The 70963-nt window shown below is 49.7% G+C and overlaps 1 protein-coding gene across 1 annotated transcript; it reads right to left on the bottom strand.

Annotated features, from left to right (window-relative positions):
* Positions 1-17775: 17775 nt before the first annotated feature.
* On the bottom strand, positions 17776-70512 carry PADI2 (peptidyl arginine deiminase 2). Its single transcript, XM_032759064.2, has 16 exons — positions 70325-70512; positions 55896-56079; positions 54020-54092; positions 46594-46655; positions 44216-44333; positions 43132-43257; positions 37284-37462; positions 35354-35457; positions 34485-34596; positions 33316-33423; positions 29857-30008; positions 26638-26782; positions 25835-25928; positions 22398-22483; positions 21087-21215; positions 17776-20282 (listed from the first exon to the last, which is right to left on the bottom strand). The coding sequence occupies exons 1-16, from the start codon at positions 70414-70416 to the stop codon at positions 20049-20051; spliced, it is 1998 nt and encodes a 665-aa protein (XP_032614955.1). The 5' UTR covers positions 70417-70512; the 3' UTR covers positions 17776-20048.
* Positions 70513-70963: the final 451 nt, after the last annotated feature.

Below are 70963 nucleotides of genomic sequence, written 5' to 3'. Positions count from 1 at the left end.
TTACTCCACCTTACAGAGGCTCAATTTCCCCTGATTTAGGAAGGTAATGCTAATGGGTATTGCATAGGTGTAAGTATAACAATGTTGTATTTAAGAGAATCCCACAATCTAGGTATAAGGCAGAAAGTAAATAGATGTAACATTAATAAGTAGTTTATTACATTTGGATGCTACCTGCAGACTAGAGGAAGCAAGAAACACAGCCACTGTGCTTGATTAGCATTATATTCTAATTTGGAATATAAATAGAAAAGAGAAAAATAGAAAGCTATGCATAAACACATGCATTAAAATGAATTTCATGTGGACTCTTTCATGAAAATGTTCCTAAGGTATTTTATTTGTTTATTGTGGTAAAATACACATAACATAAAATTTACTCTGTTAACCACTTTAAGTGCACAGTTCAGTGGTACTAACTATAGTCATAACATTGTGCAGCCATCCCTACCATCCATCTCCATAACTCGTTTCATCTTGTAAAACTGCAACTCTATACCCATTAAACAACACTTCCCCATTTCCTCCTCCCCCCAGCTTCTGGCAACCATCACTGTACTATCTCTAGGATTCTGTCCACTTTAAGTCCCTTATACAAATGGAATTATACTGTATTTGTCCTTCACTGACTAACTTATTTCACTTGGCATAATATCCTCAAGTTTCATCCAAATTGCAACATATGTCAGAATATTTCCCTGATGTTTAAGGCTGAATAATATTCCATTGTATGTGTATATCATATTTTGCTTATCCAGTCATCTGTTGTTGGACACTTCAATTGCTTCTGCGTTTTAGCTATTGTCAATAATGCTGCTGCAAACATGGATGTGCAAATATTTTTTCAAGACTCTGCTTTCAATTCTTTTGCTATCGTGAGATGTGGCACTGCTGAATCATATGGCAATACCATTTTGATTTTTTGAGGAACTACCATACTCTTTTCCACAGCAAACGTAGCGTTTGGCATTCCCTGCAATACTGCAAAAGGAATCGCCACATCCTTGCCTGTGGATTTTATTCCCAAGTCCTGTGGCTCTCTCTACATCCCGGACACCATGCGTCATTTCCTGTTTATATATATGACATCAAAGGGGCAGGAAGTAATGAACTAAATTGGAAGGATAAACATGTAGAAAAATAGATGTAAATACTGACAACATAAAATCATATGAATAATAATTTTGGATGATCTATTATATACCTATTTATCTAATATCTGTCTGTTCCTCCATCTGTAATTAAAATATATTAGTTAGAGAACAGAGAAAAAAGTAGGAATACATGAATTTAAAGTTTTAATTCTTCTTAGATTTTCTCACAGCATCATTATATGAAAGAAAATTTATAGGGCAATATCTGTTAACTATAAATGTAACATTCTTAAAGTATTCAAATACATTGAATTACAGCATGAATAACATATTACAATCCATTCAAGTTTATTTTACTCCAGGAACACAAAAATACAAATTTCATGTGCAATTTAAAAAAAAACAGAAATCGATACATATGATTGATGTATATACGCATTTAATGTATTTTTAAATATACATTTTTAAAAAATAGAAATTTTTCTAGGATAAATACTTAAAATATCACTGAAAATAGTGTTATTAGCTAATACCTTCCTAATAACTGTGGTATTACATAAGAAACCAAAATTAAAATTTCAGATAAACTTAGAAACTAAAAATTTAAAAAATAGTATTCTGTTCTCATTATGTTCATATTTAGTCATATCATTTCTTGTTTTCATTCTTCTTCAGTGTTGCTCTACTAAAATATAACACACAATTCTAACTTTTAATTTCTGTTCTTATTACTCAAAATTGTATACATTTTCTCATGCTCTTAGTTTAGTTATGCTACTTTTCTGTACTCTTGGAATTTTCACATTCGTGTTCACTCTCTTTTGAGTTCCCATATTATCAAAGAAGCTTTTTTCCCTCTTTCTGATTTGAAGGTTCATCTTCTCATAATTATTTTGTCCACTCAGTTTCTTTTCATTCTCAGTTAAGTGCCTCTTATCTGGATTCTTTTCATTTATAAGGTTTCCTTTCATCTTAAGCCAGTCATTTATTTATATTTTGATTCTGTTTTGTGGAGGACATGCTTCTCTGAATTTTATGGAAGAGGCCAAAAGGTTTGTTCAAGTTTTTACCTGATGCATTGGATTAAATTATCTAATGTACACACTCTTTTAAGTCTGGGGGCGACTGTCTACTCTTGATTTTGTATAGTATTATTTTTCTTAACATCCAAGTCCATCTTCATCTATTTGCATATGATCAATAAAACTATATTTGTCCAGAACCTTGCTTTGGCGGAGTTACTTCTTTCTAAGTAGTAGAAGTAGCAGTTGAGACATGAGCTGGGTTCTGGGTTATTTTAGAGGGCTGGGCGACATTCCTCCTTTTGGTCTGTGTGACTGAATGAATGCAGTTCTTGCTGTCTTGCTCCTCTCCTTAACACATTGAGCCATTGCAGCAGATAAGAAGGAATAATCTTGATCTGCCATTCAGGTGGAATGCGTGTTCTCTCCAACCACACCCATAGGTTGTACTCACACTCGGCCAGAAGGTATCCTGTCAATGCTATGGAGATGTATCTATCTAGATCGGTAGATATCTACTTTGGTTTATGCTCTCTGGTTTCCCGTAAATTATCTCCTTAAAGTGAATATCAAAAGAGAGCTTGGTGATGGCAGTGTTATAAAATCCTCAAACTGCAGCACCCACACGCAGAGGAATTTGTAGATTCTGGGATTCTAATTCAGGTACCAAACTATATAAAAGGGGAATTGGTCATTGAGGGTTGCTAGGCTCTTTGTTGAGCATATTTGCTCTTTTCATGACTTTGAAATTATTTTAAAAATCTAACCTTTTTCTCAGTGTGCTGCAAGATGATTTGATTTTAATGCATAAGCACTAATTCTCCCCTAAGATCTGTACAATATATTTGTTCTCACAAGCCATAGCCAGCAACTCACTTCACAGCAATTTATAGCATTTCCATGATAAGTTGAATTATTTTTAACTAGACTCTCTTTGCCTTAATAAAAATATGAAGAAGCAATATACTTGTTGTAATTAGGTTCAAAAGTTGGCAGTCTCTCTCCTGGAAAGAATAATAAAACTTTTCCTTGGCCTAATATGCATCTATAGACACACACACACACACACACACACGCGCGCGCGCGCAAGCACTATTCATAATATTTAAAGCACATTCTGTTCTATGACTTCATTTGTCTAGCACAAAATAAAACAATCTCAGTATGTGTCAAGACCTATTTTTTCGTATGGCCAATTATAGATATTTTATTTTTTATAGATTAGGGTGTTCTTGAAGCTCTTTATATTTGTTTGTCAATGAACTAACCATTGGCAAATATGTAGGGTTTCCCACATAAGAACATTATTAACATCAAAATAGAAAGCTGGTGGTAGAAATAATGATTGGGAACACAGAATCTCTACTCACGGTTCTAGTTCTGCCATATCATAACTTTGTGATCTCAGGAAATATCTCTCCATGTTGTCATCTCTATGTACAGTTCTGTCATTTTTCAATAAGAGCTTTTTGCTTAATTATGAAGTACTAGTTACTGTAACCATTATTTTGAGCTTCATGTAAATCAAGAACACATGGACTCCACTTGCAAAACATTGAAAATGTAGTTAGGGTTGGGGGCATAAAGCAACATTTTACAATGTGTAAAGACAATGAGTAAGCAACAAAGTGTCCAATGTTTTAGGGGAAAGTTGCATACCTTAGGAAAAGGCAGGATTAAGTAACAGAGAATTTGAATGATAACTGGCCAATTGGTGTCATTTACAATTGCAAGTAATACAAATGAAGTTTGCTCTTTTAAAGAGAACAGGAGTTATTTAGAATGGGTCAACCTCCTGGGGAAGCAATGTAGTTAGAGACAATGCCCAAAACCACGTGAGCAAATGCTCTGCAGAGCGCACCCCTGCAATGCTGCCATTGTGAGGCCAAGTCTCTCCTTGTCTTGGTACTGAGCCCTCCATTCTGCCTCCATCATTGCCACTGTAGCTGCCACAAAATGATCCCTCGACCACCACTTCCCTGGAACAAAGAAAGAATTCTGTCCTTCCGTGCTCTCAGATCAACTTCCAACATTAGGTGAGCCTTTGATGGGCACTATTCAGTTCCCATATCCATGAAATAGATGCAGTAAAAACATAGAAATTGCCTATGTGTTTCCCAATAAGACACATATGGAAGCCTGTTTTCCCACCTCAGGAAGGGGTTTGCACGATGGGTGTTCAAAGGAACAATATTCCCTGTAAACCATACTTTGCGCATATGAAGAAAAGCAATAAGGATTATTTAGTAAATAGACATGGAAACTCATCCAGGGTTGGCTGATGAGAAGCTGGTTAGCAAGGGGGTCTGCCTTCAGTTAGGACAAGGTCTGTGCTTCCCACAGGTTCTCTCCACAGGAGGAGGGATGCAAACTTCCCTTTCCTCCCCTGCACCTACCCTCAAATGGCCCAGAGGTCTTCAGGTGCTAGAATTTCTCAATTAATGCTGCACAAAATAACAGACAGCCTTGACTGTCACAGTCTGTTCTCATGAAGCTAGTCTCTGCTCACTACATAAAACAGGAGAGTAAGAACAAGGGTGTTTAACGCTACCCTAGCTCAAACATGTTTCTCTCTGTAGGATGCCAAGAACCTGGGAAGCAGTACACCTGCTGCTTTCCCTTCTCGGATTCTAGCCCAGACAAAAGATGCAAGGGGCATTTCTTCAGAGGCCTTCAGCTTCACTACACAATGACCCAGGCTCTACATGCAGCCTCTTTATATATTTCTACCTTGAAAAAAAATTTTTTATATAATATTAATAATATATATTTTTATATAATAAACGCATATGTTTATTTTATATATAGATATAGATATACATAGATAAAGATCTCTAGTCAGCCTTTCTTAAGGCTGGGCTGATTGCGGTGCCTCAAAACTATAATCCCAGCACTTTGGGAGGCCAAGGTGGCCAGATCTCTTGAGTCCAGGAGTTGGAGATCAGCCAGGGCAACATGGTGAAACCCCATCTTTACAAAAATTAGCTAGTATGGTGTCATGCACCTGCAGTCCCTGCTACTCAGGAGGCTGAGGTGGGAGAATCGCTTGAGCACAGTATGTGAAGGCTTCAGTGAGCTCTGATCACATGACTGCACTCCATCTTGGGTGACAAAGTGAGACCCTCTCTCAAAAAAAAAAAATAAAAATTAAAAGGCTACCACCATACTCACAGATAAGTGTGTCAGGTATATTTGCAGCTATCTTTCCTATATTCTATTTGGTAAAAAAAAAAAAAATGCAAAGAACTCTTCTCATTCTAGATTTTTGTATTAATTAGACATTTGAAGTTTATAGCAGAAAAGCTATAATCATGATTGACATGTGTACTATATAGACCAGATAGTGCAAACCGACATCAATGCTTTTTAAAAGTATATAAGGTTATTAGAAATATATTTTTTTATTAATTTTTTTTGCACACAAAACAAACATTTTCTAAAAATACATACAAACAAAAAGATGCATATCAAACATATTAGGAAGGTTGCACATGGGAAGTCGGGGAATAGAAATGGGGGATGGGAATTAAAATAAATGAGAGAGGGACTTTATATGGATCAGTGATAATAGCTCAATCCTCTATTTGACAAAGAAGAAGGAGAAGGAAGAGGAAGAAAAAGAAAGTGGGATAAAGGATCAGAAAGGGAGGAAAATAGAAAAACTTAGAGTATGACTCCAGGGTAGACCTGTTCTGTTGTCACTGAGTTGGTTGGTTGGTTTATCTGTTGTATTTTTCATATGTTTCGCCATGTTGGTCAGGCTGGTCTCGAACTCCCAGCCTGAAGTGGTCAACCCGCCTCGGCCCCCCAGAGTGCCGGGACCACAGGCGTGAGCCACCACGTCCAGCCCCCACATTGCTTCTGGCCTCCGTGGTAGACCTCCCGGACGGGGCGCTCGGGCAGAGGCGCTCCCCACATCCCAGACGGGGTGGTCGGGCAGAGGCGCTCCTCACTTCCCAGACGGGGCAGCCGGGCAGAGGCGCTCCTCACTTCCCAGACGATGGGTCGCCGGGCAGAGGCGCTCCTCACTTCCCAGACGATGGGTCGCCGGGCAGAGGCGCTCCTCACTGGTTATTAGAAATATTAAACTACTTATGGGTAGATATGTATGTAATTGAACTATCAAATGCAAGTAAGATTATTTCCTTAGCATGTGAAATCCACTCAATTTATTAAAATATTTTCTAATATCTATTACAATAATATTTCTTAATTAGCTAACGTAACAGGAGTTTTAAGACATTTATTTATATGTTGTTACTAGATTCAGACTTGATTCCACTATTTTCAGAATTCATACTCTGAGACAAGTCCTTTTTTTATCTAACTATGTTTCTGCCTATATTAAAAGGCAGGTATGTCAATTTTGCTAATCATGCTGTTCCAAACCTCTACATCCTGATTATTTTTCTGTTTGTTCTACCAGTCATTCAGAGACTTACTTATATTCAAATTTCTCTCTAGGTTTAACATTTGTGTATGTCTTCTTGTGGTTTTGTCTATTTTTGCTGTATATAATTTAAGACATTTTATTGACATATATCATACATGCAGAAAAGTACAATGATTAAATATGGACAGCTTGATTAATGAAACACATTTATTTGCTTATAACCATGTATGAAAATAGAACATTACTAAAAATAGTGATACTTCTCCTGCCCCTTTCCAAACACTAACCCTCATCCTCAATAGTAACAGATTTTTTTTATCATAGAGTAATTGGGTCTATTTTCAAATTTTTATTAAATAAATCAGAGTATATACTCTAAGTCTATGTTTATTTCATTGTTATTTTGCTTATAGTATTTATCTGCTAATGGACATGGTAGATTAAAGACGGCTACATACACATTTTTTAATTATTAGATTTTTTGAGCACTTTGTGGCTCATGCCTCAATCCCATCACTTTGGGAGGCTGAGGTGCGTGGATCATGAGGTCAGGAGATCGAGACCATCCTAGCCAACGTGGTATAACCCCTTCTCTACTAAAATACAAAAAATTAGCTGGTCATGGTGGCATGCTCCTGTAATCCCAGCTACTCGGGAGGCTGAGGCAGGGGAATTGCTTGAACCCGGGAAGCAGAGGTTGCAGACCTGAACCTCTAGGTCTAACCTGGAATCTTCTCTTCAAGGCCATGTGACCTTGGATAAGCTCCTCCCCATCTTTGACTTACAGTTTCCTTGCCTGAACGATTAGGGTGTTGGGCCCTCTGATTTAAGATTCTGTGATTCACATGGCTGTCTTGTGGATAACTGGCAACAATGCTGAGGTCACCTTGACTTTCACTGGCGCTGACCCAGGACTGGAACAGGGCCCCTCGGGTCTGCCCCATGGGGCTTCTTGAGTCACCCAAACTGGCTGAAATATGGAAGACTGCTGCTCTGTCTCTAACTCCTCCTAACCGAATTGTCATCTGAGCTGAAGAAAGCTCTTCCTGCAAGGAATGTATTTCTAGAGAATTGGTCCTCTTAGCATTTTCAGGGTTGTTTCATCTCAAAGGCAGATGCCACCCCTAGATAAGCAACTACCTTTTTAGTTTGCCCAGGTCACCTTGGAAAAAGCAGTCTGAGGCCAGCATAAGTGAGACCTTGATTTATGGAGGGTCTCTTGGTGCCAATGGGCCCACATGCCCTGCAGCCACATAATTCCTGGGCTTCATGGGGATTTGGGGAGCTCAAAGTTATGGAGGAATAAATTCCTGGGCGGCTGTACCTCCGCCCTGGACTTCGGGATGCCAGAAAGTCACAGCTGCAGAAGGACTTAGAGATTTTCATGGCCTGCTCCTGACATATTTTCCCAAGGTGTCCTCGTGATAAGACCCTAGGTTTTTTTGGTTTATTTCCATTCGTCTAGAGAGTGACATATTGCTTTTCACCAGACAGTCTGCTAGACACTATGTTTATACTGAACTTTATCACTTACAAAGGTGTTTACGTAAACAGTCTTATTTAGTCCTCATAACAACACTTTTGGGTTGGAAAAGCTGCCCCTATTTTCCAGACTCTCTCAGTCTTTGGACAGCAGGAAGACTGAGCAGCCTTAGGTGAGCGTTTTGCTTTAGGAGGTCTTTCTCTCCCAAGAGCTGGAAATCATGTCCAGAACTGAAAATTAAAACCAGCTGGGCAAGGTGGCTTATACCTGTAATCCCAGCACTTTGGGAGGCTGAGGTGGGAGGATGGATCCCTTGAGCCCAGGAGTTCGAAACCAGCCTGGGCAACATGGCAAGACCCTGTCTCTACAAAAAATTTTAAAATTAGCCAAGCATGGTGGTGCACACCTGTAGTCCCAGCTACTTGGGAGGCTGAAGTGGGAGGATTGCTTGAGTGCAGGAGGTCGAGGCTGCAGTGAGCTGTGATCACACCACTGCAACTCCAGCCTGGGCAACAGAGCAAGAACCTGTCTCAAAAAAATGAAAATAAAAAACAAAATAAAAAAGCATTATGTTGTATCAACTGTCATTTGTACAATCAATTGTAGTCTGGTGTCTTGTAATTTAGGGCAACCTGGGTGATTTTTCCCAGCCAGAGGGTGAAGGAGGGTTGGATTTAGGAGGAAATATCAGATATTGCCTGGGAGATTCATTTGCCTCTGGGAAAAACCCACAGCAACAGATTGCTGTGGTGGAGCTCTGGGGCCTTCTTATCTAAAATTTAGGATTTTTTTTTTTTTTTGAGATGGAGCCTCACTCTGTTGCCCAGTCTGGAGAGCAGTGGCATGATCTCGGCTCACTGCAAACTCTTCCTCCCGGGTTCACGCCATTCTCCTGTCTCAGCCTCTCGAGTAGCTGGGACTACAGGCGCCCGCCACCACGCCCGGCTGATTTTTTGTATTTTGTTCAGTAGAGATGGAGTTTCACTGTGTTAGCCAGGACAGTCTCGATCTCCTGACCTTGTGATCCGCCCGCCTTGGACTCCCAAAGTGCTGAGATTACAGGCATGAGCCACTGTGCCCAGCCAAAATTTAGGATTTTATTTGCCTTTGGCCAGTGGGCCTCGTCCTTTCTCCTTTCTGTCTCCCTGGCTGTCTCCTGAGCATCTCCATCTGGGCGTCCCAATGGTCCTTTAAACCCAACCTATCCCAAACGGTACATCTCACCTGAGGAGTTTATACTTGTCTTATTAGCACCACCATCTACAGGCTATCCAAGCCAGAAACTCAATGTCATCTTGATTCTTCTCCCCACCCCACGTCCAATCAACCACCAACTCCCACTATAGCCTCCAAGGCTCTAGGCTCCCCCACTCCCCCGTGGGCCCTTCCAGTTGCTTCTGTCTCTGTAATACAGCCTGCTCTATTCCCCACCTCATTCCCCACCTCCATGCCTTTGCATACTTCTTGGATCTGGAGTGTCCTTTCCTCCTCCTTCATGTGGCTGACTTGTCATCATTGAAGATTCAGCTCCAACTTTTTCCTCCCTTAGGAAGTCCCTCCTTGACTGTCCCTATCAAAATATCCTCTGCATATGCCATCCATGCATGTAACACCTGCTTTAACAATGACCCATTAGTATGTCTGCCTCCCCAGACTATGGGCAATTTGAGGGCTTGACCCACTTAACTCTGTTTGATTTTCTTCATATAACTTATTGCTATCTGCAAGTTTGTTTTTAATTCTTTTTTTTTTTCTGAAACAGAGTCTTGCTCTGTCACCCAGGTTTAAGTGCTGTGGCATGATCATGGCTCACTGCAGCCTCGCACTCCAGTGCTTAAGTGATCCTCCCACCTCAGCCTCCCTAGTAGCTGGGACCACAGGTGTGCACCACCATGCCCAGCTACTTTTTAAAAAATTTTTGTAGGCTGGGCTCGGTGGCTCATGCCTGTAATCACAGCACTTTGGGAGGCCGAGGCAGGTGGATCACTTGAGGTCAGGAGTTCGAGACCAGCCTGGCCAACATGGTGAAACCCGTCTCTACTAAAAATACAAAAATTGGCCGGGTATGGTGGTGGGTGCCTGTAATCCCAGCTACTCGGGAGGCTGAGGCAAGAGAATTGCTTGAACGTAGGAGGCTGAGGTTGCAGTGAGCCGAGATCACACCACTGCACTCCAGCCTGGGTAGCAGAGCAAGGCTCCGTCTCAAAAAAAAGGTGTTTTTTTTTTTTTTTTTTGTAGAGACAGAGTCTCCCTATGTTACCCAGACTGGTCTTGAATTCCTGGGCTCAAGCAATCCTTCTGCCTCCCAAAGGGCTGGGATCCAGGACTGTGCATCTGCGTCTGGGCTGTTTTTAATTCTTTATGAACATATTTATTGTCAGAGCCTCCCATGACCGATGTCAAGGACTCCCAGAAATGGAATAGACGGAATTGGCAAATCAAAACGTCAACCAGCCAGTGGCACAGATCCTTTCTAGCCCCCACCCCAGTCCCATCTATGATCGTTCTCAGAGAAGCCTTGTCCCTTATGCTAGGGCACTCGGTGGTCATCTGTACGAAGGTTCATGGGCATATTGGGGTGACTAACGATGGTAACTGCCACATTTGGAGGACGTACTGTGTACCAGGCCCTATGCAGAACACTTTGGATACATGTCCTCTCTGTAATCATTTCAGCAACGGCACAAAGTAGGGATTACTATTTTTCATTTATAGTTGATGCAGCTGAGCCTCAGAGAGTGTCAACAACTCACCGCAGGTCACCCAGCAAGTAGATGAGCCTCTTCTGTTAGGCAGGTGGCTGGGCTGCAGGCGTGCGCCTAAGGCTGCTGGGAACGTGGTGGTTGCAGCCACTCTGTTCCACCTGCAGAGGGTGCTGCTGCCTCACAGAACTACCCAGGGCTCCCTACCGGACCTTGCCAACCTGCCCTTAGAAAGGCCTTATCTAAACTCTCTTCCCTCATCCCATGCAAACCCCACCATATAATTAGACTTCTCAAAATATTCTTTTCGAGTGGGATGGGGACAATCATAGGCTACAGGCTTCTCCAATTTCAAGAGCAGCCTTTATGGAACTCCCGGAGCAAAAAGTCATGAGCCACCCCCACTCCAGATGGGGCTGCGTTTCACACAGCTGAAGTCAGCTCAGCTGCTGGGACTCACTTAGCAAGTGGTCCAAGGCCTTCTGGGGACTGTCATGCTGCTGGCCCTATAGCAGCACACACACACACATACATTTGGAGCTCACCCACCCTGCTAACTTCTGCCTCATTCCCAGATGCCTGCCATCACCAGCATACTCTCAAATGAGCAGTTAGTTTGTTCCTCTGGATGTGTGTGGGTGGGCACTTTGCAAACACGGTGTAATGCCATGATCAAACGCCCTTTCCAGGCGAATCTGGATTTTGAGCACTGTTTTCTATCAGAGACAGAGCCATGCAAATGAAATGCAAAAACGAATAGTGGGTAAATATTCATGCATAGCGGCGAGATGTCAGCCGACTGGAAACAAAAGTCAGAGAGCTGAAGAATGTTAAAGGCAATTTGACCTCTTAGGGAGGCTGGTAGGTAGAATGGTTAAGTGTGCAGGCCTTAAGGGTCTGAAACCCTGTTATATCAGCCATTTGCTCTGTGATCTTCAGCAAGTTGCTTAACCTCTTTGTGAATTCATTTCCTGTTGTGTAAGACGGTGAAAAAGAAACAGTCACCTTATAGGGAGGAGAATTAAATGAATTAGTGTCTATAGGGAGCCATCAATCTTAAATTGGTAGTGGAGAGCCCAGCTGGGGGAAGGAACGAGGTAAAAGACAACTGTGCCTTATTAGGGGAAATAGATTATGCTTATCGGAATGGGAAGACTTCAGCATACATACAATGTCAGGGATTTCAGGCAGCTCTAAAAAATTATTTTAGAATACTGTACATATGTAATTAAATTCTCACTATGTAAAAATTTCAAGCAATATAGATAAAGCTTAAATCCCCTCAGTCACACTTCCTTTCCCAGGGGTGATTGCAATTGTCAGTTTCATGGGATTGCTTCCAGATTTTTTTCTCTGTATGTATTTGCATATGTATATTTCTACAGAAATCCATGGTTTTGCTTGCTGTTATTTTTCTATTTTATTTTATTTTTAGATGGAGTCTCACTCTGTCGCCAGGCTGGAGTGCAGTGGTGCAATCTCGGCTCACTGCAACCTCCGCCTCCTGGTTCAAGCGATTCCCCTGCCTCAGCCTCCCGAGTAGCTGGAATTACAGTTGTGCGCCACCACGCCCAGCTAATTTTTGTATTTTTAGTAGAAACAGGGTTACACCATGTTGGCCAGGCTGGTCTCGAACTGCTGACCTTGTGATCTGCCTGCCTCGGCCTCCCAAAATGCTGGGATTACAGTGTGAGACACTGTACTCGGCCATTTTTATTTTTAGAAAATACAAATGATAACATACATGTTCTGCAAGCTGCCATTTTTTCATCAAGTGCTGTGTCTTGGAGGTCTTTCCATGTTAGTATGCATAGATCTGTTTCATCATATATGCTGCAGAATATTTAAAAGCAGGGCCGTACCATGGTTTGCTTATTCCTCAGGCAATTTCTTTAAAATGTTTTCCCTATGAGTTTAGTATCAATGAAGAAATATGTTACTGTCAGCTTCCGAAAATACAGGATTGATCATGTGACTGCAGTGACCTCAAACCTTCAGAGGGTTTCTAGGGCACCAACCCTAGTGTTTCCAGCATGACTGCAATCTATATTTTAGCTACTCACTATAATCACAATTTCCCAGATATATAAACCTGAACCTCTTTGTGTCTCTACTCAGCTTGGCAACCCCTCCTCCCCTCTTTGCCTAATTCATTTCTACATTCACTCAGCAGTCATTCGTCTTAGCACAAATGAACACCAGGCCATCTTTGGTCATTCTCCCAGCAGAAAAGATGTGTGTGTGTGTGTGTGTGTGTACACAGATTTTTGTACCTTATTAATTCCTCCATTCAGCAAATATTTATCAGGTGCCTATTCCATCAGTGTGCCTCTCTGCTCTCCTGTCTGTCTCCCTGACTCAGCTGTCAGCTCCTTGAGGGATTAGATCATGTCTCATGCACAGGGCTTTCCAGGGAGAACAAACACCCTGGTTTGCTGAGCATAGTTCCGGATTCTTCTGTTGCCCTGGTGGAATTATTTGCAGGGCTCCTCTGAGCTCTCAGAAATGCCGTGGTTTAGATGAAAAATTGTAGGGTCACTGGTTTTACACACAGTAGATGCTTGGCAAATGTTAATGGAAAAAAGTGAACGGATGGATGAATGAATATAATTTGCTTTTCACGATTTAGAGATGCCATCTTACTCTGAGCTGAGGACTAGAGAGAGCACATACTGAGCTACATAGAGGTCATTTCACTATGGGCCTTATTGCCTTAGAGGGGTTTGTAGGAATCCTATAATCTGTAGACATCTTGCTTGCAGGTGTAGGGGATATCTTGTTGATAAGATTCTTCTAATAGGACACCTGACATGGTAAAAACTGGTGCAAAGATAAGGTAACATTTGTGAATGAAAGAATGCTAAACTTGGATTAGAAAGCTGTTTCTTTTTTCTTTTCTTTTTTTCTTTTGAGACAATGTCTTGTTCTGTTGCCCAGGCTGCAGTGCAGTGGCATGATCTCGGCTCACTGCAACCTCTGCCTCCCGGGTTCAAGCGATTCTCCTGCTTTAGCCTCTCTAGTAGCTGGGATTATAGACGTATGCCACCGTGCTTGGCTAATTTTTGTATTTTTAGTAGAGACGGGGTTTTGTCATGTTGGCCAGGCTGGTCTAGAGCTCCTGACCTCAAGTGATCTGTCCACCTTGGCCTCCCAAAGTGCTGGGATTACAGGCATGAGCCACAGTCCCCAGCTAGAAAGCTGTTTCTGAGATGTAATCAAGAGCAGGAGCTCAGTGGGTGGGCTCCGGAGCCAGACCACCCAGGTATGAATCCCAGCTCTGCCATTTCCTGCTGAGTAATCTTGAGCAGGTCACTTCCTCTCTCTGAGCTTCAGTTTCCTCATCTGTAATGTGGGGATAACAACCTCACAGCTTAGTTTTGAGAATTAGATGAGATGACGAATGCAAAGCATTAGGTTGAACCATCAAAAATCGCCTCTATTTGACCATTTTGACCTTCCAAATGGGATTCCATATAGTTCCACCTGGTGGAAACGCAATCAGTGTTTAAGAAATATTTGGGCCGACTTTTCTGCTTCCATTGCCTAGCTGAACAGATGTTTCCTTCTTTTATTCAAAATACATTTGCTGAGCATCAACTATGTGCCAGGAATTGCCATCAGTAGGAAAACAAAATATTCCCTTTTTTTTTGTTTTTTGGGATGGAGTCTTGCTCTGTCCCCCAGGCTGAAGTGCAGTGGTGCAATCTCGGCTCACTACAACCTCTGCCTCCACAGTTCAAGTGATTCTCCTGCCTCAGCAGGATTACGCCTGTAATCCCATTAACCAGGCTTGATGGGATTACAGGTGCCCGCCATCACTCCTGGCTAATTTTTGTATTTTAGTAGAGACCAGGTTTCACCATCTTGGCCAGGCTGGTCTCGAACTCCTGACCTTAGGTGATCTGCCCGCCTTGGCCTCCCAAAGTGCTGGATTACAGGCGTGAGCCACTGTGCATGGCCGGAAAACAAAACATTCCTTTTAAAGATTGAATGTATCTCTTCAGCTCTTCAGTAGCACAGTAGCCTGCGCGTGGGGTCTTAACATGCTGGCCAGAGACAGTCATCTCTGGGTATAACCAGGGCTGTCAGAAAGCAGACCTTTGCTTGTGGAAGGTGAGGGGTTGAGGCCAAGCTGCGTGGCCTGAACCCAGCAGTTTGCTTAGAGACCCAGAGAAGACCTTCGCTTTTTCAAAGATCAGGGCTGAAAAAGAGCCCAGCTGGCCAGGGGGATGGGGTGAAGGTCTCTCACATCAGCCAGGCTTGAGACAAGGCTGCAGAGCTGGGCTTTCTGCCTGGGGGCATCCTTTTTCTGCATGTCCAGCTGGAGAAGGGATCCTACATGCTGCCATTTGGTGTCACTCACTATATTTAGTTGCTAATAACTTTTCCATCAGCCCCTTGGACCTGATACCACTTGCGTGAGGATCCTGCATGAATCTCACTGGAGAGGCAGATTCATTCCTGGCTGCTTTTTGTTTCGGGGGAGAGACCTACCCCCAACCACTTCCGTGGGGTTTTGGCTATGCCAAGGTGTGGCTCAGATCCCATCTGGAATGCTGGAGGAATCTGAAATAACAAGCTCCTCTCACCTGGGACTCCAAGTACACATTTTAGGTTAAATGCAGAACCAAGTTGCATCCACAGGAACAGTGAGGGGAAAAAGAGGACCTGGTGGGGGGTTCCCATCTTGACAGTGGGCAGAGGGGACCTGGCCAAAGGCAATCACCTTGCAGAGAGAGAGGGGCGTCCTGGTAACATGGCAGTAGCCATGGTTCAGACAAGAAGACTTTCTGGAAAGGCAAGGGTCTGCATACCAAGGCCAGTGGTGGCTCGTATCTATTTTACATTTCTCTTTTCAGTATTATAATAGTAAACTTTTATTAACCATTGCAGTCAAACTAGTGGACTCTGGGGTTTAAGGAATGTGCCTATTTCCACAATTGGCGCTCAGCCTGGCAGACAAGATTCTAGAACAATACCTTCCAATATGATAGCCACTTGTGGCTGTCGAGCACTTAAAATGTGGCTAGTCTGAATAGATGTGTGATATAAGTATAGAATACACATTAGATTTCAAAGACTTACTACCAAAAAATGAGAATGTAAAATATCTCATTGAAATTTTACAATTTAGATTACATGTTGAAATGATAATGATTTGGATAGATTGGGCTAAAGAAAATATATTATTAAAATTAATTTCACCTGCATTTTACTTTTTAAATGTGGCTACAAGGGAATTCAAAATCACATTATGTAGCTTGTATTATATTTCTATTGGAAAGTGCTGTTCAAAAGTCTCAAGGTGACACTCAGCGACCCTGAGGTGGGTGATTGGCCAAGATGTGAAAACATCACCAAGATGAACTTGTTGAACATCCCTGCATCCCTTGGGGAATTGCAGAACTAGATGAGTCAGGAAATCTATGAAAGATTGGCCTTGCAGTGGCTTGGACCACATTAGTTGGGTATAAAAGGGGATTTTGGCAGGGTGCTGGCTCACACCTGTAATCCCAGCACTTTGGGAGGCCGAGGTGGGTGGATCACAAGGTCAGGAGATCGAGACTATCCTGGCCAACATGATGAAACCCCGTTTCTACTAAAAATACAAAAATTAGCTGGGCATGGTGGCGCTTGCCTATAATCCCAGCTACTCTGGAGGCTGAGGCAGGAGAATCACTTGAACCAGGGAGCCGGAGGTGGCAGTGAGCCAAGATCATGCTACTGCACTCCAGTCTGGTGACAGAGCAAGACTCCATCTCAAAAAAACAATAAAAACAAAACCAAAAAAAGGGGATTTCAGAGGCCTGGGCCCCTGGGTTAAGCCTGGGAGTAAGTGAACCAGTGATTCTCATTTTGCAACGGTCCCTTTAAAATAGTGGCACCAAGACATTGGTCCAGAAGCTCAAGATGGAACTAAGAAGTGAGAAGGGCCCCAGGTGTCTCCCAAAGAACTTGGAAGCAGCTTCTAGGCTCAGCAACCAATCAGGTGACTGACTCCATTTTAGGGCCTCAGGAGTTTGTTCACAAAGACGCTGTTAGATCACGGTTATGTTGTATGGATTTTCATACCATGGGTCAAATCACAAATACTTGTGTGTAATAGCTTTTTATTAAAAGAACACGACATCACCCAGAGCAATGAACACGGCTGATGCCCTCCCCAGACCCTGTTCTGGTTGTGGCAGAACTTGTCACAAGCTTGTGACTTTGTTCCTAATCCCAGTTGTGATCTTTAGATGGTTGCCTATGAGCTCCTGGTGCCCCCTTACCCATTCAGAGGGCCAGAGTCCCCAGAGCCAATGACTGGTGCAGGCGGACAAAGACTCAGCCTCCAGACAGGACAGCTCAGAGGTGCCATTTATGCTCCAGAGCTCTCCAGGGATTGGTCTGAGGCTTCACCTCACACTCTTGTATGGTTTCTTCCCTTTCCTTGGCCTGCTCCCCCGGTTACCATCTTGGTTTCTCCTGGAGCCTCCTTTTTTTTTTTTTTTGACAGGGTCTTGCTCTGTCATGTGGCTTGGAGTGTAGTGCAGTGGGATGATCGTGGCTCCCTGCAGACTCCATGTCCTAGGCTCAATCAATCCTCTTGCCTCAGCCTCCCGAGTGGCTGGGACTACAGGCATGTGCCACCATGCCCAGCTAATTTTTTAAATTTTTTATAGAGATGGGGGTCTCACTATGTTGCCTAAGCTGGTATTGGAACTCTTTGGTTCAAGGGATCCTCCCGCCTCGGCCTCCCAAAGTGCTGAGGTTACAGGCGTGAGCCACTGCGCTGGCCATTTCTTAATAAATCACCTGTTCCCGAATGCTCATCTCAGGGTCTGCTCCTGGGGAACCCCATCAGAACAACATAGTCAGACTTTATTGCGGGTACTGGTCTTGACCTTCAGTGGTGGCCATGTAATATGCAGTCACTGAGTGTGTGTGGGATTCCGAACCCTCGAGATACCTATGCTGAGAGCCCAGGCCCTGTGCCCAGAACAGCAGGGGCTGCAGGAGCAGGAGGGCCCAGTGTGTGGCTTGCCTCACTCCAGGCTGTGTCTATGAAGCAGTAAAGAACATCACACCAACAGCCATGTGACTTCCCCTTGGACCATTTATTTCATTGTTCTTTAGTCGAGCTCTTCCCTAAACATCTTTAGATCTCCACCACAGGCTCTTTTCCAGAAATTTGAAACTGTGTTCTTCTTGCCATCTTCACGACATCCCCTGCCCTCTTACATAAGATATTTCAACATCAAGGTGGAAACAGGAACTTAGCTGAGTTTTGCAACAGAGAAGCGTATTCTAGGCCTACATTTATAGAAAGTGGGGGTGGGGAAGAGCCATGAGCCCACGGGGGTACATCCACACCAAGGGTCGTCACACTGGGTGGGCAAGTGAGATGGGAACGGGTGTGTGAGTCCTGGGAGCTTCAGAAACATCAGAAATTACCGACATCATTGGGGAAAGCCTTAGAAAAATCTATAAAGACACACTGTCTGCACATGGGAGGTGCTCACTTCCCCCTAATGTAGACTGAAAAAAAAGAAATGAAAGAAAACCCATAAACCCACATTAACCAAACACACACACACATGACAAACTCTAAGTCTCCAGACAGACACCCTCAAATAGGCACTTGGTGTTTTCAGCTCTGGGGCTGGAGAGATCTGGGGCTTTGGCCTCCAAAGGCAGGAGCTGCTATCCCCAGAGAGGAGACAACAGCTTCGGGAGGCTCTGGGGACTCATTGGATGGGTACTGGCCAGCTAGATGGGAAGGGGGCCTATTTAAAGAAGACTCCCTCGCCACCGCCCATTTCACCACAACAGTGACTTGCTGGAAGTTTTGTGCCCTGCAGATTTCTGAATATAGTGGACTGGCATTTCTAAAGAGCGCATCACTGAAGGGGCAGAGGCTGGCCTTTAAATGTGGGCTTTGCATGCTGGGGACTGATGGGTTCCATGCCAGTAGGGACCAGGTCCAGACTGCTACTAACCACTGTGTTTGCAGAGCCCAACGCCGTGCCTGGTGCTTAGTGGCATACAACAAATGTTTGTTGAATGGTTGAATGAAATAATCCCAAATGAAAATCTTGCTCCTCCAAGAATATAAATTACATTATAACCTTTTCATTGGTTGTAAATTGGTTCTTCAAAATGGGATTATAATTCATTTATTCTTCTGGCCCTAAAGGAACTTTTAAAGATTGAAACTGAGTCTTTTCAGTTGGAGCCAGGGAATGAATCTGGGTATGTCCAAATGAGAGAGTCTTTGGCAAATGCACTGGTGAATTTCAATGGGATAATCAAACCACCCCTAAGTTGGCAGCTGACCCAGAACTGGCTGTTGGGCTGGAGGGTCGGCCAGGGTCCTCATGTGTTGGATCTGATGTCCGGGGAGGAGGGGCTGGTCACTTATTATGCCCTGGGGAAGGCCTGAATCTGGCTGCTGGTGAACAGGTTCTTGTCTAGCTGCCTGGACAGATGGCACCAGGAATAAAAAGGAAGAAAGTCAAGGCAGTGGGAGAAGGAAGGTCAGGGAGTGGCCAGAGAATCAAGGACCAGGCAAGAGAAGATGGATATGGCTGACCAGGGGCATCTTTACACATTGAACTCTCAGGTCACAAGTGTGCTGGTCTGGGGAGAAATCCCCATGCATGCGGGGGAGCCTGCATCCCTGAGACAGATGAGGCAAAAGGAGCATCCCACACGTGGGGAAACCTGCTCAGATGAAATGTTTCCAGGAAGGTTCTAAGCTAACTTACTGGACCCTCAGGGAGTGGGGAGGACTAGCCAACAGTGTCCACACTGCAGAGTGAAAGCCAAGAGGATTTGAGAGGTTGGTAAGGAATGAATAATTGGGGGTGGCCACCTGGAAACCCTGAGGGAGATGGATTTGAAATGACGATGGCAGTTCAAGATACGTCTAGGGTCCCGGGGTCCTGGGGTCCCTTTCCATGGATTCTACCTTGATTTTCAGAGCATGGCTGCTGGAAGAACTGGCGATCCCAGAATCTCCTTCCCGTCTCCCCTCATTCAGTGTCAGAATAGAGACTCAAAATTCTTTGGGGAACGGTTTGGGCACATGGTTTGCTGTGTTTTGTTTTGTTCTGTTCCTTATGTCAGGGCTATAGAGACACTGGCCCAGCTATTTTCAGCAGGGACAGAGTCGAGGCTCACTGGGGGTGGCTTCAGAGGACACTGAGGTCCCTCTCGGGGAGGGCAAGGCACAGATACCCCAAATTCCACGCCACGTCCCAAAGGTCTCCCAGCGGGGCTGTCCAGTCCATGTCAGCAGAAGGCTCTGGGCGTGTGAGGGGGGGTCTGGAGAACTCAGGGAAGGAGGCAAACACCAGGGCCCCTGGCAGGTCAGGGCACCATGTGCCACCACTTGAAGGTGAAGGGCTTCCTGCGGACGTTGGTGCCGCAGTGGACCTCCCCCAGAAATTTGTGGTAGGCAGAAATGTCATCGATGAAGGTGCATTCGAGGCCCAGGGGCTCCAGGAGGCCGCGCACATGCATCTCCAGGCAGCATTCCTCCTCGACCTGTGGCCCGAACGGCTTGGGGATGCCCAGGTCCTTGTCCAGCACGATCATGTTCACCTGTGACGGGGGATTGTGACGGCAACAGCTTCCATTTAGTGAGCACCTAGTACACACATGCCCATCCTAAGCTCATGGAACCCTCACAGCAACCCTGTGAAGTAGTAACTGTGATTGGATAGGGACGGAGTGGGGCTAAGTCACTCACAAATGACAGAGCTGAGGCAGAAAACCAGGCAATCTGCCTCTGTATGTATGTGTGTGCAAAAGCATTCACATATGTCTGTACATGTATGTATACATGGCTATATATGCATGCATCAGTGTGTACATGTACATGTGTATGAATGTGCACACACGTATGGGTATGTATGCATTTGTGTGTGCATGTGTATTTCTGTGTGTGCGTGTGTGTATATATGTTCATGCATGCATGTGTTTCTGTGTGCATGTGTGTGTATGTGTCCATGCATGCACGTGTGTTTATGTGTGCACATGTGTGTATATATGTGTCCACGTGTGCATATGTATTGTTCTAACCTCTTTCTATGTTATGGAAGCCTCCCCTCTATGTAACAGAAATCCCTCCTGTACATAGAGGACTTTTGATCTTTTGCAAAGCACTTTCCTATCTGTTAAGGAAAAGGGTTCCCAGTATCCCAGTGAAGCAGCTAGGATGAGCATATCACCCCTAGGAGGAAATGGAGGCCCAGAGAGGGCAAGTGCCTGAGGTGAGGTCACACAGCCGCTCAGCCAGGATTGGGACCCGGGCCTCCCCATTGGACAGCCTCAGCTGAGGGGTCCTTCTGGATCTGGCTGCTCTGTACTGGCATGGGGTGAGGGTTGGGGTCTGCAGGGCCTCACCATGTTTGGGAAGAAGGCTCTGGCACGGTGGTCCTCGTCCATCTTGAACAGAGCAGGCAGGTCAATGATGTCCTGCTCTGTCAGTCCCAGCTCCTTCTTGAGGATGTCACGGTTCCAGTCCAGGCAGCGCTGGGTAGGAGAAAGAAGGGAGGGCATGCAGGTGAGGGACACACACTTGCCACCTTGTCAACCCCATCCCTGTCTGCAGCACCAGGCCAGGGGCCCTGGCACTCCAGAGAGACTTCTAGCACTCAGCGGGCGCCTCTGCAGCCTCTCCCTGGCCCTGTCCACCGGGGTTCAGGAACAGCAGTCATAACAGGGCAAAGGAAGGTCACAGATGTCAGAGCAGCAGCTGCCATTTCCCAAGCACTCACTAGAGCCGGTTGCTGTGCTAAGTGCTTCCCACACAGCACCTCAGTGACAACCTCGGGCCACCCCATGAGTGGAGGATAACACTGATGATTTTGGTAATAACAAAAGCTAATGTGTACATGTGCCTGGTACTGTTCTAAGCGCATTACGTAGATTGCTTATTTAAGCTCCAGCCCTGTGATATAGATGCTATTATTATCCCCTTTTAATTTTTTTTCTTTGAGATTGAGTCTCACGCTGTTGCCCAGGCTGGAGTGCAGTGGCACGATCTCGGTTCACTGCAACCTCCACCTCGTGGGTTGAAGTGATTCTCCTGCCTCAGCCTCCCAAGTGGCTGGGATTACAGGCGTCTGCCACCATGCCTGGCTAATTTTTGTATTTTTGGTAGAGATGGGTTTCAACATATTGGCCATGTTGGCCTTGAACTCCTGACCTCTGGTGATCCACCCAACTCGGCCTCCCAAAGAGTTGGGATTACAGGCATGAGCCACCACGCCTGGCCAAAATTTTTATTTATTTATTTTGTAGAGATGGGTGTCTCACTGTGTTGCCCAGGCTGGTCTCAAACCCCTGGCCTTAAGCAACCCTCCCGTCTTGGCTTCCCAAAGAACTGAGATTACAGGCATGAGACGCTGTGTCTGGCCCCCATTATCCCTTCTTTAGAGATGAGAGAACCAAAGACAGCCTTAGTGAGTTGCCCATGGTCCTACTGCCCCAAGTGAGGGGGTGGCAAAACTCTTTTAACCCTGGGACTTTAGCCCAGGAGCAAAGCAAGGAGGCTGGCTGGATGCTGGTGGAGGCTCTTCCCTGTGCTGCTGTGCTCGGGGTCAAGAGCTCCTGAGCCCATGGCCATTCTCTACGGAAGCCCCAAGGATGTGAGGGCCTGAGCCACATCCCTCCCAGGGGCCCTCTGGCCCTGCACCCCTGCCCTGCCCTCACCTGGAAGTACAGGTTCTCCTGCACGAGGCTCTCGTTGGACAGAATCTTGTTAATGGTGATTCGCTTGCTGCTCATCCCACCCAAGCCTGCAGGAGTCAAAGGACGGGATGGTCAAGCTTTAGATACCCAAGCTGGGTGTTCCCCTTTTGCCAAGACCCTCCAGCCCCTGGGCTAACTGCTGGACTGGGATTGGGGAGATGTGGCTGAGGACAGGCTGGATCACAGGAGGGCACTCCCAGGCGAAATCAGGCCCCCTCTGTCTGGAGAGGGCAGCAAACACTCTTTTCTCCAGAGTAGACCATGACATCTGAGCTGGGACAGTGGTGGCAGCTGCCTTGCTCTCGCTCTGGCCAGTGGGATCAGGGGTGGTACAGGTAGCCCCCTGGTTCTCCCACCCAGAGCCTGCACCTAAGGATGAGCAGCTGACCAGCATGAATGTGGCAGAAGCAGCATGGCCAAAGGGGACACCCTTCCTGTTTTCCAGAGCTGCCTCATCTTGGCTGCTGCTCTGGAGTGGCCTGTGTCTGCCTCCCATACCACACGATGGCTTATGTGGCTTCCAGCTTGATTAGTAATGCCTAGTGCTCAATGAGCACCTACTATGTGGCCGACACTCTTCTAAACGCTTTACATTGAATTAACTCATGGATCCTCCCCACATTTCTATGCGGTAGTCGCTACCCTGAAAAATGAGGAAACTGAGGCACAGAGAAGTTATGTGACTTGTCCCAGGTCTTACATCTAGCAAGCGGCAGAATTGGTGCGCAGGTCAGGCAGTCTGATTCCAGAGCCTATGCTCTTAACCTATTATTTATTTATTTATTTTGGCCTCATCTGGGAAGAGCCTGCTGGTCCATTGCACTTCCCAGGTTTATAGCTGGACAGCAGCAAAGATGCCCAGCTATATATAAGCTGGATGTAATTTTTGAGGCTTAGGGACTCAGAAGGGAGGGTCCAGGTAGAGACAGAAAACTTTAGGGATCTGTGCTTTTCTAAAACTGATCCAAGTTCAGGGGATAGGTTCATATAAGCATTTTTCTGGAGGGCAAGTGTGTAGTTTTTACCATCTTTTAAAGGGATGTGTTTTCCCCAAACATTGTGGGCTCTGGTCTAGTGGAGATCTTGGCTGTTTGACAGCGCCTGGTTCACCTTCCTCCTCAGGTCTCCTGTGTGCTTCTAGTTTCTGCTGACTGCACATCCGTGCATCCTCTCTATGTCTGTCTCAATTATGTGAATGTCTAAGTCCAGGAGATAATGTCTCACTCCTGGACTGACAACGACGATGCCTGACCATGCCTTCTGCTCATCAAAGTCCACTTTTCTTCCTGTCCCCAAACTGTATTCTATCTATTTTCTCTCTATCTCTCTTTCTAAAATATAAAGAGAAATCTGGGGCACTGCTTGCCCCTATTTGTACAAAAATAATGGTCCCTATATCCTATGGGTAGTTTTTGAGGGTATGTTTAATATTGGAGAGGAAGCCTCCAGGAAGTCAGGAGGCAAGCTTGCCAATCCAAGAACAAACTTCCCATCGGTGGGGAATTTAAAAAGGGTGGTGGTGTTAAATTGGCCTTGTCTGTCCTAGACACCAGTGACAGTCAGTAACACTGTCTTTGGATCTGAGGGGCAGTCATGTAAGTATCAACCAGCTGCGGGAACTCAGGCTTTCAGGCATGAGATATATTATGGATACCAACCTGAAAAGTGACAAAAGTAATTTAAGAAAAAAATAGGCCGGGCACGGTGGCTCACGCCTGTAATCCCAGCACTTTGGGAGGCTGAGGCGGGTGGATCATGAGGTCAGGAGATTGAGACCATCCTGGCTAACATGGTGAAACCCCACCTCTACTAAAAATACAAAAAAATTAGCCGGGCGTGGTGGCGGGTGCCTGTAGTCCCAGCTACTCGGGAGGCTGAGGCAGGAGAATGGCTTGAACCTGGGAGGCGGAGCTTGCAGTGAGCTGAGATCGCACCACTGCACTCCAGCCTGGGCAACAGAGAGAGACTCCATCTCAAAAAAAAAAAAAAAAATGTATAATGGATATAGAGAGTGCTGATGGTTAGTCAGCATTGTAGATGTATTTAATGTCCCGGAACTGTGTCCTTACAAATGGTTAAAATAACAAATGTGTTAGATTAGGTATATTTTATCACAATAAAAAAGGTGTTGGACATAAGGATGGCAACAGCAGACACTGGGGACTACTAGAGTGGGGAGGGAGAGAGGAGGGAAAGAGTTGAACGACTAACTGTTGGCTACTATGCTCAGTACCTGCGTGATGGGATCATTCATACTCCAAATCACACAATATACCCAGGTAACAAACCTGCACATGTATCCCCTAAATCTAAAATAGAACTTGAAAAAGAAAAAAAAAGTATGAGGAATTGGCATGGTGTCTCTAACCTGGCTGGTTGTCTCCACCTGATCATCTTTCCCTCTTTCCATGATTAATTCAAATGCAAACCTCATCCCGTCTATGTCTGTCCCAATTATGTGAATGTCTAAATGTAGAAGATAATGTCTCATTCCTGGACTGACAACCACGATGTCTGACCATGCCTTTTGCCCACCAAAGTCCACTTTTCTTCCTGTCCCTAAATTGTATTGTATCTATTTTTCTATCTCTCTTTCTAAAATACAAGCTCCTTGAATGCAGATTGCACATCAGTTTTCTTTTCTTTTTCAAAATTTTTATTATAGGGAGGCTGGGTGTGGTTGCTCATGCCTGTAATCCCAGCACTTTGGGAGGCTGAAGTGGGTGGATCACCTGAGGACAGGAGTTCAAGACCAGCCTGACCAACATGGTGAAACCCCGTCTCTACTAAATGCAAAAAATTAGCTCGGCATGGTGGTGCCTGCCTGTAATCCCAGCTACTTGGGAGGCTGAGGCAGGAGAATCGCTTGAACCTGGGAGGCGGAGGTTGTAGTGAGCCAAGATTTCACCATTGCACTCCAGCCTGGGCAACAAGAGTGAAACTCTGTCTCAAAAAAAAAAAAAAAAAAAAAAAAAAAAAAACATGTATTATAGAGATTGGTCTTGAACCCCTGGACTCAAGTGATCCTCCTTCTTCAGCCTCCAAAGGTGTTGGAATTGTAGGCATGAGCCACCAGACCCAGCTGCACGTCAGTTTTCAACCATTTAACCCTCCACTGGGTCCATTTAAAGTATACACTAGGTCTTGAAGATGCGCTATGCACTGCTGGTGACACTAAGGAGCTATGGGCAGCTCACAGTCCACCCAGCCACAGCAAGGGTCACAGGAGGCCAGAGGTGCTTTCCACCATGGCGACCTCACAAACCCCAGATCAGGCCAGACGCCCAGGGAGGTGGAGCTGGTGCTCAGGGACAAAGTGCTCATCTGCCCCACCCTCTCGAGGGTCTCTCTGGGGCCTCCAGCTCGCCACTTTCTGCCAAGTCCCTGTGGCCACTCACCTTTGAACATGATGGCCTCTCCATGGCCGTCCTTTTGCTTCTCTCGGAAGAGCTTGTAGCAGGCCGAGGTGCTGGCCATGAGCAGCAGGAATTTCTGCAAGAGACAGTCCAGAAGGACAGAGTCAGCAGCGGGAAGGCACCCAAGGAGCACGGGGAGGCCCTGCGCAGAGGACCCAGCGCCTTGCCTGCTCATCGCCTCAGGCCTCCCATGCCGAGTGGCAAAGGCTGACGGGGAGGGTGTTCTCTGCTTCAGAGGGATATTTCTCACCTTTCCTCTACCTCAGCAATGTCACCAGGTCAAGGCTCAGAGCCAAAGGTGGCCTTGGACATGACTTCTCCAAGTTGCCAGGCAGCCACGTAATTTGCAGAGAATTTCCAGGGTATGAAGTTGTACCCATAAGAAAATGAAAGAGCCTCTTTCCAGTGCCACAGGTGCACACCCTATTTCTCTCTAGAGCGTTACCGCCAACACAGTAGCCACTAGCCTTGTGTGACTATTGAACACTTGAGCTGTGGCTGGTCTGAATTGAGATGTGTCATATGAGTAAAATCCTTGCCAGATTTTGGGGATTTAGTATGAGAAAAGAATTTAAATCTCTTCAATAATTTTTAGGTTGATTACGTGTTGAAATGCTAACATTTTGGATTTATGGGGTTACAATTTTACCTGCCACAGCAACAACAGGCAAACCAGCTTCAGCCTACTTCCTCCTTCCTCTAGCTCTTGCCCTCTGCTGGCAGGGGCTGGTAACATATGGGTTTGCCGCTGCCCCATTCACTCCAGCCTCAGGGGGCTAGCTTACCTTTGTGCCGGGGATGGGGACAAAGGACATGAACTCATCCACGTGGCCCACAGTCAGCCAGTCCGAGTAGAGCTCCACGGGTGCCTGCACCTGCTGGGCCTTCAGGAAGTCACGCACCACCTTGGTCATCCTCCGACCACCAGACCTGGAGAAGGGAGGAAGAGGAGTTTCAGTAAATTACCCACCTCACCAGAGGGCCTGCAAGAGGAGTTTGGTCTCTGGGACCCACCTTGGACCCAGAATGGCATCAGCAGAGAAGTGCCAGGAAGGAGACGAGGTTGGGTTAAGAGACCCTGGCGCAGGCAGTAAGGCGTTTGAGTCCCAGGGGAAAGAAGTAGGTGTTAGCTGTAGCCGCGGCCTGTGTGAAGGGCGGGGAGCTCAGGCTTCAACCCTCGAGGGTGCCAGTGAATGTGCTGAGGCCACCTTCTGTGTGCGGGAGTCCCACCTGGCCTGCCGGAGGGGGCTAGGGCACAGGAGGGCTCCAAAATCTGCCCTCATCTACATGGCTCTTTGCTACATTAACTTCTACTTACTTCAATCTTTTTTTTCCCCCCAAGATGGAGTCTTGTTACGTTGCCCAGGCTGGAGTGCAGTGGCATGATCTTTGCTCACTGCAACCTCTGCCTCCCTGGTTCAAGCCATCCTCCTGCCTCAGAGTCCTGAGTAGCTGGGACTACAGGTGTCCACCACCACGCCCAGCTAATTTTTTTGCATTTTTAGTAGAGATGGGGTTTTACCATGTTGGCCAGGATGGTCTCCATCTCTTGACTTCATGATCTGCCCACCTCAGCTTCCCAAAGTGCTGGGATTACAGGTGTGAGCCACCGCGCCCGGCCAGCCCTTCCTCATTTCTAGACTCCCCAAGGTGTTCAATCTCTCCAATATCCTCCGAAGATAACCCTAGCTCCTTAGGGTGGCCAACAAATTCCTTTCTGATCTGGCTCCTGGCTGGCCCTCCTCCCTCGCTTCCCTCCCTTCCCCCTCGCTTCCCTCCCTTCCCCCGGTTCTGTCTGCTCCAGCCACCTGCTACACTTGCTTTTCCCTTTGCTGTTCCTTCTGTATGGAATGCGCTTCCTTTACAATCTCCTGATGACTACTTCTTAACATCCAAGCCTCAACTCTAGTCACGTCTTCAAAAAATCAACAGCTAAGGCACTGCTGTCCCCAGGAATGTTTTATCATGTTACCCTGTTTTATCTTCTCCATTGTATGTATCAGCATTCAAATTATCTAATTGATTTACTTGATTCCATGTTTATTTTCTGTACTGGCCTTACCCAATTATAAACTCCCTGATAGCTGGGACTTCATCTGTTCTGGTCACTGCTGTATCCCTAGAGCCTAGCATAGTGCCTGGCACGAGTAGTTTCTCAATAAAGATTTGTCTTTAAGGGGCCCCCCCGAGCTCCTCGAGGGGGTTCAGGGCCCCTCCTTGGGCTGCACTGACTCTCTGTCATTCTTTCTATCGTTGTAAGTCCCCCCATTTCATCAGGGTCTCTTTGCATGCCTGAGACCTCTGCCATCTCCTTGGCAGGGGCTGGGCTTCCTGTTTGGGACCCTGTGCCTGACACAGGGCCTGGCACTTGGCTGGTGCTCAGGAAATGGTTGCTGAGTGAATGAGTGGCCACTGAGTGGAGGGAGAAGGAGGCAAAAGTGGGCAAACAGTTGCTGGCTGTGCCAGTGGCCTCCCCGCAGAAGGTTGAGCATCCCATGTGGCTCGGAGGAACCTGGTGCCCAAATCCTGGCTGATCCCATCTGTGCAGGCTCCTGGCAGCCCTTTTGTGACGTGAGAACCTAAGGTATTCACTCTCTCCCCAGTGACTGCCCTAACAAGGAAGAATATGTCTTTTCACTGGCTGGTGGGTCAACTGGGCAGGGAGTGAGGAGAATCATGGACAGGCCAGGGAGCCAGGGACTCACATTTCTGGGCAGGACCACGTCTGCTCACACCTCTTTTAAGTATGGTAGCCCTGAGGATTCATTGGTACACTCCCACTCATACCTGTCAGTTTTCCTTCTCTGGACTCCTCCATCCCTTCCCCAGCTGATTTATTTAATATTTTATTTTATTTTATTTTGTTTTTTTGAGACACAGTTTCACTCTTGTTGCCCAGGCTGGAGTACAATGGCATGATCTTGGCTCACTGCAACCTCTGCCTCCTGGGTTCAAGTGATTTCTCCTGCCTCAGCCTCCCGAGTAGCTGGGATTACAGGCGTGCGCCACCACGCCCGGCTAATTTTGTATTTTTAGTAGAGACAAGGTTTCTCCATGTTGGTCAGGCTGGTCTGAAACTCCCGACCTCAGGTGATCCATCTGCCTCGGCCTCCCAAAGTACTGGGATTACAAGCGTGAGCCACCGCACCTGGCCTAAGTTTTTTTGCCAAAGTCTCTCTCTCATCCAGGCTGGAGTGCAGGGCATGATCTCAGCTCACTGCAACCTCTGCCTCCCAGGTTCAAGCAATTCTCATGCCTCAGCCTCCCAAGAAGCTGGGATTACCACCATGCCTGCTAATACTTGTATTTTTAGTAGAGACGAAGTTTTGGCATGTTGTCCAGGCTGGTCTGGAACTCCTGGCATCAAGCAATCTGCTTGCCTCAGCCTCCCAAAGTGCTGGGATTACAGGCATGGGCCACTGTGCCCAGCCTATTTATTTATTTATTTATTTTTGAGATGAGGTCTCACTCTGTTGCCCAGGCTGGAGTGCAGTGGTGTGATCTCAGCTCACTGCAACCTCCACCTCCCAGGCTCAAGCGATCCTCTCACCTCAGCCTCCTGAGCAGCTAGGACTACAAGTGCACACTACCATGCCTGGCTAATTTTTGTATTTTTTGTAGAGACAGGGTTTTGCCATGTTGCCCAAGCTGGTTTTGAACCCCTGAACTCAAGTGATCTGCCCACCTCGGCCTCCCAAAGTGTTGGGATTACAGGTGAGAGCCACTGTGCCCTGCCAACCAGCTGATTTATAATCTCATTATACATCTTTCCATTTGGGGAAGAGAGTTGTTTATTTAGTTATATATTAGATCCTAAATCACACGAAGATATAAAGGCTAGCTTGATTTTCTTTCCAAGAGTGTCGGTCTCTTAACAGGAAGTCGTGGGAAGCAATAATTCTCCCAGCCACTTGCTCCATGTGTGAGCAACCCAGGCCACCCCAAAAGAGAAACAGTGACCGCCCCACTCCCACAGCCCCCAGCCCCAGTCTGGCTTCTCTTACAGAGGAAAGCTGCTCCCGATGAGGATGCGGCCAAGGGGGTATGTCTTCCCGTTCACGGTCACTGGGGGACTGACCTCCAGGTTTCCAAACGAGTCAAGGCTGGTGACGGACTCAAAGAGGGGCTCCCGGGTCACGTAGCCAAAATCTGGGCCCTAGGCAGAGGGCACACACCTGCATTAGTCTTCTGCAGCCAGGGTCCTCAGCCCCCAAGCCAGCCACCCTCTTTTATCACCTTCAGTCTGGGTCTGTGGGCACTTAGCTTCCAGGCGGGTTGTCCATGGTCTTCCTATGATTAACAAAGAGCAGGGGCCTGGGCATGGGGAGGCTGAGTGTGTGAGCATCTCGGTGTAAGTGTGAGAGTGCAGGTGAGAGTGTGAATGTGTGAGAGTGAGTGTGAGTGTGACAGTGAGTGTGAGAGTGTGTGAGTGAGTGTGAGACTGAGTGTGTGAGTGTGAAAGTGAGTGTGTGAGAGTGTGTGAGAGTGAGAGTGTGAGAGTGAGTGTGTGAGTGAGTGTGAGAGTGAGTGTGAGAGTGAGTGTGTGAGGGTGAGTGTGAGAGTGAGTGAGTGAGAGTGTGAGTGTGAGAGTTTGAGTGTGAATGTGAGTGTGTGGGCATCTGCATTCCTGTGTGTGCCTCTATTTCTCAAGCACAGATACATATTGGTGATTTCAGAATTAGTCCCCATTTTATGCTATGCACTTTCAGTTTCCCCATCTGTTTTTTTTTTTTTTTCCTGAGATGGAGTCTTGCTCTGTCGCCCAGGCTGGAGTGCGGTGGCATGATCTCAGTTCATTGCAACCTCTGCCTCTCGGTTCAAGTGATTCTCCTGCCTCAGCTTCCCCAGTGGCTAGGATTATAGGCAAGCACCACCCCTGGCTAATTTTTGTATTTTTAGTAGAGATGGAGTTTCACTGGGTTGCCAGGCTGGTCTCGAACTCCTGACCTCAAGTGATCCACCCGACTTGGCCTCCCAAAGTGCTGGGATTACAGGGGTGAGCCACTGCGCCCGGCCCGTTTCCCCATCTATAAAAGAGGTACCAGATTAGGTAACCCGAGGAAGGGGAGCAGCTCGGATTATTATTTCCAGAGATTTGCTACCCTCTGTGCAGTAAGAGAATTTTGCATCCTGACCCATTGCATGTGACTTCTGGCATCTTCCTGCAAAAGGAATATACTTCCCTGCCCAGTGTCAGACTTGGTCATGTGACTTGTTTTGGCCAGTGAAATGTGAGCAGAAGGGATGCATGCCAGTGAACAGCAGAAGCCACAGGAGCCCCCGCGTGTGTGTGCCAACTCTTTGACTTCTCCCTGTGCTAGGAGAACAGCATTTCCCAGACTGGGGCTGCTCTGGCACCTTGAGCACTAGAGTGAGGAAGGCATAAAGAAGCAGAGTGGCAGACCACCAGCAGCAATCAACATGGAATGCCAGCAAGACACAGGCCTTTGCTGTTGTCAGTCATGGAGATTTCAGGTTGGTTTGTTACTTGGTGAGGCTGACCAATACATGCAAAAGTGGCAGCTATGAATATACATGACATTTCAACCCAGTCTCAACCTGCCAGACTTGCCACTGAGCCCACAGGAAGCCTCAGAACCCTTCTTCACACACAGCTCCAAAAAACTGGAGTTAGCACACAAGACATAACCCCATTCATTGGCCCCTGAATTTTAAGATTCCTGTCATGGCTTTTGGGGTACAAATATAGGAATCTTGTTTGGGAGCTTGCACTGGGGTTGGGATGAAGTTTGCCTTACAAAATCCAGTGGAGTAGGAGGATGTGGCTTATCCTGGCTCAGCTGAGAGGCTCCAGGGACCGCTGAGCCCATGGGGTAGATGGCAGCAGCTTAGCGCTTTCTCATCTTGAGGCCCCAGCTGGCAACATGGGAGCTTGCCGAGGCTGGGGTGCTGGGGCTCCGCAGCACCATACAGGTGGGCAGGTATGCAGCACAAAGCCGGGCCTGGCCTGGGCCTCGAGGAACAACGCAGCCTGGGGCCTTGGAACCAGGCCAGCCTGGAATACTGAAGGCAGGTGGTGACCTGGAAAGGCCTCGCTTCTCATGCCTGTGGCAACTGCTGCTGGTGGTTGGTTTGACTCTACTCATCATAGTGTTAGGGAAAGTGGACAATAAGCTCACTGAGGACAGGGCCCAGGGAATGATAACCATAACAACAGCTGATAATGGTCATTATATCAGACATGGCACTGATGCCTTATACAACGCCTTCAATCTTCACAACATTCTGTGAGACTGATATCATTTCTATCCCCATTTTAGATGAGGAAACTGAGGCTCGTGGAAGGTAATTGCTTGCCCAAGGTCACATGGCTGCTAAAAGGTGCAATTAGGACTCAAGACCAGGTCCGCCTGACATTCCAAAGCTCTGTGCTGACACCGTTGACTCTAGCATCTCCTTGTGAACAGGGCACTGGGTAAGGAATGTGGGGCAGAACAGGTGTGAACCTGGCACAAGGTCAGCTCTGGGCAGCCCTGGCGTCTGACAGGAATGCTGTCCTGCATGTGACCTTGGGAAAAGTCCCCTGACCTATTCCAGTCTCTTGTTTCATGCACTGTTCAAACCTCCCCCAGCCTGTTCAGGGCAGAAGAGTGCAGACAAAAGAAAGATTGATTTCGGTTCTGCCCTCACACACTAGGTTGTTGAGGGCCTAAAAGGGGAGTGAGAATGGCTTCCAGAATGGGAGGAGTCAGGTGGCTTAAAAACAAACAAACAAACAAACAAAAAATGGCCAAGTACAGTGGCTCACACCTGTAATCCCAGCACTTTGGGAGGCCAAGGTAAGAGGATCACCTGAGGTCAGGAGTTCGAGACCAGCCTGGCCAACATGGTGAAACCCCATCTCTACTACAAACACAAAAATTAGCCAGGCGTGATGGTGCATGCCTGTAATCCCAGCTACTTGGGAGGCTGAGGCAGGAGAATCGCTTGAACCTGGGAGATGGAAGTTGCAGTAAGCCACTGCATTTCAGCCTGGGCAACAGAGCAAGACTCTGTCTCAGAAAACAAAAACAAAAACAAAAACACACACACATGCACCAAAAACCATAGCCTCAAGGTGCTGATGAACTTGGAAGTTGGAACCATGTATGACTTTTGACAATTGCATAACTATGTTTTTTTTCCTCTTTGAAACTTATTTTGCTGCAATTTGGAGGGGAAGGGCAGCAGCAGGGGCCAGGGCCTCTGGAACTAGGTCTTAACTCTATTTCCCTTAGTTCCCATTTCCCACTAGAAAACGCTCCATGTTTTGGAAAAACATCAGTTATCAGAGCAGGAAAGGACCTCAGAGGCAGCTATCCCAAGTGACTCATTTTGCAGAGGAGAAACAGGCTCTGGGCAGCAGACGAATGTGTCAAGGCGGCCCAGGGTCTCCTGACTACTCTGTCTTATGAGAGTCTCCAGGACCATCCTCCACCCACAAGTGACTCTCAGCATCTTACCAGGAGCTCCTTCACAGGGAAGTCCTTTAGGTTTCCATCTCGGGGGGAGTCCAGCACCACAGGGAAGCCTTTATGGGGGGCCTCGATGTAGCCAAACTCAATTTCATCCTGCAGGGACACCAAGGAGAGCTGTTAGACGAACCCAAGGGACAGTTTGTGTACATGGGCAGAAAACTTGAGAAACACAAGAGCACAAAGGAAAAAGAATGTCTATCTTGTTACCCCATCCCCTGGTCCCCCATCCTCCTCCCCTCACACTGATGATGGCAGCATAGGTGTCCACAGGCGGTCTCTGCACATCACAAGCAGGTTTCTTTCTGATATCAGCCCCATTTTTTTTTTTTTTTGAGACAGGGTCTCACTCTGTTGCCCAGGCTGGAGTGCAGTGCCATGATTATGGCCCACTGCAGCCTCAAACTCCTGGGCTCAAGCAGTCCTCCTGCCTCAGCCTCTGAGTAGCTACGACTACAGGTGTGCATTACCATGCCAGGCTAATTTTTAAATTTTTTTGTGGAGACAGGGTCTTGCTATATTGCCCAAGCACGTCTTGAATTCCTGGTCTCAGGCAATCCTCCCACCTCAGCCTCCCAAAGTGCTGGGATTACAGGTATTATTCACCATGCGTGGCCTAGACCTCATTTTAAAAAACACAATAACCAGGCGTGGTGGTGCATGCCTGTAGTCCCAGCTGCTTGGGAGGCTGAGGTGGGACGATTGCTTGAGCCCGGAAGGCGGAGGTTGCAGTGAGCTGAGATCGTGCCACTGCATTCCAGCCTGGGTGACAGGGCGAGACCTCGTCTCAAACAAAACAAAACACACAAATAGCAAGCAGCATCCTGAATATGTTTTCCATTGAGTAACAACTTAACTTGAAGCATATCTTGTATCCATATTCATCCTTTTTAGCAGCTGCACAGAACTTCCGGGAAGGCTGTTACTCAGTCCTCCACAGATGGACATTTAGGTTGCTTTGCAATCTTTTGCTACTACAGGAAGCAGCACTGTAGTGCACTTGTGTGTTTATGTCTTTGTGCACATGTGCAGATATGAGCTGACAGAAGAATCCCCATCTGCAGAGCTGCTGGGTGCCAGGCAGTTTGCACGAAGCCGACTGTTCTTTGCCTGACCCGGGGGCCGTGTCCTTCCCAGCCTGGACCTGGGCTCCTCACCTGGATCCAGCGATCGCCTCGGTTTAGGTACTGGAAGCAGACCTTCAGCTCACAGTTGGTTTTCTCCACCAGGTTCTTCACCTCTTTCAGGAACAGGTAATTATCCTTCATGCTGAGAATTTGGGGGAAAAAGGAGGCCAGGAGAAAGGGTGAGGAGGGGCCAGAGTCATCTCCCTGAGATGGTGACAGCAGCTGGTATCTCTGGGCTGTGCTGGGCAGATCAGTCTACACCTGTGCTCACGGCCTTTATAAAGGCCGCTGGAATCAAAGGCCAAGTAAACCCACCCACTCATGTGGTGTTTGTCAAGGTCATGAACAAATAAAATTAGGAGGGGAACTCTCACCCCGACCTGTCCCAATGCCTTACACCTCTGACTCCACAGATTTTCAAATAAGAGCTATGCCTGGCATGAAGATGAGATGGATGTGAGGACCCCAGGGGTGCCTTTTGGGTTGCTAGCTGTCTAATCACAGGCACTTTTTCCCTTGGTTCTCATCTTGCTCTTGTGGACCTAGCTCATAATAGGTGGTCAATAAAAGTCTGTTTAATGAATGAGTCAGAGGAGCTGCATTTCCACTGCATAGGAGGTTGCTAACTGCGTGGTAGAGGGTTAAGAAAGAGAACACAATGGCAACTATTATTTTTTAGAGCATACCCTGTGTACTGGACCTTGGATAAATGCTTTGCCTGCTTCGTCTCATTTAATCCTCACAGTGACTCTACGATGTGGGTATTTCAGAGAAGCCAAGAGAGTTGCTCAAGGTAACACAGTGGTAAGTGACGGGGCCAGGAACTAGACTCATGTCCATCTGACTCGGCTCTTGGCCACCCTGCCACACTGCCTCTCCGGGCTGGGGTCACCCCTTACCAGCACACAAACACCGACACGGGAGGCAGGATGTTGGGGGTCATGATCCATGGAGCAATCCGGAATATCACGGTGTCCGTGAAGATGGGCGTCAGGGGAATGTCCTGGGTGTGGGAGACAAGGTGTGGGGGATCAAAAGGTTTTGTCAGGTGCTTTCTTTGCCTGCCTTTCAAAGCAGGTGAAACTGATGACAGTGAATACATTTCCTCAGGACTTGCAGTGCACCAAGCCTGTGCTAAGTACTTTCACATGTGCCAATTCTTGTCTGCCTTCCGACCACCACAGGAGGTAGATACTGCTATGATCCTCCCTTTTCAGACGGGGAAACCAAGTCACAGGGCTGTTAACCGCCCCAGGTCACATGGTTGGTAAATGGTAGAGCCACCCGTGTACTTGACCACACGGTAGGCTTTATACCCAGGCAGCCAGCTGCTGAGTTCACACTCTTAACCACTGTCCTATCTTGTCCCATCAAACTTCTCTTCCTGAAATCGCCCCACGCAACGGCTGAGCCAGCACCCTGCCTTCCTCTGTTTTTGCCCTGGGCACCTTGCCCTTTTCTGTATGTGGGCATTTTAGCGTTGTTTTGGGTCAGTTTTGCTATGTCCAGACTGTTTTGTTTTAAGGAATGGTCAAGCAGCTTGCCTGGAACGCGAGGGAAAGTGAGGTCTGATTCCAGGGTTCCTTCGTGGGGCTGGCTTTCAAAAGCTGCAGGAAATGGACCCCATCCTTGGTGGGGAGGTGTGGGGGTGGTGGGACTGTTGCATGGCTTGCCTTGCTTGCTGTGGTCTGCCTTTTGAGTCTCTGCGGGTGCCTGAGAGATCCTGGGGGTCAGGCTGCCCTGGGCATGGGTGCCATAAGAAGCCCCATCCCCGTCCCCTATCCTGTTAGCTTTGCCTTTTCCACTACTCAGGGAGCTTGAGGGTGCTTTGTAAGTAGAACTTTACAAGTTTGGATACTCACAACCACCCCCAGCAGCAGATGCTTTTGGACTTTCTGTCTTACAGACGGAGAAACTATGACAAATTACCCTTAACTAAGGAAATTAACAGGAAGTTTAATTCACTTGCCTAGTGTCTCGTGGTGGTTAAACCAGGAGTTGAACCTGGGCAGTCTGCTGCCAGGGCTCATTCTCATACATCTCAGCTAGATCCAGCCTCACCTTTCTATAGCACCCATTATATCCTTTCCCAAAGTGGCCCAGGGATAAAAATGAGGGGCTCTTGTGTTCGTGAGAGCAGCCAGGTCCCTTCCTTTTCTTCTGAGCGAAACAGAGTGGGCCTGAGAGGCTAGGGTCTGGGGACGAAAGGTCTTTGTGATGAGAGATTCTTGTGGGTACAGCACACCCTCAGTGAAGGGGGCTTCTCTAGAGGGACAGGACCTCTTCTCCTCATCCAGCTTCTCCCCAAAGCAAAAGCAAGGCTAGCTAAGATGCCTGGCCCCAGGATAAGGCACAACCTGAAACTGGGATTTGGGGTTCAGCCTGCAGTCAGAGTTGGTATAACCCACAGTTGGGGGAGGGGTCAGAGCGGGGCAGGAAGTACAGAGCGCACAGTAGGTGGTCAGCAAACCCCACCTGGGCGGCTGCTTAGAGCCTTGTGCTCATCAGCAGGACTCTGGGCCTTAGACCTAGGCAGGGAGCAGGGCAGGCCAGGACACAGGCATGGAGCGTGTCAGAAAACATTGCCCACAGGGAATCCGTGGGGAGCAGGAGCAGCAAGGAGACTGATCCCAGGAGCATAGCTCAGAGGACCCTGGCAGCCACGTGCAGGCTTTGCAGGGAGCATCAAGGTCTCCTAGCCTGGACCCACCCCCTTGGCGCTTTGAGTGGGGTGGAACATAGCATGGGCTCCTAGGAATGGCCCACTAGTAGGAGACCCACCCCGGCCCCTGGGGTTAGCCCTCTGTGGTGGAGGCCTGGAGCCCTCACCTGGGCCATGTACTCCAGCAGGCTGACATGGATGGAGACCAGGCCTGAGAAGCCCTCGTCGGGGAAACAGAGGCCTTCCACGAAGAACAGCAGCTCCGCGGAGCCACCCGTGTACTTGACCACATGGTAGAGCTTCCGCCGGCCCAAGATGTGGATATAGCGTTGGCCGAAGAACGGGTCTGGAGGGAAAAGGACCAACGTCAGACTCCCACCCGCATCAGAAAGAGGTCGGTGGGGTGGGATCACTGATGGGGACAAAAGGGCAGAGTAACTTGTCCTCTAGACAGAGAGAAAAGCACAAGCAGAAAATGCCACCAGAATGGCATGGCTAGGTCATCGTCATTGTCTCAGCACTGCTGTGTGCTGGCTGTGTTGTGCTTCGCCAGACAGTCACCCTCTCTGGCTTTTGGCTTCCCCATCTATAAAATGAGCAATCTCTCTCGTGAATGGCCGATAGGATATTGCCAGCTGAGGAGTTAGTGGTGTCAGGGGAGGATATAATTGTTTCCATTTCACAGATGAGGAAACTGATCTCAGAAAGGAGGAGTGGCTTGTCCAAAGTCAGACAGCCAGTAAATAGCTGAGCTGGGACTCAGATTCAAGTCGAATTCTGAATCCCGAGCTCTCATCCCCTCTGTATAAACAAACCATAAATGTGCCCATTAGTACCAAAAATTCCCTCCATATCATGGAAGCTGTGTTGGTGTAAAGGCCAGTGCATGGGCTGTTCATTTTTTATGGCTGGGCAGAAAGGCAGGTTCCTCCAGTGCTCCTGTCCTCCTGAAAGCTCCCAGTTTGACTTGTGCTGTCCCCTCTGCCTGAAACAATCGTGTCCCTTCTTCCTTCAGGCCTTGGTTTGTGTCACTTGCAACAATCCAGCCCAGATCCCCCAGAGACAAAGCCAGGGGCTCTGTTTGGAGCTCCCACAGCCGCCTGCCGTCTCCATCACAGCCTTTTCATGTTTATTTATTTATTTAATTTATTTTTTTGAGACAGATTCTCGCTCTGTAGCCTAGGCTGGAGTGCAGTGCCGTGATCTTGGCTCACTGCAACCTCTGCCTCCTGGGTTCAAGCGATTCTCCTGCCTCCTCCCAAATAGCTGGGATTATAGGTGCCCACCACCACATCTGGCTAATTTTTGTATTTTTAGCAGAGACAGGGTTTCGTCACCATCTTGGTCAGGCTGGTCTCGAACCCCCTGCCTTAAGTGATTTGCCTGCCTCAGACCCCCAAAGTGCTGGGATTACAGGTGTGAGCCATCACACCCGGCCTCATCACAGCCTTTTTAAATGTGGGTGACTTGTGCGAGGGTAGAGACAGGCCCAGTGGGGCCCAGGGCCTGCCTGGCACATGGTCATGTTTAACAAATGTCTACTGAACGAACCAATGATTCCCACGTTCCCTGTGGGAGAGACCAAGGGGGAATTTTCAGGCAGATTGAGAGCACATGAATCAGGCAAGGACCTTCGGGGAGACAGAGGCGGTCCAAATGCAGCCTCTCTAAGAGCAGTGCTCAGCTGATGACAAGATGGAGCAGATGTGGGAAGCATCATAATGGCAGCTATGGGTGAGATCCAGTCTGGTTATTTGGGGTAGGGTGGGGAGGGCAGAAAAGGCACGGTGGGAAGCATTTGAGCAGAGGAAGGCAGCCTTTGAGATGCCCTTGCGGGGTGGCAGAAATGGGTGTGTTGGGGAGAGGAGATACTTGCATTGGTAAAGGCATGGAGGTAGGACCCTATGCAGTTCCAGAAGGAATTTCTTTATGCCCTGTAGAGCTGGAAGGGCAGAATCAGCCTCAGCTTAGTGCTTTCACTGACAATGATAATGGTTAATGATCAGACGCTCAAGGGTTAGAACACATAACCCGAATAGCCTGGCACAAACTAGGTGCTTGATTAAAAGGTGTGAAATAAGTGGAGGAACCGCGAAGCCAGGGCTAGGGACGGCTCCTCCTGTGGGACAATGTGCCGAAATAGACCCTGGTCATAAATCTCAGTAAGGGTGCTTCCCTTAGTGGTTATGACTTCCAATGTCAGAGGGACCTTGGTTTAAATACTTCTCTGGCTTTACAAGCTATAAGACCTCAGGGAGCCGGGTGCAGTGGCTCATGCCTGTAATCCCAGCACTTTGGGAGGCTGAGGCGGGTGAATCACGAGGTCAGGAGTTCGAGACAAGACTGGCCAACATAGTGAAACCCCATCTCTATTAAAAATACAAAAATTAGCCAGACATGGTGGTGTGTACCTGTAATCCAAGCTACTTGGGAGGCTGAGGCAGGAATATCACTTGAACCCAGGAGGCAGAGATTGTGGTCAGCCAAGATTGCACCACTGCACTCCAGCCTGGGTGACAGAGCGAGACTCTATCTCAAAAAAAAAAAAAAAAAAAAAAAAACCTCAGAGAATTCACTTAACCTCCCTGAGCCTCAGTTTACTCATTTGTTAAGTGGGAGATAATGATAGCCATGCCACAGGGTCAATGCAAGTGACACAGCCTCAGTAACTTCAGTAACCTCAGTAACCATGGGTAACTATCAGTAACACTGCTTGGACCTGTATTACGAGGACGTGAAGGAGTTTTCATTGAATAGTTTCTGAACAGAAGGCAGGGAAACCATGTCCCACCTCATCCTCCCTTGGGATGGAGGAGTCCAAGAAATGAGGTGGAAAAATTCAGATACTGAAAGTCCCAAAGAATAGAAAGTGAGGTCCTGCTCACCCAGAAACAATAGTGTGCACCCTGCGGCCCTGTCACTTAGTAGATTCAGATAGATTGGCATCATGAAAACATTTTCCTCCAGGCACTCGAGCCCTCCCACGCCCACAGGCCCCAGGCTGCACTTGAACTGATGCTCAGGGGAGAGTCAGGCCTAGAAGCCAACTTGTCCTGGCAGAAGCCACACAGCCAAAGCTTTCCCAGGGCTCAGAGCACCTGGGGGGCTCCACCAAGGTCTGGGGTAGGAACGGGGATCTGGCCCCAGGTGGTGGGGCAGGTGGAGGACACGTTCTAGTCCGTCTGCTGGCAGCTTTTTCCCTCCCGATGGCCTGTGATTCACAATGCACCTCTATTCTGGGCTGCTTTCTGACAGTTGGGGCCAGCTCCGGGCGGACTGATTCCTTGGTGGGAACAATTCAGCCATTGTCCCCAGGAGCCTCCTTTCCCCCGTCCTCCATCCCTGGCTCGGCGCAGACCCCACACTGAGCGTGGCCAGCTTTCTCTGCAGGAACCAACAATGCTGCTCTATTGAGTGGTCCTCGTGCCTTGGGCTGGGCCCACTGACCACCGTGACCTCTCTGTCCCAGGCATTGGCCAGCACGTGGTATGGTTTGCCTTAACCCTTCCAGCTACTTTGGAATGATTCCACTTCCCAGCGAGACTCCTTGATAGTGTGACCAGCTGATTTGGTTTCCCTAGAAGTGAGGGGTTTCCTGGCATGAGGGGCCCTCAGTGCTAAAATAGGGAAAGTCCTGGGCAAACTGGATTACCATATCCTTGTATAAAGAGGTAAGCCCCAGTGCTTGGTGTTTTGGGCAGAATTTGCGGCTAAGGCAGTCACCAGGTCTTCCTAGGAGCACTGAAGCCTTCTGTCCACTCCAATCACTGTAACCAACAGTCATCATAATCTCAACAAAAGCCATAATTGCCATTCATGGAGAGCTTTCCAAAGGCCAGCTACTGCACTCAGTGCCTGACACACCTTCCTCATTAGATCCCCACGACCATCCGGGATACCCAGGACAGTCGGGACTCTTGCTATTCCCATGCCACATCAGAGATGAGCACCCCAAGGCTGGGGCTGGTGAGAAGACTCTGCCTAGACCCAGAATTGTAGCTCCCTGACTCCAGCACTCCCTGTAGGGGTCCTTCAGTCTCCAACCCAGCCCCCTGGCCTTGGGGAGAGCTGGTCTGACCCTACCAGGACAACTGACATTCGCTCATCCACAGGGGTACCTGGAATTGGACATAACTCCAAAGTGTTTGCCTGGAAGGAAAAGAGACTGTGCTCCTAGTCAATTATCTGTCGTCCTTTGCTTGTGTGTGTGTGTGTCGGGTGGGGGGGGCTAAGAGTTTTCACCCAGTGTCAGCATTATTGGGAAACTGTCTCTTCTGGGTCCCCACTGTCTCAGTTATGGCTGCTCCCCACAGGATGGGCAGCCCAGATAAGAGGCTCCAATGGACGTTCTGAAAGCCCTTGCGGTCTTAGTTCCTCTTTTTTCTTGTCTGCTCAGGACCCATCTCAGATGGCAAGTGACGGGGAGGGATGAGATTATGGAACCAGACCAGTCCACTCCCTTTAGCAAAAAGAAGAAACTTCTAGATAATGTCCAGACATCATTATTTGCAACAGGTGTCATGTCACGACACCAAGGTTAAGAGGCCGAGGCTGAGGTCCTGCTTGCATCCCTCCTGCTCCCAGTGGTGACCCCATCCTCCATGACAACCCTGGCCTGGACGGTATAAACATCAACATCTCCGGCCCCCTGTGGCAGTGGAGCCAGCCTGACTCCTGGCACATTCCAACCTGTGTGAGGTCACTGCTTGGAGCCCAGGGTGGATCAGAAGGAGAACTGGTATTGGGTGGCTGCTGGCCACTGCCATCCTGGCTAAATATCTCCCTGATGTGAGGGTCCAGGGTCCCTACTCACCTCATGGTGAGTGCCCTGGATCTAGTGGGCCTGTATAGAGGTGGGTCCAGGGCTGGGCCAGAGATCCTGGCCCCCCTAGGCAGCTGGGCATGCAGAAGCCCCCACCTCTACCACCCCACCCCACAACTCGCCTTGTACCATGGCAAATTGCAATGCCAACTATTTTGCTGAGGGAGCTTTTAAAATACATACATCATTATTATGACAGTCCCTTGCATAAAACCCTCTAATGGCATTCCATTGCACTCAGAATAAAATCCAAACCCAGTCTGCATGCTCTGGCCCCTGGCCTGGCTCACTGACCTTGACTCCCAACCCCGCTCTGGGCTTCCATCTGCTCTTCCCACACTCCAAACTGGTCTCCTCCTCCAGGCTTTGCAGATGCTGTTCCCTCTGCTTAGAACACTCTTCCCTCAGCTCATGAGTGGCTGGTTCCTTCTTATTGTTCATTTGAGTCTCAGCTCAGATGTCACCTCCTCAGAGAGGCCTTTTCAGAGGCATCCATCTAGTGGTGCCTCTGCCCTGCCATTCTCCTCAGTTATTCTGTTCCATTTCCTCCAATTGTGGTACTGATTATGTCTCTCTTGCTAGACTGGCGGCTGCTTGAGGGCAGGGTGTGATTGTCGTGTTTACTGCAGAGATCTCAAAGCTGAGAACAGGGCCTGGCACCGAAGGGCTCAACACATATTCACAGACAGGGTGAGGCAAAGCTGGCAGCTACGAGGACGAGCTCCAGGGCAGGAGCCCGTGCCCTACACAGTGGGAGCCCAGGACACCTGTTGCCATCGAGAGGAGGAAGGGGTCAACTCTTTGAGGTGCCCACTGCATCTTTAGGGGGTCTTTGAAAGTCAGAGATGGCAGAAAATACCTGGAGGTGGTGCCTGCCTTGCCTCAGGTATCCTGAAGGTGACATGACTCCAGAAAAGAAGTGCCCAAATGCCCTTCCTCCCCTGATTCGTCGGGAGGAAGGGCCTCTGGGTTCTACATAGATGCATGTCACTCCAGACTCCTTTGAGAGGAGGAGTGATGTGTCCCCATGGAGTCTTTCAACGTCACGGGACAACAGCATTGCCATGTTACAATCACCCAGAGACCAATCCAGGTCTTCGCCAGGCACCTGCACCTATGAAGGCCACAACTGCTAAGGGGAGGAGGGTAGGTGGCTAGAAAGGTCTGGGCTGGGCTGGGCTGGGGTCACTCACTCTCCACGTAGAACACGCCCACTTTATCTGAGTCTGACATGGAAATGTACAGAACTATCTCGTATCCGGCGGGGAGGCGGTCCGGGCCTTTGGTCCGCAGGATCATCTGGGACATGTCCTTGAGATCTGAGGGACAGGAGGTGAGAATGAAGAGATCTGCTGCTGGAGCCTCAGCTTCCCAATGCCTTTTACTTTGATAATCAGGAAAAAAATCCCATGGATGTGTATTATGGAAACTATAGAAAAGCATAAATAGGCCAGGTGCTGTGGCTCACATCTGTAATCCCAGTGCTTTGGGAGGATGAGGTGGGTGGATCGCTTAAGGCCAGGAGACAAACACCAGCCTGGGCAACATAGCAAGACCCCATCTTTACAAAAATAAAATAAATTAGCCATGCATGCTGGTGTGTGCCTGTAATCCTGGCTACTCAGGAGGCTGAGGCAGGAGGATGGCTTGAACCCAGGAGGTTGAGGCTGTAGTGAGCTATGATCATGCCACTGCACTCCAGCCTGGGCAACAGAACAAGGCCTTGTCTCAAAAAAAGAAAAGAAAAAAGGAAAAAAAAAAAACATTGTCATTCAAACTGAAATGATTAATTTTGGAATTCTCCTGGCTATTTTCTTTATTCTTCTTCTTCTTCTTCTTTTTTTTTTTTTTTTTTTTTTTTGAACAGATCTTTTCTGTTCCCAGGCTAGATCATGGTGTGACTTGGCTCACTGCAATCTCTCCTGCCTCAGCCTCCTGAGTAGCTGGGATTACAGGTGCATGCCACCACACCTGGCCGATTTTTGTATTTTTAGTAGAGATAGGGTTTCACCCTATTGGTTAGGGCTGGTCTTGAACTCCTGACCTCATGATCTACCACCCACCAAAATGCTGGGATTACACGTGTGAGCCACCATGCCCGGCCCTTGTCTATTTCCTATGGTTTTGCCTTCAGCTTTAAGCAAGAGTGGGTATTTGTTTCCACCATCCCCAGGAGGCCTGAGTCCACACCTGCCTCACCCTCAGCCCAGCCCAGGACTGGGCATGAATCTTTTCACTCCTCCCATCCTGCCCCCCAAGTGCAGGGCCTGCTGGCACCTTCCTTGCTGTAGACCTTCTCATCACGGCAGTCCTCCTTAGGCAACCAGGGTGTCTCTCGGTCACAGTTCACCAGCAGGATGGCCCCCTGGCCCTCAGGGCCCCAGGTCCAGGATGCCTACAGTGGCAGGAAGAAAGGTCAGTGCCCTCTTCTCTATGCTTGTATAGACCCCATGGGACACCAGAGAGACAGCCCCAGGATGAGGGTAAAGAGTAGCCACTACCCACTGGGGCAGCTGTGACCTGGCAGATGAGAATCTCAAGACTGATGTCCACAGAGGATGAATGTGGGCATCAAAGGCAAGTTCAATAGAGGCACAGAGACAGGAAGGCTGACTGAGGCATTTATGGGCCTCCTGTCTGGTACGGCTGGTGTCTGGTGTGGGTGGAGGCAGGGAGGTGGAGGCCGGCCAGAGAAAGGAGCAGACGGACATTCTGCCATGGGTCCTGAGGTCCCTAGGGGAGCTCAGGAGGAGACGCCTGGATGGATGACACCCAGCTGACACCCAGCTGTTTCCAGACACGCTCCTAGTGCTCAAATAGGACGTGCATGGTGCTCCACTTTCTACACTGCAGCCAGAGCACTACTAGAACAAACTTGGGCCAGATCGTGTTGCTTCCCTGCTTTAAGCCAGGTCAGGGGCTCCCGGTTGAGTTAGCATGAAGCCCTGATTCCTTGCTGTGGCCTGGAAGGCCTGTTGAAACTTGCCTTCCTCTCTATCTCATCTCCTCCACCTTGCCCCTCGCTCACTCTGCCTCAACCATCCCGGCGCCTTTCTGCTCCCAAAAGACTCAAGTTCCCAGGCCTTTGCCCATGCCAGTCCCTCTGCTCCTGTCCTGCCCCTTTCCACCTGGCCCACTCTACCCCTCGTCGGTTACAGCATAACTATCTCTTCTTCCTGGAGGCCTTTCTGATTCTCTAGGACAGAGCAGCTTCCCCGGATCCACACCTGGCCCTGTATACATCCTTTTTGGGAGGACTTAGGACAACTGTGATGACACAGCCATCCACAATACTCCATATTTAATGTGGACCATGGGCTCCTTAAGACCAGGGCTGTGTTTCTCTTGTTCTTTCTGCATCCCCTGGGCCTGACCCACTCCTGGAACATAAAAGATGCTCAGCAAATATTTATGGGATGAGTGAAGAAAATGTGAAAACTTCACCGGCCCAGATTTAAAAATTCTGGCCAAGTTCAGGCTCATGGGGATTGTGTGACTTTGTCAAGACTGCACAGTCCCTTGGGGGAGGTTGGAAGCTGTCTCCCTGGGGCTGCCGGGTCTCAGAGGCCTCTGTGGAGTTCATTCTCACATGGTTTGGCCACAGACTCAGAGAATGAGTGTGCAGGGCTGGCCCTGGTCTCAGGCAAGCCTTGCTCGTGATCCTAGAAGAAGGGACTTCCCCACATGGCTGAGAACCCTCTCCTGACCTGCAAAGAGGCAGGGGAGCAGGCTGCTAGGGCCCGGGCTTCTCATCGGGCTGTGTTTATTTTACTTCATAAGTACCCCTCTATGTATACTTTACCCTAGGCTTCAGAGTGTTATTATAAAAGTCACATATGCCCATGGCAAAAATTGAGATGATACAGAAGGGCAGAAAATGGAAAGCAGTTAGAAGCAACAGCCTGAATGTACACAGAGCAAGACTGATGGAGCCTAAAAACTAGGTTGAGGGAAAAGTACAAAACAGAATGAGATGGAGAACACCATGCTGTCTGCGCAAATTAAAAATACATGCACAGCAACCACACCACATGCCTCCTGCGAGTCACCAGAGCAGAAAGAGACACATTAAACCCAGCAAAATGGTCCTCTGTGGGGGAGCAGAATGGGAGTGGGGAATGCACGATAAAAGAAAATAAGTAAATGAACGAGGGAACAAATGAATGAATGGTGAATGAATGAAAGAATAAATAGAAAGAGGAGAGGGGCTGTGCATGCACCAGCAGAGATAATACCACGCCTGGAACTGAGAATGATGAATGCGACCCTCTGTCCTGAGGGTCTATCTCCCCCACCTCCCTAGTCTTAAAAGAACAGGCAAAATAATAAGAGCAAATGCCTTCACAGCGCTTCCTCTGTAGCGGGCACATTTATCCTTTCCAACAGTTCCATGAACTGGGCGTCCCCATCATGGGATGGAGAAACTGAGACTCAGGAGCCTGCTCTGTTGCCGCCTCTAGAAGACGCCTGAGCTCCTCTGTGGGTTCCATCATTGGTATGCTGTGTGTCTGGGAGCCTGTCTTGGGCCTCGGTCTCCTGAGCTGTGAAATGGGAATTGCCTGCTTGGTGCGAGAACCACGGCTGCCTGCAGGATCTGGGGCTGTGCCCTCGGAAGCCCCAGGTTCAGGGTGGTGCCTGCCCTGATAGCTAGGTACCTTCTTTGGGTTGTTCTTCTCCACCACGCCATCCCGGTCTGCGTCCACATCCAGGGAGATCTCTGGGAAGAAGAGACATGGGTGAGTTGCTGAGCCTACCAGGCAGGGCGGGGCAGGGGCAAGAGGAAGACCTGTGGGATTTGGGTGCGTCTCAGCCATTCATTTAGTCACGGGAAAGGGAGGACCTCGCTGACGTCATCTTATGCAACCCCCTGCCTCAACATCCCACTACCCACTGGAGACTGTCAGCAGACACTGTGTGGACTTCGTAGCTTACGGCTGCAAGAGCTGCCATCGGGGAGGTGTGGGCCCTCCCACCACTTCATTGTTCTGGCTGGGGGTTGTGGAACGATCCTTCTCGCTGCACAGATCTGGATGCCTCAGTTCAGAGGTGAAGTCGCATGCCCAAGATCACATAGGGACGCTAACAGAACTGGGTACACAGTGGGGTTGGTCTGATTCATAGTTCATATTCTGAAAACTTAACAGGCATAGCATTCCCGAACTGCCTTTCTCAGTCTACCCGGGCATGCGCGGAAGTGTGGACACGTGCACCTGTGTGTGCGTGTCTCTTTCTCTCCCAGAACTTCCAGTGGTCTGGATCCCACCTTCAAGGACTGAGGGTTTTACTGTGGGTGGGAAGCTGTCTCTAACCCCTCTTGGTCTGAGGGCACCTGTGAGTCCAGCTGGAGGATCCAGGGCCAGGCCCCTACTTATCCCTTCTCTTGGTGAAGGGACCTTCAGCATCCCTAGGCCTGCCATGGAGACAGGCTTTTTGGAAGCTGTAGGGAAGTGAAAAGGTTTAGTATCAGACCAGGTGGGGTTTAGACCTTGGTTCTCTGCTTATAAGCTGTGTGACTTTGGGCAGGTTAGAGGACCTCTCTGAGCCCCAGTTTCCTCACCTGTAACATGGGGCCCTTCCTGGTTACAGCAGATGCATTAGCTGCAATGGAAGGCACTACTGACATTTTTTTTTTTTTTTTTTTTGAGACGGAGTTTGGCTCTGTCACCCAGGCTGGAGTGCTGGCGCGATCTCGGCTCACTGCTAGCTCCGCCTCCCGGGTTCACGCCATTCTCCTGCCTCAGCCTCTCCGAGTAGCTGGGACTACAGGCGCCCGCCACCACGCCCAGCTAATTTTTTGTATTTTTAGTAGAGACGGGGTTTCACCGTGGTCTCGATCTCCTGACCTCGTGATCCGCCCGCCTCGGCCTCCCAAAGTGCTAGGATTACAAGCGTGAGCCACCGCGCCCGGCCACTACTGACATTTTTGAGCCAAATAATTCTTTGTGTGGGGGCAGCCTGTGCATTGTAGGATGTTTAACAGCACACCTGGCTTCTACCTACCAGATGCCAGTAACATCCCTCCCAGTCATGACAGCCAAAAATGTCTCTGGATATTGTCAAATGTCCCTTGGGAGGCAAAATTGCCTTGAGTTGGAGATGGACGGGGTCGAGTAGGGATGTGGTTAGGAAGGTGTTGGGAGTGTCACACACATGACCTGTGCCGATTCCAGGTCCCCAGAGCTGCCCGAGTGGGCTCATCTCACGCTGAGCATGACTTGGACCTGGTGAGCGCTGGGTGGTAATGAATGCATTCCTGGTTAGTGCCCTTGGCAGGCACACCCTCTGCGTGCAGGGCATGGAAAGGAGGGTCCCAGCACACAAAGTGCACTGATGTCACCCTTCTCTGGGCCAACCGAGCCCAACTGAGTCCAGAGATCACATTCAGGTCCTCCCTTTGCCTATAGCCTGCATACCCTAGGCCTGCATGTGACTTTTCCAGTCTAGAAGGAGGCTGCAAGGGCGCCTGGCCCTTGAGAGAGGCAGCCCTCTGTGTCCCAGCCTCTGCAGCCGTGCGGTGAGTTAGGTGCTGTAAGGCATAATTTGTAACCTCCTCCCTCCGATCGCATTCACTCCACATTTCACTGCTGAGGAGCTACTGTGCTCCAGGAACTGTACTAGGCAATGGGCAATGGAGGCACAGCACCTGCTCTCAAGGCATCCACAGTCCCATGAGATGAATAGCATTGCTCCCGTTTCACAGGGCAGCAAACCCAGGTTCAGAGAAGTCACTTGTCAGCAAATTGGGCTGGTAATCTGGGAGGCTGGTGCAGGATTAGGACCCCAGGGGAAAGAAGGGAAGGCGGTACCACCAGGGGCTGTTAAAGAGCCTGGGGTGCAGGGGCAGGAATAATACTGGTTTTGGCTCCTGGACCTTTGTGAACTTTCCAGCCGGTCACGCCCACTGAATGCTGCCTTTCAGGGAGCTGGCTTCCTGAAGCTCCTCCCTAGGAAGGAGCTGCAGGTCCAGCCTCTTTAGGGAGCCACTCTGTCCTTTTCAAGGTAAAAATTTCTCCCCTGTGGGCATCCTGCTCTGCAACTGCACAGCATTTTCCATGGCATGTTCTCTCGGCCACTCCAGGGGAGGCGTGATCACCCCCACTCCCTAACGATACAGATGAGGAAACCCAGGCCCCCAGCAGGGAAGTGACCACCGAAGTTCCCAGAGCGCAGAGCCAGGCTCTCAGCAGGGCCTCAGACTCCAGCTGCCTGCTCTCTGCTGTTCCCTGCAATGAACCCAGGCTGACCTCCCCGCAAGCTGTTTCCAAAAGCCCAGCCCAAAGTCAAAGACCCAAGACTTGCTCCCTTGAAGGTCATTCCCAGAGGAGGTGCCCATTTCCCCACCTTGGCAGCCCGGCGGCCTTCGTCTCTAGGCTGTAAGGTGACATTACATTGGGACTCCTTGTGGCGGGTCCATTAAAGCAGTGGGGCCATGGGCTAGGAGAGAAATTATGGTGCAGTCTATGCTGCTTTATTTCATTATGAATTCTTAAATGTAAACATTTTATTCATGTAATATTTGCACATAGTGCAAACAAAATCAAATAAAATAGTAACACACTGTTTCTAAAGACAGACAGCAGTTCCTTGTCCAGTCCTTCTTCTCGGCTGCCTGAGGCAACCTCCCTAACACTAAATACTCATGCTCATTGCGATTTCCTGATTTACTGAATTCAGACAGGTTTCGCTACCTTCCTGTTATGAAATGTGGGCATTTCACAGTGTGGCTCCCTTATCGTCCTCCCAGCCCCTCACAGGGCTTCATAACTCCTCTCTGATGACCCATGACCTGTCCCCATAATCCACTGAAATGACCTTCTGGCCCCTTCACCCTCAGAGACCCCCCAGCCCGTAGTCATGCCCATAGGACTTCGCCCCTGCAAGTCTTCCCCCAATGTCTGATTTAACTGGATTCCAGTGGGATGCTGCGGGTAGGGGCAGAGAACAGGGCTGGTGTGACCTGCCCAGAGCATTGCCTCTTGGGATGGCTCTGCCTTCCCGAGGGGGAGGAGGAGAGGGCCTCTGCTTCAGGGCCTCCGGGCTCCAGACGACATTTCCCAGAGGCTCTGGATCCCACCTCAGTTCCCCAGAATAGCCCCAAGGCGTCAGGTGGCTCCTGGGTGTGGGGCAGATTGACGGGAAATGTCACTAGGATTGAGTTCAAGGCAGTCTGCCCTGAGAATGAAGACACTGAGGCCTCAGCTGTGACCAAGAGGCACAAGCATTTTGGAGGGTTGCCAGAGAGTGGCAGGGTGCCTGTCCTTCTTGCCTTACTAAGCAGCTTGAGGTGTTGTAGGAAGGAAGGACACCCTCCCCCACAGCCAATCAGGGCAAGTATTCCGGGCTCTGGGGAGAAGGCATAGGAGCCTTCTCCCCAGAGAAGCCTCTTAGGTTGATGTTAAAGTTTTTTGAGGCCTGCGTATGTGTACTCCTTCCACTGCCAGGACCTCAAATAGGGTGGGATTCTTCCTCCCTACCGACACCTCACCTCCCGCTCTCCCCCATCCCTCCCAAAAAAAAGGAAGTCTTTGCAAATCAACCCTAACCAGAGTCTTGAAGGTCCTTAGGGATTAATTAGCTCAAACCCCTCATTTTATAGTTTGCAAAAAGTGAGTCCTAGTGGGGGTGGCTACTTGTTAAGGTCACACAGCAAGTCCTTGGCAGGATTGGGACCAAGACCCAGAGCCTGATTTGGCCAAAGGAACCATGAATTTGTTCCCAAATCCCAGGAGGAAGACGGAGACACCATACATTTCTTTAACTTCACCCAGGCAGAGAGAAAATGTGGCCACCTCAAGAGCAAGGGAGAAAAGCAGGCGGAGCATTGACTGAGCACCCACTCTGTGCTGGGCCCTTTGCACACAGCATCCCACTGAATCCTTGTAAACGCCATGCAAGGCTGCTCTGTGACACGCATTTTATAGATGAGGAAGCCAAGGCTCAGGGGGATGATGTGACTTGTCCAAGGTCACAAGCTGGCTGGAGGGGGCAGAGAAAGATCTTAGGCTTACTTCTGTCTACCCTGAAGCCAAGGCTCTTTCTGCTCAATGTGGACTCAGGATAGGACCAGGGTGAGAGAGATTCAGATAACTTTTGTGCCCAGGGGACAGTCCCAGCATCTCGAGACATTAGGGGTGTCCTTGCCTCTGAGGCCCTGCCCTGAGTGATTGATTACTCGGGATGAGGGGCTCAAGGGCTCCTGGGGCAGATGCTCAAGAAAAGAGAAGACCTAGAAGGGACAGAGAGAACAGTGATCCCCAAGGGAAACCAGATTTTCACCAGGGTCTCTGTTGGAACAGGAAACAGAAGTTCAATGGGGTTAGTTTCTCATAAAGCTTTCTTTTTGCAATTGAATGACTGTCTTTTATTCTGTTTTTTGTTTTGTTTTGTTTTGTGTTGTTTTTGAGACAGAGTCTCACTCTGTCGCTGAGGCTGGAGTGCAGTGGCACTGTGTCAGCTCACTGCAACCTCTGTCTCCTGGGTTCAAGCAATTCTCCTGCCTCAGCCTCCCAAGTAGCTGGGATTACAGGCGTCCACCACCATGCCTGGCTAGTTTTGATATTTTTAGTAGAGACAAGGTTTCACCATGTTGGCCAGGTTGGTGTTGAACTCCTGACCTCAGGTGATCCACCCGCCTTGGCCTCCCAAAGTGCTGGGATTACAGGCGTGAGCCACGGCACCCGGCCATGACTGTCTTTTATTCTGAGATTATGCCTTGCCTATTTTTTAAGAGTTAAAATGATGGTGATAGTTGATAGCAATTTTTTTTTTTTTTTTTTTTTGAGACAGAGTCTCGCTCTGTCGCCCAGGCTGGAGTGCAGTGGCACCATCTCAGCTCACTGCAACCTCCACCTCTCAGGTTCAAGCAATTCTCCTGCCTCAGCCTCCTGAGTAGCTGGGACTACAGGTGCGTGCCACTGCACCCAGTTAATTTTTGTATTTTTAGTAGAGATGTGGTTTCGCCATGTTGGCCAGGCTGGTCTCAAACTCCTGACCTCATGATCTGCCCACCTTGGCCTCCCAAAGTGTTGGGATTACAGGCATGAGCCACCGCGCCTGGCCACAAATTGTTTTATTAATGTATTTTTTTTCTTTTTTTTTTTGCCAAGCATCAAAGTTGTTATTCTCATTTTTTGGGGGGTGAGGAGAGGGGACATCTGATTGGCCCATGGAATCTAAATATCTGGAACCTGTGGCAGTTAAATAAATAATTATTAAGAGACCTCGGAAGGATGAACTGGGTCACTTGTCATTGGCACATGTGGCATCTTTTGGGACTCAGGCATGCCGCCAAGTCTGAGCGGGCTTCCTCTAAGCATAGCTTTGTCATCTCCTAGTGAGGAGGAAAAGTCCAGTCCTGCCTCCTTATAGACCCTAATTTTGCCATCTATCCTAAGTCTGTCTTGCTTTGGCGGAAGTTTTGTTAATGGTGCAGTCAGCCTTCTGGGATCACCCTCATTTGACAGGTGTCAGGCCCCTTCCCTCTCTGCCCCCGTCCTCAGGTGTCCCTGTGTTGGTGGGATTAGGTTTCCTCAGGGACTGTCATCTGAGACTGCCTGGATGCTGTGTGCATGCAAGTTTCACACACGTGCCAGGGCTCAGCACAACCCAGGAGTCTTTGTTTATCATCTGCCACCCTCACCAAGGTCATCCCGAGTTTCCTTACCCCAGGGCTGGGCACCTCCTTGGGGCAGAAAGAGGGACAGGGGGACCAGCAACCAAGCCATTTGGGAATTAGCCAAGAATGAGAAGGGCCCTGCTGCTAAGCCTATTTAAGCAGCTGAGAGCACAGGGCTAGAGAGGGAGGGGCCGGCTTGGGAGTTGGTTGTATTTTGGGGAGATTCTGACATCCCCCCTGAGAATGTGGGATAACTGGAATGACTTGGCATCTCACCAACCATTTTCCGGAGATGTGGCTGCAGGCAAGTATTTGTTTTACCTTTTCTAAGCCTTGATTTTCTCATCTATAAAATGGGGATGGTAATAATAATGTCTATCCTTGGAATAGTTGGAAGAAGAGATTGAAATCGTTACGGTAAAACATTGAGTACTGGAGCCTGGCACACCATAGGTGCTCAATTAATATCAGGTGTTTATCATCTCCCCCTCCTCCTCATCAAAGTGCCCAGCACAGCTCTAGACACACAGTAGGTCTGCAATAAGCAGGCCGCATCATTATTTTTAAAGCACTCAGCATGCAGTGGACTCTCAATAACTGGTAGTTCCCTTCCTCTGCCATGCGGCAACTCTGTCAATGTTAAACCAAGGCTGGATGAACAAAACGACTCTCTGAAATGTCCTCTTGGCTTTAACATTCTATGATTAAAAAATGAAATAAAATACCATAAGAGTAATGCCTCAGTTTCAGGGGGTGGAGTGATGGAAAATTCAGATGATCACAGCCCAGGGTCCTGTAGAGCCAGGCTAGGCTCCACCTCCCTGGCATGCAGGCCTGGCACCAAGCACAGGGCAGTGTGATGCAATGGACAGAACCTGAGACAGGGATAATCGTGGGTTCTGGACACAACTTGCCGCCCAGTTGCTGTGTGATGTTGAATAAATTCCCTAACCTCTCTGGGCCTCACCATCCTGTGGATCAAATGAAGGACTTGGACTAGGTGAGTTAAGGACCTGGAGGCTGCATCTCTGCACCCTCAGGGCTGAATCTAGGGAGAACCAGGGGGCAGCTGGGATTGTCAAGAACAGCTGCTAGTTTTATAGACTGTGGCCATTCCCCTTGCCATGAGAGGGACGCTCTTCTCCAGGCTGCAGGGGAGAGGCAGGGGGGGAACACACTTGCCTTTTTCTCTTTTAGGGCCCACAGAGCCTGGGAAGGGGACCTTGACACTGGGGGGGAATTGCTGATGGATCAGGGAGTGCCTCTTCCTGCAGATAAGCCCCCACCCCAGTACAGAAGGGCCGGGGTGGGGCACATGTGACATCCCTCCCCAGGCCTGTGCTATTCAGAAGAAGCTCCAAGTGCCAGGTCAGCCACACTGAGAACAGCCTAAGTGCCCCAGAGAAGGACAACAGTGCCAGGCCCTGGGTGATGAAGGCACTGAGACAGCAACCATGCCAACTCACCAATGGCCGTGAGGAAGAGCCCCGCCTGGTCGATGGGAATGCTCCCTTCCTCGTCATAGTAGTTGACGGTGACCTTGGTGGGAAGGGGGCACATTGGGGTAGAGAGAAAAGAGAGCAGAGATCACAGATCACAAGCAGGAAAACCTGAAGCAACTGCTGTCCCTCACAGCTTGTCAAGCCAACCCTCTCCAAGCATCAGAACCCTCTCCTCCAGGAAGCACTCCTGGGTTGGTGGGCGGTTTCCCTCAGGTAACTAACTAGACTGTGGACTCCCCTCCTACTGGCTGAGAGTGCAGTTAGGATGCTGTCTGCCTTCCCGTGCCACTGTGTGCATTCTGCTGCCTGGGGTCCCCCATATCTGCCATGTTGCACAACTAGTGCCCACTGAGAGGACAGGGCTGAGGCTATTTTCTCTGGACCATGTTCAGTGCCATCACTGTGATGGGGCACATGGTAAAGTTCATAATTACAGAACCAAGCAAGGAGACAGTTCTGGTCTCAGCCTCACCACTTGGGCAAATCACCCATGGACGTTCAGCACCCCATTTTACAGATAGACCAAGGACACTTGTGACTGTAAGCTCCAATGATTCGATGGTTCTGAGCCTCTAAACTTTCTATCACTCAGCTGTCTATAATTTTCATCCTTTATGAAGCCACATTCCATGGTCTAACCCCACAACATGCACGCGACTACCAAGCACTGGAAATGTGGCTATTCTGGACGGAGATGTGTTATAAGGTGTAAAACTCACACTAATTTTAAACTTGGTATGGAAAAAGAATATAAACTACCAGCCTGTGCAATATAGTAAGACCTGTCTCTAAAAAAAAAAAAAAAAAACTAGCTGGGCATGATGGCAGGTGCCTGGAGTCCCAGCTACTCGGGAGGCTGGGGCAGGAGGACTGCTTGAGCCCAGTAGCTTGAGGTTGCAGTGAGCTATGATTGCACCACTGCACTCCAGCCTGGGCATCAGAGTGAGATCCTGTCTCTTAAACAAACAGGCCAGGTGCGGTGGCTCATGCTTGTAATCCCAGCACTTTGGGAGGCCAAGGCGGGTGGATCACAAGGTCAGGAGATCGACAGCATCCTGGCTAACACGGTGAAACCCCGTCTCTACTAAAAATACAAAAAAAAAAAAAAAAAAAAAATTAGCTAGGCGTAGGGCGGGCATCTGTAGTCCCAGCTACTCTGGAGGCTGAGGCAGGAGAATAGTGTGAACCTGGGAGGTGGAGCTAGCAGTGAGCCGAGATCGCGTCACTGCCCTCCAGCCTGGGTGGCAGAGGGAGACTCCGTTTCAGACAAACAAACAAAAAACAAACAAACAATTTTGTTAATTTTTTTATATTGATGGCATGTCAAAAGATAATATTTTGATAGATGGGGTTAAGTAATATATATTAAGACAATTAATTTCACCTGTTTCTTTTTGCCTTTTTTTTTTTTTTTGAGACGGAGTCTTGCTCTGTCGCCCAGGCTGGAGTGCAGTGGTGGGATCTCGGCTCACTGCAAGCTCTGCCTCCCGGGTTCACGCCATTCTCCTGCCTCAGCCTCCTGAGTAGCTGGGACTACAGGTGCCCGCCACCACGCCTGGCTAATTTTTTGTATTTTTAGTAGAGACGGGGTTTCACCGTGTTAGCCAGGGTGGTCTCGATCTCCTGACCTTGTGATCCACCCGCCTTGGCCTCCCAAAGTGCTGGGATTACAGGCTTGAGCCACTGCACCCGGCCTCTTTTTGCCTTTTCAATTTGGTTACTGCAGAACTGAAAATGACACATGGCCCACATGCAGTTTCTATGGGACAGGGCTGGTCCACCCTGCCTCTATCCCGGCATGGCCCTGGGCCCGAGGAGGCTGGACTTCCCGCCGTGGTACCTTGTCACTGCTGGCCTCGGTGCTCGCCTGGCTCATGGTGACCCGCAGGGTGGTGCTGGGCGAGAGAAGCCAGCGCTGCTTGCCATTGGTGGCCACCTCCTCAGCCTCCCCATCACGCACCACCTCCACCCACACGCCTTCCGAGTGCTTCAGGCTGAAGGTTTGGGCCCCAGCTGGGGCCGCGCTGTGGGGAGAGATGAGAGAGGGTTAGGGGGAGCCCTGGGGTAGGTGGGATGGGGAGCTTCAAGAGGAGACTCCTGCTTCCAGCACTTTGGGAGGTCAAAGCCCGAGAATCACTTGAGCCCGGGAGTTTGAGACCAGCCTGGACAACAGTGAGACCTTGTCTTTACATAAATTAAAAAATTAGCTGAGCATTCTGGTGCACGCCTGTGGTCCCAACTACTCAGGAGACTGAGGTGGGAGAATTGCTTAAGCCTGGGAGGTTGAGGCTGCAGTGAGCTATGATTGTGCCACTGCACTCCAGCCTGAGCAACAGAGCAAGACCCTGTCTCTTCTTTTTTCTTTTTTTTTTTTTTTTTGTGTGTGAGACGGAGTTTCACTCTTGTTGCCCAGGCTGGAGTGCAATGGCACGATCTCGGCTCACTGCAACCTCTGCCTCCCAGGTTCAAGTGATTGTCCTGCCTCAGCCTTCTGAGTAGCTGGGATTACAGGCGTGCACCACCACAGCTGGCTAATTTTGTGTTTTTAGTAGAGATGGGGTTTCTCCATGTTGGTCAGGCTGGTTTTCAACTCCCGACCTTACGTGATCCACCCGCCTTGGCCTCCCAAAGTGCTGGGATTACAGGCGTGAGCCACCGCGCCCGACTCTTTTTTCAAAAAAGAAGACTTCTGGAGGGGCAAGGCTGCAAGGGCCCCCCCCCAGGTAATCTGATCTGGGAGACCCCAAAGGAGCCGGCTGCATTGCAGTCACCTGGCTGTGAAGAGGACGTGTGTTGAACATGAAATTTCTTGGGCCAATCTTGCACCTCCTGAGTCTGAATGTTCGAGGGTGGGGCCTGGGGATCTGAATTCTTAACAAACTTCCTAGTGCCTCTGATGGGCGGCCAGTTTGGGGAGCCACAGGGTCCTGCGAAGGTGGAAGATGGAGGCCCGGGCAGGAATGAATTTGCTCCACTAGCAGAGCTGGGCCTGGAACCCTGTCTCCCTGCCCAGGGTCGCTGAGTAAAGTGCTGAGTCCTCACAGGGATGGAGCCCAGAGCCTGGGTCCTAACAGGGCAGAGGTAGGGTGTCTCTTGTTACAAAGATCCCTTCCTTCCTGCCACAGCTTTCTTGCCACCTGACATCCCCCACCTTCTGAGTCATTTCTTGGGGTTCACAAGTGGTTTTCCATTGCAAAGGAAATACTTTTGGAATTCTTGAATTCCGAAATTCAAGAATTCCAAAAGTATTTCAGAGCAGGAGAACAAATTGGTGTGATCTGGCTGCTGTGTACTGAATGTTTGTCTCTCCCCAAATTAGCATGCTGAAGCCTTCACCCTCAGTGTCATGGTATTTGGATAGAGAGCTTTTAAGAGGTAATTAAGGTTAGATGAGGTCATAAGGGCAGGCTGCTTTTTCTTTTTCTTTTCTTTTTTTTGAGATGGAGTCTCACTGTCTCCCAGGCTGGAGTGCAGTGGCGCAATCTCAGCTCATTGCAACCCCTGCCTCCCGGGTTCAAGCGGTTCTCCTACCTCAGCCTTCTGAGTAGCTGGGATTACAGGTGCCCACCACCACATCTAGCTAATTTTTGTTATTTTTAATAGAGACGGGGTTTCGCCATGTTGGCCAGGCTGGTCTTGAACTCCTGACCTCAGGTGACCCACCCACCTCAGCCTCCCAAAGTGCTGGGATTACAGGCGTGAGCCACCCTGGCCAAGGGCAGGCTTCTAATCAAATAGGAGAAGAGAGATGAGAGAGGAGTAGGAGGAGCAGCAAGAGAGGGAGGGATAGGTAGATAGAGATCTCTCTCCACGGACTGAGGAAAGACCATGTGAGGACGCAGTGACACATTTGCAGGCCAGGAAGAAAGCCGTCACCAGAACCCTACCATGCCGCCACCCTGATCTCGGACTTCCAGCCTCCAGAACTGTGAGAAGATGAATTTGTTTTTAAGCCACCCCGTCCATGGTGTTTTGTTGTTGGCTTAAGGAGAGGTGACAGGAAGCACAGGGGACTAAGGGAGGAAGGCGCCTAGGGCTGGAGGCTTTGCTAAATCCAGCTATTGGTCTGAAGGCCCAAGAGGGCTCAAAGGGACTTAGGTGGGATTCTCATGCAATTTGTGATAAGACATAGGTGTAAGCCCTTCTCAAAGGCACAGCTGCTATTTTGTGGGCCTGGCACTCTTGGGTTCCAGGAGTTCTCAACTATGGCAGGCATCAGGATCATCAGGGGTGCTGTTTAAATCTATAGGGTGTTTTTCTTTGAAGGTGCTGTTTAAATCTATAGGGTGTTTTTCTTTGTAGATTTGTGGATCCAGTCTCTGGAGAGGCTGGCCGGCATGGCAGAGGCTGAGGGTGCTGGGGCAGCTAAAGATGGAAACAGTAGCCAGGGTTGAATGACAGGTGTAGGCCAGCGGCCATCAAGCGCAGCAGCAGTGGCTGGGGTGGCGGCACCCGGAGGTCTTGTCAAAACACAGACTGCGGGGCCCCATCTCAGAGCGTCCGATTCAGGAGGTCTGGCACGGGGCCCGAGAATCTGCATTTCTAACTTGCTTCCAGGAACTGTTGATGCTGCCGGTTCCAGTACCACACTTTGAGAACCACTGGTCCAGACAATCAGCACTGCGGTCCACTGCTCAGAGCCCTGGGCTGGCCAAGGCCGTGAGCATGAATCTGTAGAGGCTGCTGTAGAGGCTGCCGGGCAGCGAGCGTCTCTCTGACCTGGGCCACAGACTTCAGGGGCTACGGGCAAAGACTACTGGTCTTGGGCTCTGGCAGGAGAGTGGAGAAGAACTCAGCAGCCTGTGGCCAGTGCTGGGAGAGGAGCTCAATGAAGACACCCCAAGGTCATTCTAGTTCTTGTCCTGCCCCCTTCCAAACTCTGCAGCCTGTCCTGGGATGATGTGAGACTGGACACTTCTTGGTCATGGCCTGCTGTCCCCTCTCCGCATCTATCTTTTTTTTTTTTTTTTTTTGAGGAGGAGTCTCTCTCTGTCACCCAGGCTGGAGTGTAGTGGCGTGATCTTAGCTTATTGCAACCTCTGTCTCCTTGGTTCAAGCGATTCTCCTGCCTCAGCCTCCGGAGTAGCTGGGATTACAGGTGCCTGCCACCATGCCCGGCTAATTTTTGTATTTTTAGTAGAGTTGGGGTTTCACCATGGTAGCCAGGCTGGTCTCGAACTCCTGACCTCAGGTGATCCACCCGCCTCGGCCTCCCAAAGTGTTGGGATTACAGGCGCACCTGGCCACATTCATCATTAAGAGGGGCACAGAGTCTGGACAAAAGCCCTGGACTAAGGGTGCACGTGCAGAGGACCTGGGTTTAAGTCCAGTTTTGCCCCTGACTTGAGGGGGTCTGCACCTTCTGAGTGTCCATCTGTTAGTCCCTACGCCTCAGGTGGACTACCACCCTCCTGCCCACAGCTCTCGTCTCCCACTCCTCCTAGGGCTGGAGCCACATTTTGCTGAATGGTGTTGCCACATGGTACCTGCCCTCCTTTGGGTTATAAGTCCCCTGAGGGCATGGTCTGGCCTCTCCCATCCTCATTCTTCAGAGCCTAGCACAGCGCTTGGCCCATCATACACCCAAGCAAAGAAGGCAGAGGTGAGTGGGACGGAAGGTGAGCCGTTCCCAAGGAGAGGTGTGAGTACACACCCTGGATGCTTTAGGTGGCACAGGGAGGAACAATCTAAAAGAAGACTTATGTATTTATCAAACACAGTATCTTTTTATGGTGACTGATAAAGTCTTGCCATTTATGGTAATGCTATAAAATCTCTGTTTAAAATAAAGTTATTAAGAAAAATGTGAGCTGGGTTAAAGAAGAGTTAATAGTGCGACAGGTTGAAGATGGTTTTGGCCAAAGCCATGAGAGTCTGGGAAACTATGGCCTCAGTCTGGGAAGCATTCCTCTCCTGCAGGTCTCAGCTTTGCCCATCAAATTGCTGGGTGGCCTTGGGCCAGGGACTTTCCCTCTCTCAGTTTCATCCAGTGTTAGGTGAGAGGATGGAACCAGAGCAGAGGTGGCTGAGTCCAGAGAGTGCAGAGGAGAGGCCCTGGGCAAAGGGGTGAGGAGGAAGGCTCTAGGAAGCTGGGGATGGCTGGGTGCGGTGGCTTATACCTGTAACCCCAGCACTTTGGGAGGCTGAGGTGGGTGGATCACTTGAGGTCAGGAGTTCAAGACCAGCCTGGCCAACATGGCAAAACCCTATCTCTACTAAAAAAAAATACAAAAATTAGCCGAGTGTAGTGGCGTGTGCCTGTAGTCCCAGCTACTCGGGAGGCTGAGGCAGGAGAATCACTTGAACCTGGGAGGCGGAGGTTGCAGTGAGTTCAGATTGTGCCACTGCACTCCAGCCTGGGTGACAGAGCGAGACTCTGTCTATAAAAAAAAAAAAAAAAAAGGCTTGGGATATCTCCACTGGATTCCTGCCACTCCCCTCCCCACCTTAACCAGAGCCACTACTACTATTATCATTTATTTATTTATTTTCTTCAACTGAGACAGAGTCTTGCTCTGTCACCCAGGCTGGAGTGCAGTGGTGCTATCTCTGCTCACTGCAACCTCCGCCTCCTAGGTTCAAGTGATTCTCCTGCCTCAGCCTCCCAAGTAGTTGGGACTACAGGTGTGCACCACCATGCCTGGCTAAATTTTGTATTTTTAGTAGAGACGGGGTTTCACTATGTTGGCCTGGCTGGTCTTGAGCTTCTGACCTCAAGTGATCCATTCGCCTAGGCCTCCCAAAGTGCTGGGATTACAGGAGTGAGCCACCACGCCTGGCCCAGAGCCACTATTATTTCATCTGGTTTTATATATTGAGATTCTGCACACATTTCTATTTAGGAAAAAATGTTTTACAAGATGATCTCTTACGACCCTGACTCAGTTACTGTAAGTGATGCTGCCTGCCCGCCTTCATTCCTCTGGGCCAGAGAGAAACCAAAAGAGGCCTCAGAGGCTCCAGAGGGTTAACGTCCAGCCCACATTGCAGCTCCAGGGCCCCACACCCTTCTATTCCCCAGCACCAGCCCTGCTCTGAGCTGAGCAAACAGCTATTCTTGGAGTGGCCCTGGGCAAAGCAACAAAGGGGCCCATTGTGCCCCTGCAGATCCTGTTGGCTGCCTTCCTCCCCAGGAAGAACACTTTAGAATCCCTCTAGCAGAAACCCGAGCGCCAGGGGCTTCAGGCACCTGGATTGTCCCTGGAGGCTGCAGAGAGGGGCCCAGGACAGTATTGAGGGAAAGGGAGGGGGCTTGGGGGTGGTCATGACCTTCTTGCTTATTAGAGAGAGGCTAAGGACAGCATGGATGGAGGGACAGGCTGCCAATTCCTGTGGCCACGTCTCTTCTGCCTACCACGGAATCCCAGAACCCAGGACATGGTTACGCTCAATGTAGTCTTTGGCAATACGTGAATGAAGGCACCTGCCCTTCTTGGCTTTCCAAGCTGTATTACACAAGTGATTTAAAAACAAAAAACAAAAAACAAAAATCAGGTCATTTGCTTTCTTGAAAATATTCACTGGCTCCTCAGTGCCTACCCATACAAGAATATCCAAACTCTTCATCCTGGTGTTGAACTAGGGGCATTTGGCCATTGCAACTCAGCTTGACTCTCTGGTTTCATTTTCTGTGGTTCCTTCCACCACTTCAACTCCCTGCATTGTTCCGTCTACTGTGCATTTTGACATATGTCGTTCCTTTTACCAGCAAGACTTTCTCCTGACTTCTCTGCCTGGCAAATGTCCATCTCTCCTTGAAGACCTAACTCAATCCATTTGCCCCCACAGTTACTGGCCCTTTTGGCAGTTCACTCCTTGAAGGTAGGGATTGGATCTTCTTGTTTGTTTGTTTGTTTGTTTGTTTCAGCACCTGGCCTAGTATGGGCACACCGTAAGTGTAAATGTTTGCTGCAGGAGGGCTGGAGGAGGAGGGCTTACTTATATGGTCATTCATTCACTCAACATGTATTTACTAAGCACTTAACAATGATGTGCCAGGCACAGTTCCAGGCATTGAGGGGTAGATTGGTGAAAAAGCGAACACATTCCCAGGGCCCATGGAAAAGACAGACCTTTTTTTTGTTTTTTTTGAGGCAGAGTCTTGCTCTATTGCCCAGGCTGGAGTGCAGTGGCATGATCTCGGCTCACTGCAATCTCTGCCTCCCGGGTTCAAGCGATTCCCCTGCCTCAGCCTCCTGAGTAGCTGGGATTATAGGAGCCCAGCACCATGCCTGGCTATTTTTAATTTTTGTATTTTTTAGTAGAGACGGGGTTTCACCATGTTGTCCAGGCTGGTTTGGGACTCCTGACTTCAAGTGCTCTGCCTGCCTCAGCCTCCCAAAGTGCTGGGATTACAGGTGTGAGCCACTGTGCCTGGCCAGAAAAAACAAACTTTCAATGGATTACATGATTACAGCTGTGATAATTGCTATAAAGGAGAAGGAGAGGGTGCCACGAGGCCCCAGCCTGGGGTTCAAGGAGGGATTCCCTGAGGAAGTGGCATTTGAACTAAGGTTTAAACTTTATACTCTAAAGGATAGGAAGGAATTAATTACACCATTGCACTGCTGATTGTAAAAAAAAAAAACAACAAAAACAATTAAACCAGAGATTCTTAAATTTGAGTGTGCATTACCACTACCTACAGGGCCTGCTAAAATACAGGTGAATGGGCCCAGTCCCTGAGTTTCTGATCTATCGACTGTGGGGTGGGAGCTGAGAAACTGCATTTCTAACAAGCTCCCAGGTGATGTTGATGCTGCTGGTCCCCCACAGTTTGACAAGCACTGAGTTGGACAAGGGAGGAGAGGAAGAGGAGCAGAGATTTCCAAGCAACAGGACAGCTTGCGTGATGGCCCGAGGTGGGGGTTAGTCCTGCATGCTCGAGAAGCTGGAAAGAGGGGAGTGTGTCTGGAGTTTGTGAGCAAGGGGGAGGGAGAGTGGTGGGAGCAGGGGTTTTAGATAACGGTGAGGAGCTGGCCTTCCTCTGATTGTAGAGGGAAGTCACTGAAGGTTTCTCAGCAGGGGTGGTATGATCGGTTTTGTGCTGTAGATAGATCATCCAGAGTGCACGGTCACCCAGAATGCAGGGTGGGGGATGGATTTCAGGAAAGCAACAGAGGAAGTGGGGAGGAGGTGGCTGCAGCTGCCCACGTGAGCGATGATGGTGTCTTGGGACCAGACAGTGGCTGTGGAAATGGAGAGAAATGGCCACTCGGTTGGTGTCAAACAAAGGACATTTGCCCAGTCCCACACATGCTTTGTGGTCTCTAGGAGCCATGGGTCCTCGCTGGTCTTGGCTCAGTCAGTGGGGAGGGTCACTGGCTTGGCCTTGCAGGGCTGGGGTGGCTCACCAGCCCCAGAATTGAGGGCATGAAGTGCCTACTCCTTGCTGGCATCTGGCTTTCTTAGCTTGCCCGCCTGGCCTGGGCCTCATTAACACCAGCTGGGGCTCATCCCCAGAGTGACCCCAGCTCCTGGCAGCCTGGGTGTGACATCCTGCTCTTGGGGCTTTAGAAGAGTCTTGGGGGGGGAGTCGTGGGTGCCAGCCTGGCATGCAACCCCATGGCGAGCAAGAGGCAGGCAAGGACCACGGGGAGAATGACCTCAGTCCAGACCTCACACCTGGTGCTAGGCATGGTGGTGGCTGGGGCCCTGTGGGTGGGCAGCTGCCCTGAACAGGGATCAGTGGAGGCAAACCATGACGTCTGCCTTCAGCCAGCTTCCCTCACCACCTGGTGCATCCAGCTGTCCCGGGCCTCTCCTTAGGGAAGAAACAATCTGATCTATAGCCACTCCTCTCCTCAGAAACCTTCAGTGACTCCCTGCTACTTACACAACAAAGTCCAATGTCTGAACAATGCATTCGAAGCCTGGTTAGAGCTCATTGACCCTCCAGCCTTATACTCCAGGCCTCTGAAGCTGTGCCTTTTCTGTCTCTGTGTGCCCCAAATTTCCTGCCAGTTATCTCTGCCCCTGAGTGGCATGTTCTTGGTCTCACTCTGAACCCCAGTCCATCCTTCAAGACCCAGCTCAATTGCCACCTCTTCCAGGAAGTCATCCCTATCTCATCAGCCAGAATATATCTCTCCCTCCATTTATTGGTGTCTCAAACAACACTTAATAAATGCAGTTCTACATTTCTTTCCCATAAGTACTATGAACTCTTTGAGGACAGGGATCAGGTCTCATTATTACTTGTTTTCAAAATAAACTCAATACAAATACATAACAATTTACTATTTACTATTATTATTATTATTATTATTATTATTATTCTAACCACTAGACCACCAGGGAACTGAGTATTCATTATGTTTCAGGCACTGTACCAAGCCCATGGCCCACATGACCTCAGTCCGTTCTTTCGATAACCCCATGAGGCCCATACCACTGTGATTTCATTTTACAGATGAGCACATTGAGGCCCCTAGAGGGCAAGCACCCGGTTCAAGTCTCAGGGACAGTCATGGCCGAGTGTGAGGGGAACTCAAGCTCTCTGAGACCTGGGCCTGGCTGCCCCCTCCCTGGGAGAGAATTCAAAGTCTGGAGTCTTCCCTGAGGTCCCCCAGGTAGGTGTGCCTGGTGTGGGGCAGAGGGGAGGGTCAGGCCTGGCTCTGAAGAGGACCGAATGAGAGCCCCTTACTTATTTCACAGGTGGGAGTCTGAGACTCAGAGAAGGGACACTAAAGACTGGCTTCCTGTCCTGGGCTCTTGGGTCAATGACAGAGAGAAGCAAGCCTGGGCCCATCAAAGCCTCTGGGTGCAAGGTCTGGCGTGGCTGGGCAGGAGAGAGCTGCTTTCAAAAGCTGCCTCCTCCAAAGTGCAGCAGGTGTGTCTGGTCAGCTAGGGGTGGGCACTGGGGTGAACCCCTGCCACTGTGCTCCCATCCCAACTCAGGGCCCTGCAGTCGACGAGGGAAGGTCTCAGGGACCCCAGCTATGCAGGGACTGTGGGCCTGGTTCTCCTTAGAACACTCCCAACCCCAGGAAACTAGTCTGAAACCAGAGCCCTGGAGCAACTCCTGGCAAGGCCTCCCGTTTGGGGTTGAGGGCTCTGGGTGCTGTTCTAATTTATGGGCCACCTGACCTGGCCTGAATTCCTCCCACCGTCATTCTCTCAGGAGAAAGTGCTGCTCGGGCCAAGCGTGGCCACATGCCCTTGTCCTTCCACAGGCCCATCCAATGGTGCCTGTCCCTTGAGGCTGGGGGTGGGGAGCTCAGCCCCACGACAGGCCAGTCCACAGGCATCACAGGCCTCATTCATTCATTCATTCATTAATCCAGGGAGCCCTTCATTGACTCCAGGGAGGACCACGAACAAGGAGGAGGCACACCTGAAACACAAGTGCCAGGAGGGAAGCCCGGCAGAGCAGGCAGGGGCCTGGGCTGTGCACCCCACAGTCTACCGGCTGTGCCATCCTGGACAAACATTCCTTCCTTCAGTTTCCCCAACTGCAAAAGGGGGGGCAATCATCATACCTAACTCACAAAGTTGTTGCAAGGCTTAAATACGTAAGTTATTACATGCCCGTGAGATGGAGCATGCAAAGTGTTGAGAAGGCTGCACTAAATAAGTGTTCAATAAATGTAAACTAGTAATATTAAGAAACGATGAGAAGTTGTGCAAAGAAAAAAATGTGATGAAACAGAGTTCTTGGGACTCAGGGTAGGGCACCACAACATGAGGTAGTCAAAGAAAGCTGCCTGGAGGAGGTGACACTGGAGCTGAGACTTGACTGATGAAAGTCAGGCTTGTGGGGATCTGGGGGATGGTGTTCCAGGCAGAGGGAACAGCAACTGCAAAGGCCCTGAGGTGGGAATGAGCTTGGCGCAGCCAAGGGCTAACAGCATCCACAAAGCCAGTGTGGCCGGAATGGAGTGTGTGCTGAGGAATTGCTAGGAGAGGAGATCAGTGAGGTGGGGCCTGGCACACCATGGGGAGGGGAGCCCATAGCACCCCAGGCCCCCATCACAGCAAACTGGATCTCAGACTCTCCTGGCCTTTGTCCTAATGACACTTTTTAAAAAAGCAAATACATCTCTAGCCTTCACACCAACCAAGAGACAGAAAGTCTGGGAGTGAGTTTGTGCCAAAGTCTAGGAGTGCCTGCCTGATACCTTCTTCCTATCTTCTGCCAGCGAGTTATGGGCAAATTATTACTATTTACTTGATATTGCTATCTGACATTTATCTTCTTTATCTCTTCTACTGGGACAATGGCTGGTCAGCCTCTGCCTTGGGGAATCCCAGGGAAGGGAATCCTCCCACCTCCACCTCACAGACACAGCTGGAACCTCTGCACAGGCAAAGGGACAATGTTAACATCATTCCAGTGTGCTGAAGCTCCTGCAGACCTCAGGATCTGGATCCTGGCCCCTGTCCACCAGGGAGGAAAAGAAGAGCCCTGCCTTCTGGAGAACTCTCGCTGGCAGAGGCGTAAGCCGAGGGAGGGACAGAAGAACCCGTTCCCAAGGCCCAGCTTGTGGGCAGAGAGTGACCACCCTGCTACCTACTTTACTCCAAGGCTGTCGTCTCTCTAATCCTTCCAGACTCTGGGAGTGTCCATGCCTCCAGGGCTCACAAGAGGTGGGTGGCCAGGATGAAATCAACCTAGGGACTCCCTCTGTGCCCTCTCTCCGACTTCAAGCCCAAATCAGATGGGGACCCAGGCCAGTCCCACTGAAGAAGTGACTGTCGGCTAAAGGGACCACCGGAGGAGATTGTGTGGGCCAGGTGTACCTGTGCCAAGACTAAGATGAGTATATTTGGGAAGAGCAGAAGGAAACAGTGAGTATCTTTAACAACAATCACAAAGTACAATTTCTAAGAAACACCCTACTTCCTTCTTTCTGTGTATCTATTCATTGCTTGCTGGAGACTAGCAGTCAGAATGAGGCTAGGTCAAGGCATCCATCCCCAGGGGGGCCAGTTTTGCTGGGAGAGCGTGTGTGGCCCAGAGCACCCCTGCCCATGGTGGCCTGGATGACCCCTCATGGGGCAGCAAAGTGGTCAATTGTTCATCACTGTGACCCTGAGTGTACAACTTCTGTTGAACACAAGATCCTTCCTCTTGTTCTCTGATCGACCCCCATTTGGGTCAGTGGAGGCTCAGAGAAGTGAAGCGATTTGCTCAAGGTCACACAGCCTGTGGATGGAAGCTGGTAGGGCAGTGCCTGCCAGGACCACAAGGTCTATTGAGGAATGGGGCCGGGGAGGCCCCTGCTATGTGTCTGGAGGGGAACAGGCTGTGCCAGCATCACAGGAAAGGGAGCCCAGAGCCCCTGGGAAAGGGAGTGGATGCGAGGCCGGTTCGCTCACCTTTGCGACTCAGAAGGAGTGAGGGTCAGGATGCCACTCCCTAATTAACTGGGCCCAGCACCCCCGGGCCTTGTTCCTTGGGGTCTACTTGGAGGCTCTGGGGGCATCACTTGGGATCTTGAGCCAGGATCTGTGTCTGGGCAGCAAAGGACTCAGGGAAGAGTGGAGGGCCAAATGGGAGTTGGTGAAGTCTCTGGGGACAGTGGGCTCGTGGCCAGGGTGGAAGAGACACAGGCTGAGAGGGCCGTCCAGTTCAACCTGCTGGTTTTAGGGTCACGTACGACAGAGTGTGGGATAAGAGCATGAGTTCTGAGTCAAACAGATCTGGACCTGAGTCCTGCGTGACTCTGGACAAATGGCTTCATCTCTCTGAGCCTTACCTTCCTCATCTGTAAAATGGGATGATCAATGAACCCTCCAGGGTCTATGGTGAGGAAGAAAGGAGGTGGTGGGTTCAGTTCATAAGTGCCCACTAATACCTCCTCCTGTTATCAATACTGGCAGTTGCTCTCATTACTACAGGTAATTCGAGTCACAATAGCAGTAACAACTCAAGCTCCTTAGTCCTGGAAGAGGCTTCCTTCCACTGGACCAGTGAGTCTCAACTGGCTGTGACTTCGCCCCCCTGCCAGGGGACTGCTGGCACTGTCTGGAGACATTTTTGGTTGTCAAAATTTTGGAGTTGCTACTGGCATCTAGGGGACAGAGGTCAGGGATACCACTAAACATCCCACTGCAACAAAGAAATATTGAGCCCAAAATGCAATAGTGCTGAGGTCGAGAAACTCTGCACCAGACCTGTGCTGTCCAGGACAGTGGCCGCCAGCACGGTGGCCAGTGAGCACCTGAAATGCACTCAGTCTACGCTGAGATGTGCTGAAGTGTAAAATGTATACCGGATTACAAAGACTTAGCATGAAAAAAAGGAAGGTAAACCATTTCCTTAATAATTTTTATATTGATTGCGTGTTGAAATGATAATATTCTAAAATATTGGGTTAAACAAAATATATTATTAAAATTATGCCTGCGGTTTTAACTTTAAAAAAATGTGGGCTACTAGAAGATTTAAAATGCAATTGTGGTTTTATTGTGGTTCAAACTGGACTTTTCTGGACAGTACCGGTCTAGAGCGCACTGCCCCTCTCTACGGTGGTAGAGAACCTTAAGTGCCGGTGGGGGTGAGGGTCTTTGTGGTCGTTGAGACAGGACAAGGGGAATCGTCACACTGCTGCTCCCTGCTAGAGGGAGGCTGAGTCCACATCTGCCCCACTCCCTGCCCCTACCCCAGCTGGGCCTCTCTTTGCCAGGATAGAGCGATGGCAGGGGGCCTGAGTTAGAACCCTCCTTTGCTCCCCACCCCCGACTGGGAGGCTCATGCCAGCCTTTCAGGCGGCACCAGCCATGCCCCAGCAAATAAACAGGCGGGTATGGTGACAGCTGAGGCTTAGAGACCTGAGCACTCTGGCTCCACGCCCACTCCCTAGCGGCGCCCAGTTCGGGGCTGGGGGTGGGGAAGGCAGGGGAGCTCTTCCAGCCCACTGGTGCCTGGACTACCCTCCACTGCTGTGTTCTTGTCCTCGGAGACCACCCAGTCCACCTCTGAGGTTTACATGGGAGGCAACTGAAGCCCAGGCCCAGCGGAAGGCAGAGGCTGAGGCCAGGGACAGAGGCATGGAGTGGGTCCCTGATCCTGGGGCTTGTTGGTATCAGTGTGGCCAGTGCCTCTGCAGAGGTGGCGGGAGACTGGTTGGGCAGGTGGGAGGGCGGCCAGGGCTGTGTGGGGAGACACATGATGGGTTGGTGGGAGCCTGGGAGAGGCAGGGTGCTCCAGGTGTCAGGATGATTTGGGAGCCATAAACCACGATGGTGCCTCCGTGTGAGTTCAGCTTGAGGCAGAGAGAGGATAGGGGACCCACCCGGTGTCAGCACAGGGTCCCACCTCAGAGTCCTGCGTGCTCCCTGCCCCCAGCACTGACCCCTCCAACCCTAGCAATGGGGAGGTTTTAAATGCTTGGAATAGAGGGGGCAGATCAAACCCCAGCATAACTCCACCCCTTCATTCACACCAGCCACACCTTTCCAAGGCCCGTCCCATTACTCAGGGAGACAGATCGTTAGACTTGGCTGCTTACTTGGATTTGGGGGAACCGGTAGGGCTCTACCCTACCTTCAGCTGTCTCGGACATCCCGCACTCAACCAAGTTCTTGGACAGAGAGAAGGGGAGGGAGCAGAACTCTGAATCAGTATCCTTTTCCAACAAAGTACCCCGCCATACACCCCAAGTCCCCGTCGTCAGCTGGGTAGAATATTGTCCCTCTGTGGTCTCAGAATGAAGTCAGGGGAAGGCATCTGGGGACACGGAGCTCATGGCCAGTGCCTGGGGACAAGCAGCCACCAGCAGCCCCCACAGGGCGAAATCGGAGCCTGAGTAACCTCCAGGGCCAGATTCAGCCTCAGGGCAACTCCCTTCGGGTCCTGCCCCAGTCCGGCAAGTCTCCGCGGGAACTCCGCTGAACTGGGAGTGGGAAGCAGGAGAGGGGCTGGGTTGAGGTGGGTCCGAGGGGAAGTGATGTGAGGAGGGGAAGTGAAAGGGGAGAGGACAGCAGGGAAGCTGAAGGGGTGTGAGGTCCCCAGGGAGGAGAACTGGAGAGGGCCAGACGGAGGGTCACGGGTGAAAGGGAGGGTCTGCGAAAGGGGTCGTGAGGGAGGTGGGGCTGAGGCTGTGTTAGGGGATCTGGGAGAGTCCCAGGGTTTCAGGAAGGTGGACACAAGGTTCGGGGGTTGTCAGGTTTCTGGGTGAGGTTCTTAGGATTTCTGCGCGCGGGGGACTTGGGATGAGGGACAACTCGGGCTGGACAAAGGCTGTCCACGTCCCCGAGTCTGAGCGCGTCTCAGGATTTCTGGGCGCGAGATCCCGGCCCGGGCATCACGGTGGGCCGGCTCACCTGTAGACATCGGTCCAGAGGTAGGTGCCCAGCACGTACACCGCCTCCACGCGGCTCCCGTACTGCAGCCGCACGGTCCGCTCGCGCAGCATCCTCCCCGCCACAGTGCCGGCGCTCGCTGGTCCGGGGCGGCCGGGAGCACCTGCAGCAGGTGCGCCTTCTCCAGCAGCCTGCGCCCCACGGCCCCGCGCGCAGCCTTATCCAGCGGCCGGTGGGCGGGGCGGCCCGCCCCAGTCCTCTCGCAGTGGGCTGCGGGCCTATCCGTCAAGCGTGGTCCCGCCCCTAACTCGTCCCGCCCCGCTGCGGTCGTGGTGAAGTCATCAGGGACGAGTTTTGTGCTTTCCATGGTCGGTTTCTCATTCTTTCATTCGACAAACCTTCGGTGGGCGCCCAGGTGTTGGAGGGCCCTAGCTCCCCTCCGGACGCCCCAGCCCAGTGGGGCAGAAAATGCAAATGTGGGAGCACAAAGAGGGTGCCCTAACCCAGCCTGGGGGCCAGGAAGCCTTCCCAGAGAAGAGGACCCTGGAGCCTTCTTAAAGGAGGCGTTTGCAAATTAAAGGCGAGGAGAGGGAGCTGCCTGTGCAAAGCCGGGTGCAGCCCGGTACCCCCACCCCCCAACAGTCAGATGAACCTCACCAT

The sequence above is a fragment of the Hylobates moloch genome, unplaced genomic scaffold, assembly GCF_009828535.3.
Source record: "Hylobates moloch isolate HMO894 unplaced genomic scaffold, HMol_V3 SCAFFOLD_9, whole genome shotgun sequence".
Taxonomy (NCBI): domain Eukaryota; kingdom Metazoa; phylum Chordata; class Mammalia; order Primates; family Hylobatidae; genus Hylobates; species Hylobates moloch.
The sequence above is the reverse complement of the archived record's forward strand: the minus strand, read 5'-3'. Positions and strand labels throughout refer to the sequence as shown.

What these genes read in the sequence shown, in the direction of transcription:
- PADI2 (XM_032759064.2), bottom strand. Translation starts at nt 70,416, where the DNA reads ATGCTGCGCGAGCGGACCGTGCGGCTGCAGTACGGGAGCCGCGTGGAG. An exon ending in AGAGGCCATCATGTTCAAAG is followed by an intron (nt 22,484 to 25,834) that starts GTGAGTGGCCAC and finishes TGACTCCTGCAG; the next exon opens with GCTTGGGTGGGATGAGCAGC. An exon ending in GAGCCTTCTTCCCAAACATG is followed by an intron (nt 20,283 to 21,086) that starts GTGAGGCCCTGC and finishes CCCCCGTCACAG; the next exon opens with GTGAACATGATCGTGCTGGA.